The 69,815-nt window shown below is 49.2% G+C and overlaps 5 protein-coding genes and 1 pseudogene across 10 annotated transcripts; 3 read left to right on the top strand and 3 right to left on the bottom strand.

Annotated features, from left to right (window-relative positions):
- The window catches only part of LOC136487298 (cytochrome P450 CYP94D108-like), a 10,869-nt pseudogene extending 6,973 nt beyond the window's left edge, over window positions 1-3,896 (top strand).
- Window positions 3,897-13,407: 9,511 nt separating this feature from the next.
- On the bottom strand, window positions 13,408-13,719 carry LOC136487297 (uncharacterized). Its single transcript, XM_066484448.1, has one exon. It carries the CDS (start codon window positions 13,717-13,719, stop codon window positions 13,408-13,410), a length of 312 nt encoding a protein of 103 aa, XP_066340545.1.
- An 8,807-nt stretch (window positions 13,720-22,526) lies between these two features.
- LOC136487293 (uncharacterized) lies at window positions 22,527-23,228 on the bottom strand. The gene is made up of 2 exons (XM_066484435.1): window positions 22,979-23,228; window positions 22,527-22,882 (listed from the first exon to the last, which is right to left on the bottom strand). The coding sequence occupies exons 1-2, from the start codon at window positions 23,226-23,228 to the stop codon at window positions 22,527-22,529; spliced, it is 606 nt and encodes a 201-aa protein (XP_066340532.1).
- A 15,453-nt stretch (window positions 23,229-38,681) lies between these two features.
- Window positions 38,682-39,314, top strand: LOC136487292 (uncharacterized). The gene has a single exon (XM_066484434.1). It carries the CDS (start codon window positions 38,682-38,684, stop codon window positions 39,312-39,314), a length of 633 nt encoding a protein of 210 aa, XP_066340531.1.
- A 9,385-nt stretch (window positions 39,315-48,699) lies between these two features.
- On the top strand, window positions 48,700-61,662 carry LOC136486022 (uncharacterized). Of its 5 annotated transcripts, none has more exons than XM_066482789.1 (13): window positions 48,700-48,954; window positions 49,418-49,517; window positions 49,625-49,752; window positions 50,025-50,205; window positions 50,294-50,403; window positions 51,855-51,938; window positions 52,015-52,063; window positions 52,158-52,249; window positions 58,130-58,253; window positions 58,401-58,477; window positions 58,569-60,184; window positions 60,454-60,870; window positions 60,950-61,662. In XM_066482789.1, coding segments are annotated over exons 1-13 (3,501 nt in total). In that variant the 5' UTR covers window positions 48,700-48,952; the 3' UTR covers window positions 61,471-61,662. The 5 variants fall into 5 exon arrangements, with proteins under 5 accessions (XP_066338886.1, XP_066338884.1, XP_066338885.1 ...); XM_066482787.1 differs by having other exon boundaries at window positions 50,022-50,199; window positions 58,124-58,253; XM_066482788.1 differs by having other exon boundaries at window positions 50,022-50,205.
- A 505-nt stretch (window positions 61,663-62,167) lies between these two features.
- LOC136486024 (probable LRR receptor-like serine/threonine-protein kinase At1g67720) lies at window positions 62,168-68,071 on the bottom strand. Of its 2 annotated transcripts, none has more exons than XM_066482791.1 (15): window positions 67,733-68,071; window positions 66,466-67,012; window positions 65,862-66,367; window positions 65,614-65,746; window positions 65,452-65,523; window positions 65,303-65,371; window positions 65,156-65,227; window positions 64,851-64,919; window positions 64,519-64,670; window positions 64,203-64,426; window positions 63,931-64,057; window positions 63,483-63,548; window positions 63,199-63,382; window positions 62,978-63,113; window positions 62,168-62,866 (listed from the first exon to the last, which is right to left on the bottom strand). In XM_066482791.1, exons 1-15 carry the CDS (start codon window positions 68,052-68,054, stop codon window positions 62,501-62,503), a joined length of 3,045 nt encoding a protein of 1,014 aa, XP_066338888.1. In that variant the 5' UTR covers window positions 68,055-68,071; the 3' UTR covers window positions 62,168-62,500. The 2 variants fall into 2 exon arrangements, with proteins under 2 accessions (XP_066338888.1, XP_066338887.1); XM_066482790.1 differs by having other exon boundaries at window positions 64,203-64,444; window positions 67,733-68,070.
- Window positions 68,072-69,815: the final 1,744 nt, after the last annotated feature.

Genomic DNA, 69,815 nt, shown 5'->3' with positions numbered 1-69,815 from the left:
GCAGGTATATTGAACATAGATCGATAGCAAGAAGTGGTAGGAACACCACACACAAGTAGATCGATCTCAAACCTAAAAATCACCTCAACAACAATATGAATCACAAGAATGTAAAGCAAGCACAAGATGACACAATGATTTATCCCGTGGTTCATCTCGCCACTAAGGCTTGCCTAAGTCCACGTTGTTGAGGTTAGCCACTAAGGCTTAGGGCTTTCTAACCCTTCCTCGTTCTCAAGTCAAGAGACTTAACTCTTGAGATTAAGGGTGAGTTTACTAGCTGCAAGAGGTTGTTACAAACCTTCCAGGGCTGCCACACAAGTTGGCAAGCTCCATGGGTGACGCTCGAGCTGGCTAGGAGCCAAGCTCCAAGAGTAACAAACACAACCGCTGGCCAAAACGTGAACCAAGTGCTCTTTAGAGGTTGTGAATCAGTGGATCTGCTCTCTAATCGAGTTTGGCACCTTTTCCTCAGAATGATTGATGGAGAAATCAATAGGGAAGCTTAGGAGCTCAAGGTCACCAATGGAGGAGAGAGAGAGAAGCACTTTTCTGTTTCTGCATAAGCTGAATGATTGAAGAAGAAGAGAGAGATGTTGGGGAGGAAGGGGAAATGTATAAATACCCCCAGCTTCAATGGTCACTTAAGTCGCGGCAGTGCCTCTCTCCCTGTGCGGCACTGCCGCACCAGGCAAGACAGCAAGGGTAAGAGTGAAGTGCTGGCTATCTTGGCTGTGAAATTGGGGATATATGTGTAGGATTGAGCACTTGGTAGCACATGTTAGCTTAAGCATTATGTCCCCCTTTATAGTACGGCTTTTCCTATGCTCAAATTCAAAATATAAAAGAATTTAAACCTCCTTCGAATTTGAAGCCATCAACATTTGTAATTTGGGGGTCCTCCGTTTCATATAGCATCCTCGATTATAGATTCTCTGCTTGTCATCTCGATAAATTTCATTAGTCCTCTAATTATGTGGTTATTATCACCAAAACCCACAATTAGGGCTTGATTGCACTTTCAGTACCAAAAATAGCTAGATCCAAAACCGATTTGGAAACAAATTAGTTCGGACCGGGATAAGAAAACCAGGCAGGGCACAGGTGGTAGGGCAGCCTCGGTAGGGAAACCAGCCAGGCTGGGTGCTGCTCCTTTTTCCTTTTTTGCTTTCCAAACTCCAAACTCAATGATCCAAATACCTTTTTCTATTGCTTTACTACCAAGAACATTGCCTTGAAGTCCTCTTCATATTTTAGCTACTTTTGGTTGTCAACAATTTACCATTGGATCTAAGAGAGCCATCATGGATCCAATAACAATCTCCAATGTCAAGACATCATGATGCCAATAATCTCCAACCGAACACGTGTGGTCCTAACATCAACTTCTTCTTCGTCTTACCATATCTTCCAACTACCTAGGGCAAAGAGTCACCATTGTTACCAGCTCTGCTCTCATGTGTCCTCTCCATTATATTTGGCATTGTATCTTTATCATCCTATTCATGTCGTTCATATATGAGCAAGATTTTAGAGTGCTTCGTCTCATGATCTACCATATCATTATGTTTGAATCAGTGTTAGGGCTTTAGATACAAGGGATAATTGCTAGCTAGCTAAAATTTAGCCAATTTTAGCTAAGTTTTCAACTAGTTGTTAGCAAACTAGCTATGGATCATAGCTAATTTAGGCTAATTTTTAAATGTAATTAGAGATATAAAGGCACGCTGAATAGGCGGCCTTCTAGGGTGTCCACGTACGTTCTATTTAGTTGGTGCGTTAGATAGAAATTCTACAGCTCAGATGAAGCGCGTCACAACCAGTCTTCCTCCATGTATTCGGTAGTGGATAGATGAAGCAAGTGGACGCATTCAATGAAGCAGGGCTTCCCTGGTGATTGTAGGTGGCACACAAATGGACGGTGGCGCGTAGCAGGGGATGGTGGATTCTCGGCATGCATGGTCGGTGCCTAATTAGCACGGTGGTCGGCACGCATGTGAGTACGCGTGCGTGCATGCTATTGTGGGGCCTTGCTTGCTTTGCATGCATGCATAAGCTATCTGTTTGTGTGTGCGGGCGCACTGCTGACACTTGCTTGCTTGTATGCTTGCTGCTACTACGTGCATGCATCTATGAGCCACGGGTAAGTTTTCCCCATCCGCCTCCATGCTACCATTAGATAAAAACAAGTCGGGCAGGTGGACACATTTAATGCCTCTCCTCCTTACCATCAGATAAAAACAATTCACCGACCATGCAGGAACATTTGTACTTACACATGCATCCATGCATCTAAGAAACGGTTTGGGCTGTGTGCATGTTGGTACCGAGATGGTCGGTGATTGGGGTTGATCGCCATTAATACGGCTACCATACTACCCTAGGCCTCTGTCACTTGCCCAGCTTTTATAGCTTCTGCTCCCTCCTCTTATGCTAGGGTTAGTGGGCCAGGATTGACAAGCCTTATTGCTACAGGGCGCTTCTCTTCACCCTCCGCAACTGACCCAGCGCACCCAGTCTCTTCACCCCGAAGAAAACTGATGATTCCACGCCCAGGCTGTTTAGTCTTCACAAAGTCAAGCAGGCTTTTCAACCTTTAGCAGTTGTTCTAGACGAATGCGACCTCCATGCAACAACAATGGAAGCCATCCACCTTGCCTATGTGCTCATCTTCCTCTTGCCCGTTGTCTTCCTCCTCCGTCTTTGGCGCCGCGGGCCTCCTCCAACCAAGCGGCCAGCAACAATGACGGCCCACTGTCCACGCCCCCCAGTGGAAGCTGGCATCGCACGCTTTCTTGTCCCGCTCGCTCTGCCGGTTCACTAACGATGTCCTCGATGTGCACCTGCGCCACCTCTTCCTGTCGCTCCTGGATGATGCCGCCATGAGGGACGGCAGGGCCATCGACCTATAGGACACGCTACGCTGGTTCGGGTTCCATGCCATCTGCCATGTCGCGTTCGACGTAGAGAGCATGGACGGCGGTGATGACGACCCCACGACGTAGGAGGAACTCTTCGCGACGTTTGACACAGCCGTCGCGATCTCCTTCCAGCACGCGCTCACGCCGGCCACGTTTGTGCGGTGGCTCACCAAGCTCTGGGAGGCCGTCCATGTCATCGATGCCTACGCCATGTCCATCGTCGAATCAAAGGCGACGGCGTGTCATAGGAACGGCTCGACAATGGTAGCGCGGACCTGCTATCACGGTTCATGGCGGCCATGGACGATGATGGCGGCGGCGGTGGCGGCGAGCTCGGCGCCATGTTCCCTACGCTAGTGGCCAAGCTTCGGTTCTTGCGGGACGTGGTCGTCACCTTCGTGCTCACCGGGAAGGACATGACATCGTCGGCACTGACCTAGTTCTTCTGGCTGCTCGCCACAAACCCGCGGTGCTAGCAGCATGCGCACGAGGAGGCGCGTCATTATCGTGCGATGACGATGGCGAGGTGAAGGGGATGCACTACCTGCATGCCGCCATCACCGAGGCGATGCGGCTGTACCCGCCGGTGCCATTCAACGGCTGGGTCACAGTGCGCGGCGACGTGCTGCCGAGCGGCACGGCGCTGCGAGTGGGCTGGTATGCCAACTACTCGGCGTACGCGATGGGCCGGATGGAGAAGCTGTGGGGCAAGGACTGCTTAGAGTTCATGCCGGAGCGGTGGCTCGGTGAGCATGGTGAGTTCGTGCGGTCGACGTCGTGTGGTACCCGGTGTTCCACGCTGGGCCGTGGTTGTGCCTTGGTAAGGAGATGGCGTATGTGCAGATGAAGACGGTCGTTGCGGTCGTACTCCAGAGGTTTAGGGTCGACGTGGTGGCACCACCGGCGTACGAGATGATGGCGACGATGAAGATGAAAGGAGGGCTATTGGTACGGCTCAGGAGGCGGGGAGAATAGTCCTGAGTCATGACAGACTAGTGATGTTGGTTGTTCTTCCTTGACACATGAATTGTTTGGAAAAAGACTACGTAAAAGTCATCACACCACACAAAAGACAGAGTCCCGTCTGATGTTTGAAATAGCCAGATACAGGCACCGCAATAGCTAGATTTAACCTCTAAAAAACCTAATGCTAAGGTAATCCACATTTGGCGCTAAATTATTCTTGCCGCTACTAGCTAGAAACCAGTCTAATCTAGGAAGTGTATGTAGTTGCAGTTATGAATTTCTATATATCAAAGCAGGAAGGATTGGCCACCGCTTAGGGTGGCCACGTTGCCCTGAATTCCTCTGTCTGACAGATTCTGTGATCGACGGTACATATTGCCTCCATCCATCGCTACAGCCCCTCGCCCTTGCTACGAAACCCTTGCCATCTCTCCCCGACCCCAGTGGCCTCCTCCTCTCTGCTCTCTTTCTCTCTCTCCCTCTCTCGATCCATGCCACCATGGCGACCGTGCATGGACCGCATGGGCGGCGCGGCGCACCTGCGGCCGCCCTCTTCCTCCCCCTCCCCCCCACACACCCCCAAACCCCCACGGCGTGCCCTCCCCTCCATCGCTGGTTGTTCCCATGGGCACGCGGCCAGCCAGCGGAGGCCCTAATGCTGGGGAGGTCACGTCGGCAACCTCAGCGGTGGATCTGAAGCGGCCGCTCGCGGGGCCCTTCCCGGTGGTGGATCTGAGGCTAGAGCGTGGCCTAGGGCTCATGATGGCAACGGAGCCACTGGATCTACGGCGAGCAGGTGGATCCAGTGCGAGGCCTCCCCATCGCCACTGGATCCACCTGCATGGGCTCCACCGATGGCCGGTACGCCGGCTAGATGGTGGCACACGTCTGCTAGTTGGCCCCCGCTGCCACCTGCATGTGGACGCCGCTATGGCTGCCACCCCTAAAAGGATAAAGATGCCCAAGAGGGGGGGGGTGAATTGGGCTAATTCTAAATTTCTTTGCAATAAATAAGTCCTATGGTTAGCCCAATTAACCCCTTGTGCCTAGAAAGTGTTTCTATTGATCTAAAGCATAAAAGTTTAGCAACCTATTGTCGGTGTTTCGTACAAGCACCAGCAAGTAAATTTATAGTGATGCGTGTTAGGCCCGGATGGTGTGCTAAAGGACACAAGGTTTATACTGGTTAAGGGCCGAATGTCCCTACGTCTAGTCTGTTGCTGCTCGTGTTATTAGCACCGAAAAATGGTTCATAGTAGGGGGCACAAACAATCGAGAGAGGGACTGGTCCCAAGTCTCTGATGGAAGGGTCAAAAGGAGGCCAAGAGCTTGGTAGTAGCTTGACTATGTGTTTTGTGTGTTGTGCTGTCAAAAGTCGGTCCCTTTGTTGGAGGAAGCGCATCCCCTTTTATAGATGAAGGGGACGGCTTTACAAGTGAGAGGGCTAGGGTGCGTATGCTACCTAGCCTTGTTGTTCACGTCTACCCAGCCTTGTTGTCCATTCTGGTGGGTGCGAAAGGATGATAAGCGCCTACAATACTATCGATGCCTCTGTAGAATGTCAGGATGGCTACAGAGTACTGCCCCGCATAGGGTATGGACTATGGTACAGTTGTTTTGACTTACGAGCCTCACCCAGCCTTGCTCCGCATGCCTTCTGGTTCTTATAAGTCTCTGTCGGAGGGACGCGGGGTCGGGGTCTAGAGTAGCGCTGTGGGCAAGGTCTTCCGATTGGAGAGGGCGTCCAGAGGCTGAAGCAAGCTCTCCGATCTGGTGGACCCGAGGGGCCGGGAAGCGGACGCCGCTCCCCTATGATCATAACGTGGTGATCGAACACCCGTCATTTGTGGAGGATGCGAGTCCTTTCCTAGACCGTAGTGGTTGTCGCATATCTTCGTCGGGTTCCGTGTTCCAGAGCTGAAGGCGGAGCCTACAACTCTACTAGGCGAAGAGCACGCACCCACAACACTCTTCAGGCTCTGCTACGCCCGGAAGGGTCTAAAGCACCCATCCTGTCATTCCCTGATAGTACTTTTCCTGCCGAGGCGCAGGGTATGGTCCTTGAAGCCGCGGTTGACCCGCACATCTTGTCCTGCCCTATACCTATCATCATGAGGGAATGGGGAGAGGTTGTCAGGCAAGACGAAACCAGTCCTTGGGCATCGAGTGAGGCAAGGTTTGTCTTCAGACGTTGGGTGAGGCAGAGACTAGTCCTTCTCCCTCGGGCGAGACCGAACCTGTCCCTCGGGGGTCGGGCGAGGCGGAGTCTATCCCTTAGCCCTCGGGCGAGGCGGAGCTGGCCCAAAGGCGTCGGGCGAGGCAAAGTCTATCCCTCAGCCCTCGGGTGAGGCGGAGCTAGCCCAAAGGCATCGGGCGAGGCAGAGACTAGCCCTTAGCCCTCAGGCGAGGTGGAGCTGGCCCAAAGGCATCGGGCGAGGCAGAACCAAACTCCCATCATTCAGGCAAAGAACGTAGCGGCACCCTTGTCCATCCAGAAGTTTTTAACGTTCGATGGTTATTAGTTCCACCTCCTAGGGTACCCCAGTGTTAGGTCCCCGACAGTAGCCCCCGAGCCCCCGGGCGATTCAGACAGAATCATCCGGGGGGTGTTTTCAATTTCGTCGAAGTTAATTTGCCAGAGGGTGTGCGCAAGTGCACCCGATGGGTGTAGCCCCTGAGCCCCCGGGTGATTCAAACAGAATCATCCGGGGGGTGTTTTCAATTTCGTCGGAGTTAATTTGCCAGAGGGTGCACGCGAGTGCACCCGATGGGTGTAGCCCCCGAGCCCATAGGTGACTCGAGTAGAGTCGCCCGGGGGGTAGTATCGGACCCTTCGTGGGTAAGGCTGAAGAACTTGGTTTTTTGTCGACGGGATATTTTTAAGGGAATCGTGGTATTCTGTCCGTGGGAATTTTACTCAGTGCCGGCCTGGCTGGGTCCTGACTGCGGATCAAGGCCCTAGTGACGCTTGTGTCCTTGAGTTCTAGTTTCTCGTGGGCCCATGTTGGGGCGGCCATTGAGTTGGTTTGGGCCGACCCCCGGTCGTTATGGGCCCAGACGGATTAGAGAAGAGATTTTTTTGGTCCACGTCCCCTCTGTGGGAAAAGAGTCCGGTCGCTTCGGGAAGGCGAACCGTCCAGCGTGATTTTGGTGGGAGAGGATAGGGATCGTGGGCGCGTGTCCCGCAACGTGACGCAACGATGCGCGTGGCAGGCCCAGAGATGGAGGCAGACGGTTGCCCTTCTCGCATCCGTCGCCCCTATAAAACCACGGGGTTCGCCCCCAGGGTTTTGTATTTCGCCCCTTTTCCTTCACGTCTGAAATCTCCGCCACCAATCGCCCTAGCCTCCTGCACCCGCGCTGCCACCGCCGTCAAACTCGCTGCTGCCTTCTGCACCCGCGCTGCCGCCGCCATCGAACTCACTGCTGCCTTCTTCTCTGTGCTGCTCCCGTTGTCGCAATGGACCCGGGGTACAAATCCAACATCTCTCTTCGGCGCATAGAGGGCCTCGTCCGCCAAGGCCTCCTTTGCCCATTGACCGCCGCCGAGGAGTCGCGACTGCCCGGTGAGGAGGAGGAGCCACAGCCGCCTAAAGGGTACGTCGTGTCTTTTGCTCACTTCCATGAGCGGGGATTCACCATGCCCGCTCATCCGTTTTTCTAGGGATTGCTGGACTATTATCAGGTGGAACTACAACACCTTAGCCCCAACGGGATCCAGCACATTGCGGCGTTCGTCGCCCTGTGCGAGGTGTTCTTGGGGATCGGTCCCCACTTTGACCTATGGCAGTATATCTTTGCCGTTAATCTGGTGAAGAGGCGGGTCGGGCAGCAAGAGCTGCATGCACCGGTGGGGTGCGCCAGCATCCACCTCCGCAACAACCAAGGGAGGATGTACCCACTAATGCGTTTGTCCACCTCCAACAAGGGGTGGCATTCGCAATGGTTTTATATCAAGAACAACGCCGCCGCCCCCTTGCTAGCTTTCACCGGGCGCTACATCTTGGAGGCCCCGGGGTCGTGGGGGTGGGGCGTCCTGGGCAAGAGGAAGAAGCAACTCAACAGCGTTCTCGCCGCCATCCAAACTCTAAAGCAGAGGGGCATGAAGGGGTTAGGGATCATCGGTGCCTACCATGCGAGGAGGGTGGCGCCGCTGATGGCGCGTGCACTTCCCCTGTATCAGATGGTGTCCGAAGCATCGTTTGAAGGGACGGTGCTCGTCGACGAGGCGCTCCCTTTCTCTGAAATGGCACAGCGAATCAAGGAGGTGATGGAGCCCATGAAGGACTCTGCTAGCGCTATCCTTGACTTCATGTATCTGGTGCCGGGGCATCCCCGATGCGACCGGAACCGGGGTTTGTTGACTTCGTAAGTTTTCTTGCCTCTTGCTCCTTTCTTCTCTTGTAATTTCTGATCCTCTGATGTTAACCTTGGGATGGCGGGACCAGCTAGGGGGACTGCACTTCAAGGATAGCCCGGCTCCGTTGCCGAAGGACCCAACCCAGGCGGCAGTGAACCGCACCGTGGCTGGTTGGGACAAGAAGATGCGGGAGCTTGCGAAGAAGAAAGCGATACGGAAGCAGCAAGCTTGAGATCGAGGAGAGGAGACAAGCAGTGAAGACAATGATGATGATGACGAGTCAGATGAGGAAGCAGCCGGCGTGGATTGGGGTGACCTGGTGAACGAGGACTCATTGCCCACGCAGGGACCCTTCCCGTTCCACGTGGAGGGAAGCGAGTTTGCGGGAGCAGTGGAGCCGGGCCCGCCCTTGGGTCTGGTGGGAGCCGATGGATCCGCCGCTACCATCAGGGTGCAGGTAGAGGATCGGTGGATGGGAGGGGTTAGATCCGAGACTATCTCCGTGGTGCTGGTGGAGGGGGCGGCTCCGACACCACGCCCCGAGAGGTGATGGAGGGGAGCAGCTCTGGTGCTGCGCCCCTTGAGACGGTGGAGGGGAGCGGCTCTGGTGCCATGCCCCATGAGACGGTGGAGGGGAGCAGCTCTGGTGCCGCGCCCCATGAGATGGTGGAGGGGAGCGGCTCTGGTGCTGCGCCCCATGAGACAGTGGAGGGGAGTAGCTCCGACGCCACGCCCTGAGAGGTGGAGGGGAGCGGCTCCAACGCCGCGCCCCGAGAGGTGATGGAGGGGAGCGGCTCTAGCGCCGCGCCTCATGAGACAAGGGAGATGAGCCCCCCTACCTCGGAGTAGGGGGTAGGCTCAAAACGGTCCCACCCACATGAGTTGGAGCAGGGGTCCGGGGGTTCGTCCCTGAAACGTACCCGCCGCCCGAAGGCGTCAGAGTACGTCATCGACTCCCCTCATTGTTCCCTTTATTTTTCTGTTCTGATCTTACGCTTCTTCCTCTTTTGTAGATTCTTGAGACGGGGCCACCCTCTAGGGCCAGCGCCCAAGAAGAGCCTTGCCCTTCAGACGGGATGGCTAGTGCTGCCCGACGTTGCCCCTGTTTCGGGCAGGAGCGTCGTGGCCTCATTGGCCGGTCCGGCGGCGCCCGTGGTGGTTGCTGAACAGGCGACCGCGACCGCGTCAGGTTAGGAGCAGCCGGACACAGCCGTGGTCATGTCCGCACCTCTGGTGGCCACAAAGACGGTGCCCGACGCGGATCGGGTGGAGTTGGATGCGGCCATAGTGGCATCCGAGGGAGCGGCGTAGTCCATGCCACCGGAGGTCCAGATGGAGTAGGCCATGGCCACGTCAGGCCCAGTGGGGGCGGATGCGGCCGTGGTGGCCTCCGAGGTGGGCCAGACGGGGGAGGATATGACCGGTGGGTCTCCAGGCGTCTTGGTGGTGGTGGGAAGGACTCACCGGCTGTCGCTCCCAGCCCTGTTGTCGGAGGGCAGCCGTTCCCCTGCGCGGAGCGAGCCGACGCTCCATTGGATGGATGCTCGGGATCCGTCGTCGGCTCTGTTCTCGCTTGATGATGTTGCCGAGAGTGTGGAGCGAGAGAACCTTGACATCAGGTTCTCGGCCATGATCAATGCCTTGAACCAGGCCAATGGAGCCCTGCGCGAAATCATCGTTCCTTCTAGCCAGGTATTCGCCTTGTTCTCCTCCTTTTCGTATCCTTATGTTTTCGTGTTTTTGATATCGGTCTTTTTTCAGAATCTTGCTGTTCGTAGCCGGAACAAATCCCGGTTTCTCCCCTAGCGAAAGGCAGAGTGGGACCGCCTCACCGAGGAGGCCCGGCTATGAGGAGATGCGAGCGCGCAGCTTGCTGTCGTCCAGCGGCGGGAGGCCGAGGCGCGTCGTGACGTGGAGGAGTTCCATGTGATGTTTGAGGATTTGTCGGTGAGGACGGAGCTAGATGAGGAGGAGATCGCCAGGCTCCGAAAGGAGCGAGACGAGCTATTGCAGAAGAATGCTGCAGCTAGTGAGCGGGCCGGCAAGCTCCTAGCGGAGCTGCAGACGGAGCGGGACCTCAAGCTGAAGGCTGAGGAGAGGTCCGCGATGTTGCAGGAGAAGGCGAACCAGGATGCCGTGGTGGTCGATCGGGCCATCTGGGAGCGCGACGAAGCGTGTCGTGAGGCCAAGGCATGCCGGGCAAATCTTGGAGTCGAGGTGGCCCGACGGCTGGATGCCGAGGAAGTTTCTGCCGGTCTGCGCGCCGATCTCGCTGAGGCACGGGGGCTTCTTCAAGTCGAAGGTAATGAATATGATTGCATGTCTTCCGCTGTCCTGGCGGTCTATGACGACTTGCGGGTGACGCAAGAGGAGGGGGATGGTTCCCTCATGATCCATGTTGCTGGTATCACGGTGTGCATGGGCCAGCTTGAGGAGAGCACCTTTTGCCTCGGGATCACCCAAGCCTTCACTGTCGCCCATTCCCATTATGCTCAGGAGATCAACCTGGGGGTGATGAGCCAAGGCTTCGCGCCTGTCTATGAAGACGCTAAGCTAGATGAGATGGAGAAGGTGGTGGCCCCCTTGTGCGAAACCTGGCAGACAAGCTGAAAGAAGAGGTTCTCCCTTCACGGAAGTAGTTAGTGGAATTGGTTTGATAAACACTTATTTGTAACATGTGAACAAGTGTCAGTGCTTTTGTGTCCTGGAAATGGTTGGGTAAGTCTCGTTTCGTTTGTTTAATCTTACCTTCTCTTTTTTGTGATGAAAAGATCTCGACAATCGATCCTTCCATTTGTTAAGACCGTAGGGCCCGAAGTTTTGTGGAGGAAATTTTAAGTGTGCTGGTGAGCAAAATTACCGTAGCTATCGGCGCGTGGGCTCACGCGGGTGACCCAGATTTGATCCTCGGCAACAACACCATCTTGCTAGTCTGTTCCCCTGAATCTTGCCGCTAGTCTTGATGCGAGGAGGAGATCTAATGTAATGTTTTTTTCAAAAAAAGAAAGGAGGTACTCATACCTTTATCAGCCCCCGAGTGAGATCTGACCCCTTGCGGTTGCTGGGGTCGGATGTTACTGGAGACCGGAGTGAGGGAGGCGAACTTACATTTGTATTTACTCATACCTCTTACCTAGGACTTTGATGATCGCTACGTGACCGTGCACTATGAGCTTGCTAACGGGGATGTTTGGACGGAATCCGATCCCGTTTGCTTCGCGGCGGGATCGGTGAAGCCCTCGGGGGGCGTTCCGTTACTCCTTTGCCCGCCTTCCAACAGATTCCCCCTCAATGGGGTTTCTATGGGCTCGGCTAGAGGCTGGATTGAACAAGAAGGTTGAGATGACCCTATTCACCTTAATGCGGGTCGGGCAAAGGCCGTTGAGGCTCATCTGTATTTTCTCCCCTAGCTCTTGTTCAACGCGAGGTGGCCCCGAACCCTTCGCTGGTCAGTCATCGAACCTCAGTCTCTCGATCTTAGATCGAGTGGCTCGAGCCCCTGAGCCCTTCAGGGTCTGCTAGGGGTCGGCCGTGTTTTCGCACGCTACCCCATCCTCGGTTTCTACGGCTAGAGGGGCTGAGTTAACGACACTTGCCTCGATGGCTCGAGTGTTGCGCTCAATGAGCTCGCTAACGGGTATGTTCGTGTGGAATCCAGATCCATCATTCACTGACGGGGTCGGCAGAGCCCTCATGTGGCATTCCACTACTTCTGAACCTGCCTCCCGGCAGATGCCTAAGCCGTTTGTTGGGCTCAGGCGGCCCGTTGGCCTCTCCTCGATGGAGATTCTGTGGGTCTGGCTCGAGGTTAGAATCAAATGAGAAAGGTCGAAATGTCCTTGTCCGTTTCTAGACGGGGTCGGGCAAGGCCGCTGGGGCTCATTTCGGTCTTCCTCCCCTGGCTCTGTTTGACATGAGGTGGCCTTGAGCCCTTCGCGGGCCGGCCTTCGAACCTCAGTCAGGCGTCGCTCATATTAAATGAAGTGACTACCGCTTCGTGACGCGACACGAAGCGTTGGGATACAAGAATTTGCATATGCAACGTATGAATTTAACATATAGTTTAATCGAAACGAAAGCGGGGGTCGGTAATGTTACCTTGGTGGTATGAGCCGTGGAAGCTCCTACCAGACGTGTCCAAGCCAGGTTCGGGTCCGATGTTTCCGACGAGGCCAGCATAACCTGCATAAGTATTGCTACTTTTGTTTTTGCAATTGATTTTTAAGCGATCTGCCAGCTTCCCCCTGAAGGGGGGCTCTGCAGGTGGACCCCTCCAAACTCCTTTCGGGAAGGCAGGAGCTAAGGCTAGTAGTGTGAGGAACTGTGAATGCGATTATGCTGGTGAACCAAAAAGACTCCGTAGCTGATGGAGCGTAGGGTCCGGTGGTTCGTCCAGTTGCACTCATCGTTGTATTCCCACACGCCGTGCTTTTGGTTTCCCAAACGTAAGGAGGGGTCGGGCTAAGAGGGTGTTTAAATAAACATGCACCCTCGGTAGCCCCCGAGTGATGTCCATGTCCCTGCCGTTGCTGGGGTCGGAGGCCTAGTAAAGAATTTACTACTCAAAGTAAGTAAACAAGGGTACTTATCTTTCAATTGGTCGTTCGTTGGTTGTTTTGCTTGGGCCGCCCGATCGACCCAGGAGGCCCACTGGGCTTCCCCTGGAGGGAGGTTCTATTGTTGGGCCGTTCCATGGTCCTGCCTGGGGAAGCGGAGAGTTGCCTACAGGTGAGCGTGCCCTAGTCCTCGCATTCGAGGCGCATTAGTGGCGGGCCATGCCCTTGTGACATTCTGGCTTACCAGGCGGTGTCCCGTCGACCAGAGCGCGTCCCGTCGTTTCCGGCGCGTCCCCTCATATTTCTGTCAGCATTGATTTCGCATTTGTATTGAATAGGGGAAGGCAGAGAGTTTTTCGTCCAAACCTTTCGCCTTTCCTTAGCTGCTAAGCCCCCTCTTTAAATAGGGGGGGAAGAGTTCTCGCCCCACCTCCTCGTCAGCCTCCGAGCCGCCACCTCTTCTCCTTCCTTTCCACTGAATGTATCGGTTCCTAAGTAAGAGAGGGTAATACTAGGGAGAGAAAAACTCACAAGTCCGCCCGTGATTCTGGAGCGCGATGTCGAGCTGGAGGTTATCCAACGTAGATGAGATGGCATGGTTCGCCTATGTTGAGGAGGGGTTGCCGCTGCCGGAGGAGAAAAGGCACCGGAGGGCGATGAGCGTTGTCGATTTTGCTGCCGTTGGTCGTGGCCTTCCTTCAGTGGGAGGCGCTTTTTGCCCTGACACCGTTGTCAAGGTTGTGGCTAATGATGATGGCGTAGTCCCTGAACGCCCCGGCGGAGGGGCACCGCATTCGCCGGCGCGGTGCTTGACGTTGTAGATGATGGTGCCTTCGAAGGTCCCGCAATGTGGTGGGATGTTGCCGATGGAGAGCATGGTGCGGCGGCCACAGTAGACGAACTGGCCCGTGTACATGCCCGGACATTGCCAATGGAGAGCTCGGCGCGGCGGCCGCAGTAGTACATGTAATAAAACTAAGCAGAGACTGTAACTGAATAAGTTTGGGGGAGCCCCCGAGTGAATAGTCCTTTGAATTTTTAGGAGTACATTAGTCCTTTGCGTGATGAAATCATTTTGTAAGTGGTTAATTTGTGCAAAAACAAACAAATTTCCAGCTTTTGTTATGGCAAACAGCTTTTCAGCTTCCTCTTCTTGTAGAAAAGGTTTTGGTGCCCTCCAACCCTTCCCATGGCCCAAGTTGTAAGAAACTAGGAGTACGGGTGAATTAATTCTGATCACGCTAGTGAGCAAAGAGGTTGTAGCCGCTGGGGCGTGGGTCTCCCGCAGTCCTACCAGTTGTACTCAGAATTTGTTCCTGAAATCTTAGTCCTTAGGACTTGTTTACGAGAAGATCGGAAAACTTAGATAAAGTTTTCAAAGATAATACAGGAAGTGTTTGCAAGATAAATGTATTTGTACTTGTATCAGCCCCCGAGTGAGGTCCAGCCCCTCATAATTTGCAGGGGTCGGATGTCACTAAAGATTGGGGTTTTGTAAAGACAAAAACTGATAAAAAGAAACATGTGTTTATTTAAGGGTAAAAACGACGTAGCTGCTCAATGTTCCAGGCGTTGGTGAAGACCTCGCCGTTGATGGTTTTCAACTTGTAGGCACCCGGGCGAAGTACTTCCGCAATGACGTACGGCCCCTCCCAGGGTGGGGAGAGCTTGTGGTGGTCCTTGTTGCTCTGCACAAGGCAGAGGACGAGGTCCACGACGTTGAAGGCTTGGTCCCGCACCCATCGGCTGTGGTACCGTCGCAACGCCTGCTGGTACTTAGCCGATCGGAGGAGGGCGATGTCATGGGCTTCATCTAGCTGGTCCATGGCGTCTTGGTGGGATGCCTCGGCCCCCTGTTCGTCGTATGCTCTGATTCTTGGTGCTCCATAGTCAAGGTCCGTTGGGAGAACGGCCTCAGAACCATAGACCATGAAGAAGGGTGTGTAGCCGGTGGCCCGGCTAGGAGTTGTCCTTAGGCTCCAGAGCATGGTCGGAAGCTCAGTGAGCCAGTGCGCACCGAACTTGTTTAACCGGTTGAAAATTCTGGGCTTAAGGCCTTGCAGGAGCATGCCGTTTGTGTGCTCGACCTGCCTGTTTGTCCGGGGGTGCGTGATGGCTGCCCAATCGATCCGGATGTGTTGTTCATCGCAGAATCGAATGAATTTCCTACCAGTGAACTATTTGCCGTTGTCTGTGATGGAGTTTGTACTCCGAAGCGATGGATGATGTCGAGGAAGAATAGCACAGCTTGCTCGGATTTGATCGTGGAGATCGGTCGAGCTTCGATCCATTTTGTAAACTTGTCTATGGTGACAAGCAGGTAGGTGAAGCCCCGGGCGCCTTTTTGAGTGGCCCAACCAGGTCGAGCCCCCAGACCGCAAAGGGCCATGTGATGGGGATCATCTGGAGCACCTAGGCCGAGAGGTGAGTCTGCCGAGCATAGTACTGACACCCTTCACAGGCGCGTACAATTTGCTCGGCGTCGGCTACTACGGTGGGCCAGTAGAAGCCCTATCAGAATGCATTCCCAACTAAGGTCCTTGGCACGGCATGGTGCCTGTAGACCCCACCGTGGATATCGCTTAGCAGAAGTTTTCCCTGTTCGCTAGGGATACAGAGTTGTAGGATCCTAGCGTGGCTTCATTTGTAGAGTTCGCCTTCTACAAGAACGAAGGACTTGGCGCGATGTGCGAGCCATTGGGCTTCCGTCTTGTCTGCTGGTAGTGTGTCGCGGAGGAGGTAGTCGAGGTAAAGCGTTCTCCAGTCGTTGGGAGGGTCAAACTCTGCTGCTGGATCCTCTTCAAGCTCCATGACCTTAGGGTCGGGTGGAGCAGTCGGCAAGTTGGCCCCCAGGGCCGGATCAGGTGGGCCATCGTCGGCTCGTTCTGACCCCTTGTAGCGCACCGAGGGCTTGTATTGATCGCTGGCGAAGACACCTGTCGGTACTGGCTCTCGGGTGGATGCTGCTTTCGCGAGCGCGTCGGCTGCTTCGTTGAGGCGCCTTGGGATGTGATTGAGTTCGAGGCCATCGAATCTGTCCTCCAGCCGTCGGACTTCTTGGCAGTATGCCTCCATCTTGGCGTCGTGGCAGCTTGACTCCTTCATGACCTGGTTGACGACCAGCTGGGAGTTGCCCCTGATGTCGAGGCGTCAGATTCCCAGCTCGATGGTGATTCGTAGGCCATTGATGAGCGCTTCATATTCGGCGATATTGTTTGATGAGGGGAAATAGAGCCGAACCATGTACCTCATGCGGACCCCGAGGGGAGATACAAAGACTAGTCCCACGCCAGCACCCTTTTTCATCAGCGATCCGTCGAAGTACATCGTCCAGTACTCTTGATCGATGACTGCTGGTGGCATCTGGACCTCGGTCGACTCCACGATGAAGTCAGCCAGCACCTAGGATTTGATCGTTGTTCAGGGGGCATAAGTAATGCCCTGATCCATCAGCTCGAGTGCCCACTTTGCGGTTCTTCCTGTGGCATCCTAGCTATGAACAACCTCGCCGAGGGGGAACAACGTCATGACTGTCACAGGGTGTGACTCGAAGTAGTGGCGTAACTTCCTCTTGGTGATGAGGACGGTGTAGAGGAGTTTCTGGATTTGGGAATAACGGGTTTTGGAGTCGGATAGCACTTCGCTGATGAAATATATAGGGTGCTGTACTTTGAAGGCATGCCCCTCTTCTTCCCGCTCTACTACTAAGGCGGCGCTAACCACTTGCGTGGTGGCCGCTATATATAGGAGGTGGGATTCTCCGTTGCTTGGAGGGACCAGGACCGGGGGTTTAGTTAGAAATTGCTTAACCATGTCAAGCGCCTCCTGAGCCTCGGCTGTCCACTCGAAGCGGTCGGATTTCTTTAGGAGTCAATAAAGGGGGAGTCCTCATTCGCCGAGGCATGAAATGAATTGGCTGAGGGCGGCAAGGCACCCTGTGATCCGCTGAACCCCCTTTATGTTTTGGATCGGGCCCATCCTTGTGATGGTTGAGATCTTCTCTGGGTTGGCTTCGATGCCGCGCTCAGAGACAATGAAGCCGAGCAGCATGCCCCTCGAGACCCTGAAAACACATTTTTTGGGATTGAGTTTGATGCTGTTTGCCCAGAGTTTCGCAAAGGTTCGTTCGAGGTCGGCGACAAGGTGGTCAGCCCGTTTGAACTTAACTACGATGTCGTCGACGTAGGCCTCAACGGTCCGCCCGATGAGGTCCTCAGAGCAGTTGAGCATACAACACAAGTGTAACACCTTTGGTGTTTGACCTAGTACTAAAACTTGACATGTCATCATATGCATTGCAAAGCATTCATAAAGTAGAAAATTTTGAATGCATTCACTAAATAAGCTTTATTTCATAAGTTGTTATTTTATGTGATGTAATGTGATTCAAAACTCTAAATAAAGATCATGACCACAAGGGTCAAATTTCATGTGATCATGTGAGACCATGTGTCAATTGACTCAAATAGCCCTAATGGGCCATGTGACTGGTCAAAAAGCATAGTTAAGTAAAAAGGTAAACAAATCAAATTTGAATTCAAATTCAAATCATAAAAGTCCTTTTTGCCCCTTCTATCTATTTCAAAATCCATTTGGAATTTGGGGGTATGACAAAAAACAAAGTTGAAGATTATTTTATACGGATCAACTTTGGTATTCAAAGTTTTTAAAGTTTACATATAAAATTTGGGAGTAATTTGTAAAATGAACTCAGTGGCGATTCTGTAAATATTTCAAAAAATCCGTTGACAACAGAGCGCCACCGCCCCACCGCCGGCGTCCTTTCTTCGGCCTTCTAGGCGTGCCCGTGGCCACCCTTGGCTTCGCGCTGGCATGGGATGCACACTGTGTGTCATTCCCTCGCTCTCCTGGCCGCGCTATAAAGCTCCGATGACGTTATCAGCTTTCCTTTCTCTCCTCTGTTTCCCGACGCCGCCGCCTTAGCTCTGGCGAGCTCCCCCTCGCCTCCTCTGCGCAAGACAGTCTCAGCAAAGCAGTGTTCCAGCTCCGTCTCCTCCTTGCGAACCCATCCCACCAACTGTGGTTGTCTGAGTCCACCGAGAACCACCGCTAGCGACCCTTCTTCCTCGCGGCCGGCGACCTCACCCGAAGTGCCGTTTCACCACGGCTAGCGTCATCCGGTGAGCCATTGCCCTTGCTTGTTGTCTCTATAGCTTCGTCTCGATGCTGTGGTACTTAATCCATTCTTCCTTGGTCATTTTGCCCACTGCAGTCGCCGGAACACCGTCGTCGACGAAGTCTGCTCCGCCGTGACCGCTGTCACCGTCGACCCGCGTCACCATAGCTCCTCCGGTCTCGTTCTTTGCTTCAACACATTCGGGGTGAGCTGCTGATCCTTTCTAAGCCTTTTGTTTGATCTCTACCAACCTTGTTTCGCCGGCGTAGCGCTGCCGTGCCACCGCGTCCGCCATGGCCAGTGTAGTGCTCGGTTCTGACCGCGTAGGGTCTCGGTTGTGCCACCAATCATTGCGCCTTGTCGTAGTGATCACCGTGGTGCCTTTGCCTTCGCCGTTAGACTCACCGTCGGTGAGTTAGCGCCGGTGAGCGCCGTCATCGCCGCGGTCAAAGCCGAAGGTTAGGGATGACAAGTGGGTCCCGTATGTCAGCGACTGTGTAGTTCAAATGGAATTTTTCTATTTTTAGAAATGGATGAATAGTGCCTGCTTTTGTTATTTTTGTGTAGATTTATTTAGAGCTCCAAAAATTATGAAAATTTTTGTGTGACCTCTTTGTGATGAATACTATTTAGGAAAAATATGAAATATTGATTTACAGTTCTTTTTTAATGTGATAAAAATTGCTCAATTAATTTATAAATGTAATTTCCATGATTTTTGTAGGCCACTGTACAACTCCAAAAATTATGAAATTTGTTTTGGTACACTAATTTGTCATGAGGAAGCTTACATAAAATTTTGAGGTCATTTGGAACAATTTCATTTTTTGGCTTATTTCCAAATTAATTCAAAAATGAATAAAAGCAAACCCTAAGTGTTAGGTTAGAGTTTGATCTTGTTTTGGTCATGTTTTGTGACCAGTAGGGTTTCAAGATCAATTTGGTCAAGTCACTTGTGTGGTCCTTGATGGTAGAATTGCAAGTTGGTTTTGTTGGCTTGCAACTGTACTGTGAAGGACAGTTGTATTCAAGGTGTTATTATATTTCATGCACCATGAAAGCATCATGTTTACATTATCATCATGTTGAAGCATATGTTATTATTTCATGTAGAATCCGAGAGTGAACCGATCCTAGTTGAGCAAGTTGTGGAAGGATCCCCGGTTGTCTCGGGATTCGATATTTGTGGTACTGATCCGGAACCCGAGATCGTCAACGAAGGCAAGCCCCGGTTTATGCATTAAACCATTACCTTGTTTACTTTGAAAAGTTTATCACCTATGTTACCTATTGCATTAAGTTGATTTATTCAAATGTTACCTACTTGATGCATTGCCTACCTTATTAATTGTTTACCATCCTTGAAGATGATTTCATTTACAAAGGCGTAGAATGCTTAGTATGCTTTATGGTAGGCTTTCAAAGTAAAAGTTTCGATACAATCAAAGATGGCATACTGGCCAAACAAAGAAAGAAGATAGAATGAACTAGAGACTAGTCGGGTGACTTATCTTGAATGTTGGGTAATGTTGCCGACTATGTCGCTTAAAGGCCACTCATTGTGGATCTTCTGAACGAGACACTTTGTAGTACTGGTCACATACTCTGGTAAGCCTACTTCGGCTAATCCGATACTAAGATGAATGCCCACGCACTGGGAGTGGAGAGATGGCGGGAGTATCGTGTACCCTCATGGCTGGAATGTGGCTGGATTTGAGGTGTGCTGTGCTCTCAGGTGGCGTGGAGACGGCTTAGTATAGGAGGATCCAATAGCGAGGTTGATATATGCAAGATTAAGTTCTATATATGTCGTGTGATAAGGAATCCCCAGCTGGGACTTGAATCAATTCGAATTGCCGGTGCTCCGTGGATATGGAGACTCGATTCATTACAGAAGCAATGCAGGACTGGTGAATTACTAAAACTTGAGAAAAGGAATGGAATGAGAAGGATTGGAACATGGGATATGAACACTTAGTATGAGATAATGAACCAAGAAGACTTAAGGTAAAAACTTGAAAATAGGATCAAGAATAGTAAGCTTTTGGCAAAGAACTTTTGAATCTTGCTACATCCTTACCTTGCCCCAACTCCTACATCTCTAAAGTCTTTCACCCCCTTTTACGTCGGGTCAGTCTTGTTGAGTACTTTTGTACTCAGGGTTTGTTAACCCTTGTTGTAGGTGAGTCGCATGCGCAGGCTTGTTTTGGTCCCTGCTGCATGTCAGTGTTTGAAGTCAATGACGATGAGGAATGATGAATGGCCTTTGGACAAGGCACTAGTTTGTATGATAAATAATGTTAATGTAATATTATCCCGCTACTATGGGTGTATGACACTTATGGTTTTGTAAGTTTGAAACAACTGGTTTTGTAAACTATGTTATCTTAAGACTTCTGCTATATTTTACTTTGATGTATATATTTGAATAAACTGTTGTAATCTGCAATGTCTGTGATTGGGATCCTGTTTGAAAAAGATTCGTGGATGATTCGGGTTTCCCGAGGACACCCGACAGACCTGTTAAGTTGTTGGGAACTCATGTACGCTATCAGAGGTCTGTTAAGACAACGATAGGTGCACGTGGGCCCGATTTCTTAGGAGGTTCTGCCAGCAGGGACCAAAACAAGCCTGCGCATGCGACTCACCTGCAACAAGGGTTAACAAACCCTGAGTACAAAAGTACTCAACAAGACTGACCCGACGTAAAAGGGGGTGAAAGACTTTAGAGATGTAGGTGTTGGGGCAAGGTAAGGATGTAGCAAGATTCAAAAGTTCTTTGCCAAAAGCTTACTATTCTTGATCCTATTTTCAAGTTTTTACCTTAAGTCTTCTTGGTTCATTATCTCAAACTAAGTGTTCATATCCCATGTTCCAATCCTTCTCATTCCATTCCTTTTCTCAAATTTTAGTAATTCACCAGTCCTGCATTGCTTCTGTAATGAATCGAGTCTCCATATCCGCGGAGCATCGGCAATTCGAATTTATTCAAGTCCCAGCTGGGGATTCCTTATCACACGACATATGTAGAACTTAATCTTGCATATATCAACCTCGCTACCAGATCATCCGATACTAAGACAAATGCCCACGCACTGGGAGTGGAGAGATGGCGGGAGTAGCGTGTACCCTCGTGGCTGGAATGTGGCCGGATTTGAGGTATGCTGTGCTCTCGGGTGGCGTGGAGATGGCTTAGTATAGGAGGATCCGGTAGCGAGGTTGATATATGCAAGATTAAGTTCTACATATGTCGTGTGATAAGGAATCCCCAGCTGGGACTTCAATCAATTCGAATTGCCGATGCTCCATGGATATGGAGACTTGATTCATTACAGAAGCAATGCAGGACTGGTGAATTACTAAAATTTGAGAAAAGGAATGGAATGAGAAGGATTGGAACATGGGATATGAACACTTAGTTTGAGATAATGAACCAAGAAGACTTAAGGGAAAAACTTGAAAATAGGATCAAGAATAGTAAGCTTTTGGCAAAGAACTTTTGAATCTTGCTACATCCTTACCTTGCCCCAACACCTGCATCTCTAAAGTCTTTCACCCCCTTTTACGTTGGGTCAGTCTTATTGAGTACTTTTGTACTCAGGGTTTGTTAACCCTTGTTGTAGGTGAGTCGCATGCGCAGGCTTGTTTTGGTCCCTGCTGCATGTCTGTGTTTGAAGTCGATGACGATGAGGAATAATGAATGGCCTTTGGACAAGGCACTAGTTTGTATGATAAATAATGTTAATGTAATATTATCCCGCTACTATGGTTGTATGACACTTATGTTTTGTACGTTTGAAACAACTGGTTTGTAAACTATGTTATCGTAAGACTTCCGCTATCTTTTACTCTGATGTATATATTTGAATAAACTGTTGTAATCTGCAATGTCTGTGATTGGGATCCTGTTCGAAAAAGATTCGTGGATGATTCAGGTTTCCCGAGGACACCCGACAGACCTGTTAAGTTGTTGGGAACTCGTGTACGCTATCAGAGGTCTGTTAAGACAACGATAGGTGCACATGGGCCCGATTTCTTAGGAGGTTCTACCACAGCTGGTAAGTTGCCCCAGCGTTCTTTAGATCGAACGGCATTGAAATGTAGCAGAACGATCCAACAGGGGTGATAAAAGACGTCGCGAGCTGGTCGAACTCTTTCATCGCGATCTGGTGGTAACCGGAGTATGCGTCAAGGAAGCAGAGGGTTTCACATCCTAAGGTGGAATCAACTATTTGGTCTATGCGTGGCAAAGGAAACTGGTCCTTTGGGCACGCCTTGTTGAGGCCCGTGTAGTCGACACACATCCTCCATTTCCCGCTCTTCTTCCGCACAAGAATGGGATTTGCTAGCCACTCTATGTGGTATACTTCCCTAATGAACCTAGCAGCCAACAGTTTTGCTATCTCTTCACCGATGGCCCTGCGTTTTTCCTCGTCAAAGCAGCGTAGGCATTGCTTCACTGGCCTAGAGCTTGGGAGGATTTTTAGGGTATGCTCGACGACCTCCCTCGGGATGCCTGGCATATCCGAGGGTTTCCACGCAAAGACGTCTTTGTTATCGCGGAGGAAGTCGATGAGCGCGCTTTCCTATTCGGGGGAGAGTGCGGTTCCGATGCGGACTTTTTTGCCCTCGGAGTTGCTAGGGTCCACGAGGACCTCCTTGGACCCTTCCGCTGATTCGAACGATTCGGATGACCTCTTTGTGTCGGGTGTTTCTTCAATGACCTCCTCCCTGAGGGTGGCGAGCTCTTCGGAGGCGACGACTACTAAGGCATGTCCGCAGCATTCGACTTTGCACTCATAGGTGCGACGGAAGGAGGTGCCGATGGTGATGACCCCATGGGGGCTCGGCATCTTCAGCTTGAGGTATGTATAGTTGGGGACAGCCATGAACTTCGCGTAGCATGGACGTCCGAGGATGGCGTGGAAGGTTCCGGGGAACCCTACAACGTCGAAAGTAAGGGTCTCAGTCCTGTAATTGGACTGATCCCCAAAAGTGATGGGCAGATCGATCTGCCCCAGTGGTATGACCTACCTACCAGGCACGACGCCATGGAAAGGTGCTCGGATGGGGCGGAGGTTCGTTCGGTCGATGCCCATCTCATCGAGCGTCTTGGCGTACATGATGTTGAGGCCGCTGCATCCATCCATCAGTACTTTTGTGAGCCACTTTGGGTCGACAATCGGGTCGATGACAAGCAGGTACCTTCTCGGGTGTGGGACGGCATCCGAATGGTCGGTCCGGTTGAAGGTTATGGCGGATTCTGACCACCGAAGGAAGGCAGGCATGGCCGGTCCAGCCGTATAGACCTCGCGGCTTGCGGCCTTCTGGCGACGCTTGGAGTCGTAGGACGTTGATCCTCTGAAGATCATGAGGGCGCCATTCGGCGTTGGGAAGGCGTCGTCCTTCTCCTCTGCGTCGTCTGTGGTGGGGGCAGGTTCCTTCCCCTGCTCCCCTTTATTGAGGCCCCCGGACAAGTATTTGCGCATGAGGCCACAATCCTTGTATAGATGCTTGGCCGGGAAAGCGTGGTTTGGGCATGGCCCCTCGAGCATTTTTTCAAAGTGGTTCGGAGTGCCCTCCGCGGGCTTCCGGCCACCCTTGCGGTCGACAGCGGCCACGAGCGAGTTGTCGCGCCGTTGCTTCTTATTCTTTCTTTTGGCGGGACGGTTGGAGGCGCCTTCGCTGGCATCCTCATCCCGTCTCGCCTTGCCGTCGGGGCGGTCGAAGATGGCTCCGATCGCCTCCTCTCCTGAGGCATGGCTGGTGGCGATGTCCAGGAGTTCCTTGGTGGTCCATGGGCCCCTACGCCCCAGTTGGTGCACTACCGAGAGAATCGCCAAATGTACCCACGGAGGGTTTCATCGGCCTTCTGGCGGCAGTTCTTGAGGTCCCATGGGTTTCCAAGGCATTTGTACATGCCCTGGAAGTTGCCCACGAAGATCTCTGTAAGACCCGCCTAACTTTGAATGGTGTTGGATGGTAGGTGCTCCAACCATGCTCGTGCCGAATCAGCCAAGAATAGTGGGAGATTGCGAATAATGAAATCATCATCACTCGCACCATCGGCCTGACATGCAAGCCGATAGTCTTCGAGCCAAAGCCCAGGGTTTGTTTCCCCATAATATTTAGGGATGTTGGTTGGCGGTCGGTACCTTGATGGGAACGTAGCGTTGAGGATGTGTCGGTCGAAGGCCTGAGGGCCTGGCAGGCCAGGGCTCGGGCTTTGGTCCTCGCCGCTGTCATAGCGTCCGCCACATCAAGGATGGTAGCCATGGTGGGCTGCCTCTCCTATGTTGCCGTGGGTGCGCCTGCGGGCGTCGATGGTGCTGCGCACGTCGTGGTCGTGGCTGAGACGTTGATGTACCGGGACGGCAGAGGGCTGCCTACCGCCTGGCGGTGTCTGGTGAATGGATGCGTCCTTGGTGGGGTGCACTGAGGGCGTGCACTGGCTGGCATCGGGCTCGCGTCATCGGGACAATGAGCTTTCTGCCTGCTGCGCCGCCGCACGCTCGAGCAACATGCGAATTTCTCGGTGGGCACAGCGATCCTCGGACATCGCGGCCTCCGGAAGGCCGTGCAGCAAGGCCATCGCTGCAGCGATGTTTTGGTTTGCCTGAGCGAAGTGAGGGAGGGTCCCATCATCGGTGAGGATCCTCTAGTGTACGGTTCGGGTCGCGGTGCGCGCACGCCTCCCATCTATGCGGCGATCAATCTCGTGATTGATGTCCGCGTACTCCCGGACGAGCCCTTGCCCGACCTCATCGATCTCCAGCTTGCAGGCCCTTAGCTGCTCCATCCTTAGGCGAGATGGGGCCGCCGCCTCCTCCTCGGACCTACTGCCAGGGTTGCTTGTCGGGGTAGCCTCTTCCCCAGAGACGCTTTCGACGTGCCCCTCAGGGGTTTACGCCATGAAGCATTCCCGGGAAGGGTGATGGCTCCCCCTGCTAGAGTCAGAGCTGGAGAATGATCCTGGCTCCTCCATGAGGAGCCTGTGGAGAGTCTCTATATCAGGTTCAATTGTCCCCACGAACTCGCTGTCCGTGGGCGGCTGAACCATGCGTAGTGCCAGAAGGTGGCCAGCGGTCGCCGCGGCGTTGCGGAGACCGAATGGAAACGTTGTCGGGGCGCTCCGTACGGGGCCTTCCGAAAATAGGGTGATGCAGCACGGGGCCTCCCTGGATAACTGGGGTCCAAGGGAGTCGCTCGGCTAGCCCTCAAGCCTCTGGTGGCTAAGGTTGATGGAAGGGAGAGACTGCACGGCTATGTGGGCCAGCGCCAGCTCTCCTCCTAGTGTGACGATGAAATCTAGGTCACCGAAATGCACGTGTGCGCCTGGGACCTAGCTAATTGTGTGGGTGGCCATCCGAGGCCTGATTTGGAATGCGCAAAGGCCCCTACCTGGCGCGCCAACTGTCAGTGTTTCGTACAAGCACCGGCAAGTAAATTTATAGTGATGTGCATTAGGCCCGGATGGTGCGCTAAAGGATACAAGGTTTATACTGGTTCGGGCCGAATGTCCCTACGTCCAGTCTGTTGCTGCTCGTGTTATTAGCACCAAAAAATGGTTCGTAGTAGGGGGTACAAACAATCAAGAGAGGGACTGGTCCCAAGTCTCTGATGGAAGGGTCGAAAGGAGGCCAAGAGCTTGGTAGCAGCTTGACTATGTGTGTTGTGTGTTGTGCCGTCAAAAGTCGGTCCCTTTGTTGGAGGAAGCGCATCCCCTTTTATAGATGAAGGGGACGGCTTTACAAGTGAGAGGGCTAGGGTGCGTACGCTACCTAGCCTTGTTGTTCACGTCTACCCAGCCTTGTTGTCCATTATGGTGGGTGCGAAAGGATGATAAGCGCCTATAATACTGTTGATGCCTCTATAGAATGTCAGGATGGCTACAGAGTACTGCCCCACGTAGGGTATGGACTGTGGTATAGTGGTTTTGACTTACGAGCCTTGCCCAGCCTTGCTCTGCACGCCTTATGGTTCTAATAAGTCTCTGTCAGAGGGATGCAGGGTTGGGGTCTGGAGTAGCGCTGTGGGCAAGGTCTTCCGATTGGAGAGGGCGTCCAAAGGCTGAAGCGAGCTCTCCGATCTGGTGGACCCGAGGGGCTAGGAAGCAGACGCCACTCCCCTGTGATCATAACATGGTGACCAAACACCCGTCATTTGTGGAGGATGAGAGTCCTTTCCTGGACCATAGTGGTTGTCGCATATCTTCGTCGGGTTCCGTGTTCCAGAGCTAAAGGCGCCGCCTACAACTCTATAGGGCGAAGAGCACGCACCTGCAACACTCTTTAGGCTCTGCTACGCCCGGAAGGGTCTAAAGCACCCATCCCATCGTTCCTTGACAGTACTTTTCCTGTCGGGGCGCAGGGTATGGTCCTTGAAGCCGCGGTTGACCTGCATGTCTTGTCCTGCCCTATACCTATCATCATGAGGGAATGGGGAGAGGTTGTCAGGCAAGACGAAACCAGTCCTTAGGCATCGAGTGAGGCGAGGTTCATCCTCGGTCGTCGGGCGAGGCGGAGACCAGTCCTTATCCCTCAGGCGAGACCGAGCCCGTCCCTTGGGGGTCGGGCGAGGCGAAGTCTATCCCACAGCCCTCGGGTGAGGCGGAGCTGGCCCAAAGGCATCAGGTGAGGTGGAGACTAGCCCTTAACCCTCGGGCGAGGTGGAGCTAGCCCAAAGGCATCGGGCGAGGCAGAACCAAACTCCCATCATTCGGGCAAGGAACGTAGCGGCGCCCTTGTCTGTCCAGAAGTTTTTAACATTTGATGGTTATTGGTTCCACCTCCTAGGGTACCCCGGTGTTAGGTCCTCGACACCTATGTTCCAATCCTACTCTAGCATGGCAATTCTATGAATGTAAATGACAAGAATTGAATTGCGCAAAGTAAATGCTCAAAGTAAAGAGAGAAGGAGGAACGCGATGATGTTTTGCCGAGGTATCGGAGAGTCACCACTCCCCACTAGTCCTTCTTGGAGCACCCGCGTAAGGGTGTAGCTCCCCCTTGATCCGTGCAAGGATCAAGTACTCTCTACGGGTTGATTCTTCGACACTCCATCGTGGTGAATCACCCACAACTGCTCACAACTTGAGTTGGGTCATCCACAAGCTCTGCCGAATGATCACCAAGCTCCCAATCTCCACCAAGTCGTCTAGGTGATGGCGATCACCAAGAGTAACAAGTACGAACTCTCACTTGATCACGACAAGCCTAATGAGAAGGGTGGATGCACACTTTGCTACTCTTGATCTCACTAATGAGGGCTCTCTTTGGGATTCTCAAATCTCAATCACCTCACTAGGACCTTGCTCTTCTTGGCACTCTCAAAGGTGTTTCTCAGCTGTTGGAATGAGCAAAAGTACCCCCACACATGAATGGAGGAAGTATTTATAACACTGGCTGAAAAACGAACCGTTATGTGCCTCTGCGGGGTGATCGGACGCTCCGGTCATGTTGACCGGACGCTCCGGTCAGTTCTCCTCGACTTCCAACGTTTAAGTGGTGATCGGACGCTGGACAGCGTCCGGTCAACACTGACCAGACGCATCCGGTCACGGTTTCCCCTCACTAGAACCTTACTGATGTTGACCAGACACTAGACCCCTAGCATCCGGTCACATGCTGCTCAACGTCCGGTCAGTAGCCGGAACCTGACCAGCATTCGGTCAGCACTGACCGGACGCGTCCGATCAGGATTCTCCCTCTCTAGGACCTTACTGGAGTCGACCGGACGCTGGCCCTCAATGTCCGGTCACTCACCTCTCAGCGTCCGGTCACTTCCAGATGACTTCACCTTGATCAAATGAACTGATCGGACTCTGCGCTAGCATCTGGTCACACCAAAGCTAGCGTCCGGTCAGTATTTGACCCTCCATTCACTTCCAACTCTCAATTATACGTGAATGAAGTTTGCTCCAATGGATCTAAGGGCTATTTTGGAGCTACCTAGTGCTAGATTTAGCAAGTGTGCACCACACCTAACTCACTAGACTCACCTAGGTCAAGCTACCCATCCATACCCCCCTTAATAGTATGGCCAAAGGAAAAACAAAGTCCTAAACTACTCTAAGTGTCTCCTCAACACCAAACGACACTTAGAACTAGTCCATCCCTAACCTTGTCGTCCATCCTTTGAAAACCGAAACGATTTCCATCGTAGGGGCATGACAACCATGATTGCCCAAACGATCTCCATTACCATGACCTAACTTAATTGCCTCTACAAAACACACATTAGTCATAGTAATCATGTATTGTCATTAATCACCAAAACCCAACTAGGGGCCTAGATGCTTTCAATCTCCCCCTTTTTGGTGATTGATGACAATACCACCTCAAGTATGTGAAAGAGATGAGGTTTTTAACTTGCTTGGTTCATATAAGCTTTTGACAATGAGAACAAAAGAGTTAGGCAAGCTTATATGACCCAAGCCAACATAATGTACTCAAAAGATATGAAATAAGCATAAGTACAAGTAATAAAGCTCATTTGCATCAGAGTAAAACACAGAAGCAAAGCAAATGAGCATAGCACAAGTGATATGACATATAAATAATTTAATGTAGAGAGCACACATGTCATATATCACGATCACGTAGATATCACTATCACATAAATATAGTTTGATGCATAAAAGTAAACACACGAATGCATAATAGTGTATCACACATAAAAACCAAATGTAATAGATAAGCTACTAAGTAAACTAAGCTCCCCCTAAGACTAACATACTCGATCCCTCTCCCCCTTTGGTGTCAAACACCAAAACCTAAGGGTCGGTCGGTGGGACTACAACGGATGAGTCGAGCATTGAGGTACGAGGGGCGAGCTGAAACTGTGTGCCATCATCATCTGACCCTAAACTCTGAGCAGTCTAACCCTCTGTAGCTAGAAGCGACGCTAAAGCGGTCTGGTCGGATCAACAACTGGAGCTACTGTAGACTATGCAGGTATGATTGTAGCAGCCGGCTCTGATGATGCCACTAACGAAGGGAGCGTCTCTGTAGTCCCGGTAATAGGTGCAACTATAGAAGGACCTGGGACATGTAGATATGGTGGAGTAGGCTGTCCTATCAACTCACTGAAGGAAGCACCAAGGCTCCTAGAGACTGAGGTATCTGGCACTATCAGTGAGGAAGTCTGAGCCGGTGTGAAGCCTGTCTGTAGAGATGTGAACTGCGGTGCTAACACTGGCGAGGCAAACCATTGGGACACCTGCTCTATAGGTGAAGCAAACTGTGCAGGTGATTGTCCCTGACTCTGAAGCACGCTAGGCTATAAAGCTGGAGTCATAGAAGTGGTGGCAGGCTGACCAAGCTGGGGCGAAGGCTGTGGCGGTGGAGCCCCAATAGCTGTCACTACATGCTGCATAAATCTGAGAAGCTGCTGCTGCATGAGGAGCTGCTACAGATGCATGGCCTACTGATGCTACTGTATAGCCTGCTGCTGTCACTGGAACTCATCCTGCCTAGTCTAGAACTGTGTGAAAGTAGCAGCGGTCTCCTGAGCCTAGCGAGCCTGATCCTGCCTCATCCGCTCAAGTATGGCAAGTAGAGTGGGGTCTGTCTGCGGTGCAGGTGGAGCTAAATTGGAGCTACCAGCCTCATGGTCATGTCGTCGTGCAGGCATCTGAGGAATGTCCCGGTAGTCCTCATCTGAGCTATCACTGGGGTCGCTCTCGACCATCCCCTCCTACTGAGCATCAAGCTACTCCTCCTCAATAGCTGCTATGCCCCTAATGGTCTCATCCTGCTGAGCTGTAGTCTCTGGCACCTCTGGACATCGGCTCGGCTGGCTAGGTGTCCTTGCTGCACTATGTCGGGTCATCTGAGTCATGTTATATGCAGGGAACTCTATAGTAGCGCCACTATACTCTGCTAGCATCTCCGGTGGCCTCACTGTAACTACCATGTGAATAAGAAAAGTGATCCAGTGGGCATAGGGCAACAGTCGATGACCTCTGAACCCCTCTGCAATAGTATCCTCCATCTCTAATAGAAGGAGATCCCAAATATCAAATACCGTCTGCTACATCAGAGAGTTAAGAAGCCATAACTATATGCGAGTCAAGCCCTCGCGATACCCCATCCTCGGAAGTAGGGTCCTCCTCATAATAGCATCCAGCATTCTAGCTATAGGAGTGAGAACGCTGGGTGTCCTGCATGACCCCTCACCGAAAGGCTCTGTAAAGTAATGGCAGACCAGATCTATAGGGGCACCATACCGCCATGTGGGCGTCTGGGAGGCACTGTCTATCCATAGCAAACCTCATGTAGTTGGACTGGCTGCTCCTGAAACCTGAGTATCTCTCTGACCCTAGTGCTCATCAGCCTATAATCTCTGCCTCTGAATGCAAAGTGCATAAATCTATGCTGCGGGTCAATCCAGAGTGTAGCATCGAACTGATGGACCCAAGTTGGAACATATAAGCCTGTCCGTCTAAGTAAATCTGTCAGCCCTGGCTAGAAAGCTAGGTAAGGGCGAATATGCTCTCCAACTGCAGCTACAATGGTCTCAATGTTGCACACCCTCTGAGATCTGAATACTACCCCACTGTTAAGATATGCATTATAAAAATCTTCCTGCAGTGGTGTGTAGAAGCCCTCTAAAGCACGCTCATCCCGCCTTAGCAAAAACCACTGCTCAAATTCCACAAATCTGAGCTGCTGAACCTGCTTGGTCGTGGTTGCCCTCAAATCTAAGTGAGTCACTAGAGGCAGACCCTGTGGTCTAGGCGGTGGACGAGAACCCCTCTGCTGTGTCTCTAACCTCGGTGTAACTAGAGCACGGGTACGACCAGAGCGGCGAAGCTATGGCTAAGGTGCCTGCTCTGTCTCCTCGGCCTGCTCTCCCTCCTGAATCTATTCTGCTGGCTGTGGCTACTGCTGAGGCTCCCCCTGAGACTGACTCTCATCAATAGTGATACGCTGTCCTCCAATCATGAGAGTCCTAGCTAGACCACCATGACGGCGCTCAACCTGCTCAAGTGCAGCCCTCGTAGATGGAGAGAACTGATCTGCAATAACAACACCACTCTGAGCACCTCCTCTCTCTGCGCGCTCTGTGGCCTCTACAACTACAGCTGCTCTCGATGTATCTGCATCAGGTTACTTGCACTTCCTCGATGCTAGCTTCTTTATCACCTTGCCTTTTGCATCTGTAGGCTGGCGAGGTGGGGGTCTCGGATCCTCATCACCTGGACCACCTCCGACATTCTTGACACGAGCCATCTGATGGATCTGAAAAGAACAACTACCACTAACAAAGATCAACTGTCGACTGTCACTTCCAAGGCTTGGCCTCGATCCATACTCGTGAGCTTGGCCCTAAGTTGACTGACAACTACAAATAGGACCTCAATGGCACCGACTCACTGCACGATAGAATAGATAGGATATACAAATAAATACAATATATATCTAGAGATGTGAAACCCTAAGAAAACAAGCAATTAGGAATGAAATTGGAGACGAGGGCTTGCTACCTGATGAACCGGCGAAATGACGAGAAGAGGAATAGATTGGGGAACCACTGGGTCGGCAACTAGAGATTAGGGTTACGACGATAGCTCTGAGGCGCTAGACGGTGGCACTGGATGGAGATTGTGGTCTCCGGCGAGGTTGCAATGCGGGCGCTAGGGCACAATGGTGCTGGAGTAGGGCGTGGGCGAGCTGCGGCAGCGCGGTGGTGCACGAGCTCAGTAGAGGATGGCGTGGCAGAGGCGCTGGAGTTGCACGGGCGGCGACAGCGCGGGAGCTACCCGGGCGAGCTACGAAGGCGCAGGCGCGGATGGCACGGGCATGGCGTTATAGTAGGCGGCGAGGCACAGGAGGTGGCGCTGGAAGATGGCACAGCGAGCTTGTGGAGGCGATAGCTAGGGTTCGTCGTGGATGTGATGTCGATGCAGGGTAGATCAAGGCGGCGCTATGTTATATGGGGTCTCCCGTGAGATAGAAAAGGAAATGGAGAAGTAGTCCAGAAAACGCACATATCCTACTGACCGGATGCTCCGGTGGCAGCGACCGGACGCTGCCATCCAGCGTCCGATCGATTCCAGAGAGGTCAAAACCCCTGGAATCATGACCGGACACAGCCAGAGTCTGGTTGATCCTGACATCGTCTTCTTCGCTTCACCGGACGCTGGATCGCCATCTGACCGAACGCTGGGAGAACACTGTTTTAGCGTCCGGTCACTCCTTCTCAGCAGCAATCCACCTCCTATGAACTGACCGAACGCTAGACATCAGAGTTCGGTGCAGCGTTCAGTCACTCTTTTTCCAGCAAATATTCAAAGTCCTTCATGCTGCCTGTTCCCAATCAAGTCCCAACTCCAATAAGATCCAAATAAACACTAATTGGGACTGATATGAGTGACCTCTCTCAAACCCTCAAGTTTTTCAAAAATATTTTGCCTTAGGCTATAATTCCTTTTAAGAAAATAGGCAATAAGAGGGAAAATGAAGATAAATGACAAAGCAACATTCATGCATATGCAATGCAATTCTTGAAAGTAAATCTAGGTGCTTGTCAAGTTTGATCCAAGGTTAAGCTTCTTCACACGCTTTTCAGCGGTTATCTTAACCATGTTAGACAAACCCTACGTGCATTTCCATAAGGTAGACATGTTGTATATTACAATGCAATGCAAGGGACAATACAAGCTCATTTTTTAGTGAAGTTACTAAAATCAAGAACATTGAGCTCATTCCGCAATCTACAAAATGTTGCCTCATCTAGCGGTTTAGTGAAGATATCCACCAATTGATCCTCGGTCCTTACACCTTCTAATGATATATCATTTTTAGCAACATGATCTCTAAGAAAGTGATGGCGGATATCTATGTGCTTGGTGCGAGAGTATTGAACCAAATTATTCGCAAGTTTTACCGCACTTTCATTATCGCACAAAAGAGGTACCTTTTCTAGAACTACACCATAGTCTAGCAAAGTTTGTTTCATGTAAAGTATTTGTGCACAACAAGCACCCACGGCAATATATTCCGCTTTGGCGGTGGACAAAGCCACACTATTTTGTTTCTTGGAGGACCAAGACACAAGTGATCTACTAAGCAAATGGCACCCTCTGGATGTGCTTTTTCTATCAACTTTGCAACCGGCATAATCCGAATCAGAATAGCCAACTAATTCAAATATAGCTCCTTTGGGATACCAAAGGCCAATGCTTGGTGTGTGCTTAAGATACCTAAGGATTCTTTTAACGGCAATCAAATGAGTTTCCTTAGGATTAGCTTGAAATCTAGCACATATACACACACTAAACATGATGTCGGGCCTTAAATACAACAAGTTACCAATCATAAAGCGGTAGAGAGTTTGATCAACCGTGTTACCTCCCTCATCTAGGTCGAGATGTCCATTAGTTGGCATTGGTGTCTTGATTGGCTTACATTCATTCATCTTAAATCTCTTGAGAAGATCATTTGTATATTTCTCTTAAGAGATGAAAATCCCTTCTCTCATTTGCTTGACTTGAAAACCAAGAAAGAATGTAAGCTCTCCAATCATTGACATCTCAAACTCCTTCGACATCAATTCACCAAACTCTTTGCAAGAATCTTTATTTGATGATCCAAAGATGATATCATCAACATACACTTGACAAATGAAGATATGCCCATCAAGCTTCTTGGTGAATAGTGTGGTGTCGACCTTCCCAATGGTGAAGCCCTTCTCAATGAGGAAGTCCTGAAGGCGCTCATACTAAGCTCTTGGATCTTGCTTAAGCCCATATAACGCCTTGGACAACCTATAAACATGATTAGGATATCTAGAGTCTTCAAACTCGGGAGGTTGATCAACATAGACTAGTTCATTTATAAAGCCATTTAAAATGCACTTTTCACATCCATTTGATATAGTTTCATTTCATAATGTGATGCATATGCAAGGAGGATACGAATGGCTTCTAGTCTTGCACCCGGTGCAAAGGTCTCTCCAAAATCCAAACCTTCAACTTGAGAGAACCCCTTTGCAACTAGTCTTGCCTTGTTCCTCACAACTACGCCTTGATCATCTTGCTTGTTGCGGAACACCCACTTTGTTCCAATGACTCTTGCACCTTTTGGCCGCTCTTCAAGAGTCCAAACTTCATTGCGGGTGAAGTTGTTCAACTCTTCATGCATGGCATTTATCCAATCCGGATCTTGAAGAGCTTCTTCTACCTTAGTAGGCTCAATACCAAGAGACAAAAGAGTGATGAGCAATAAATGAAGCAAGTTTTTGTGAGTGAGTCATTACACCCTTTGATGGACTTCCTATGATGAGATCTTGTGGATGATCTTGTAGTAGAGGTGTATTTCTTCTATTGACCATTTGAGGGGGAGGTTGTGGAGCATCAACATCATGTGCTTGTGTCACCATTTGCTCATGGGAGACTTGAGTGTCTTCATTTTCTACTCTTCCATCTTTATCACCATCTTGTTGCACATTTGATGAAGAAGGGGGATCAATCACTTGCACATCATCTTTAGGCTTGATGTCTCCAACCAGAATGTTCTTCATAGCCTCCCTCAATGGTTCATCACCTACATCATCAAGATTTTCATGTGCTCCTTGGAAGCCATTAGATTCATCAAATTCCACATCATATGTTTCTTCAACCAAGCCGGTGGCATGATTAAATACTCTATATGCTTTGGACTTTGATGAGTAACCAACAAGAAAACCAATATCACAACATCTTTGAAACTTCCCTAGGTGTTGCCGCTTCTTATAGATGTAGCATTTGCAACCAAACACCCTAAAGAAGGAGACGTCCGGCTTCTTCTCATTAAGCAACTCATAAGGTGTCTTGCCAAGAAACTTTTGAAGGAATAGGCGGTTGGATGCATAGCATGCGGTGTTGATAGCTTCCACCCATAGAGCTTTGGGGGTGTTGTATTCATCTAGCATTGTTTTTGAAAGAGTGATCAATGTCCGGTTCTTTCTCTCAACTATACCATTTTGTTGAGGAGTATATGTTGTGGAGACCTCATGCTTGATCCCAACTTCATCACAATAGGCTTCGATGTTTGTGTTGTCAAATTCCTTCCCATTGTCACTTCTAATCTTCTTGAGCTTCACTTCAAATTCATTTTGTGCTCTCGTGGCAAACTTCTTGAAGCAAGATGCAACTTCGGATTTATCCTGAAGGAAGAATACCCATGTATACCTTGAATAGTCATCAACAATCACAAGACAATAAAGATTTTTTCCCAAACTCTTGTATGTTGTTGGTCTAAATAAGTCCATGTGAAGGAGTTCTAGCACTCTTGTGGTTGACATGAAAGCTTTTTTTGGATGAGTATTTGCAACTTGCTTGTTGGCTTGACATGCACTACATAGCTTGTCCTTCTCAAACTTCACATCCTTCAACCCTCTCATCAAATCATTCTTTATTAGCTTCTTGAGTGAGCTCATCCCAACATGAGCAAGTCTTCTATGCCATAGCTACCCAAGTGTTGTTTTGGTGAATAGGCAAGTCTTCAAGTTAGCATCTTCGGAGGTGAAGTCCACTAGATATAAGTTGTTGTATCTAAATCCTTTGAATATCACTTGATCATCATCCTTCTTGGATACAACAACTTCCTTCTCGGTAAACAAGCATTGGAAGCCAAGATCACACAATTGTCCAACGGATAGCAAGTTGAAGCTCAATGAAGCAACATATAGCACATTTGAGATAGAATGGTCATTTGATATTGCCACTTTGCCCAATCCTTTAACCTTGCCCTTTGAATTATCTCCAAATGTGATTCTTTCTTATCCATCTACTTCTTCATCTAGTGAGGTGAACATACGAGGATCACCGGTCATATGTTGTGTGCAACCACTATCAATAACCCAATGACTTTCACCAGTCTTGTAGTTCACCTACACACAAGAGATCAAGCTTTAGGAACCCAAACTTGTTGAGGGCCCTTTACCTTCTCAACAAGTGACTTTGCAACCCAAATTTTCTTAGGCCTATTCTTATTTGGAGGTCCTAAGAACATGACTTTCACCTTTCCACTAGAATCCTTTCTAAGCATGTAATGAGTATTGAAGGCAAAAGGTCTAGCATGCTTGTGCAAGGGTTGTGGTGGTGGAGTTTTGCACTCATGGGCAAAGTGACCTTCTTGTCCACACTCAAAACACTTCTTTGTCTTTGGCCTTTGTTGTTGTTGAGCTTGAGCCTTCTTCTCTTTGTTTGCCAAGTACCCAATACCACTTCTATCCATCTTCATGACAGTGTTCATAAGTAGCTCACTTTGAAGATGCTTGCCTCTTGTGAACTTGCTCAATCCAACCTTGAGGTGCTCTTTCTCCAACTTGAGCTTATTGTTCTCTTCCTTGAGAGCATCATTGTTTTTCTCTTCCTTGAGCTTCTTGTTCTCTTCTTTGAGCTTTTCATTCTCAAGGATCAAACCATCATCATGAACAAGAGTTTCTAGCACTATAGACTTGGTGGTTGTGAGCACTTCAAGATCTTTCTTGAGCTTTTCATTGTCATTCTTGAGCTTGACAAACTCATCATAATCATCGGCCTCAACCACTTGCTTGCCCTTGCTACTAGAACTTTGCTCAATGCTCTCAATGATCAAATCATCACATGATGTAGCTATATCAATCTTAACAACATCGTTAGTAGCATCATGTGGCTCATTGGATAAGAATTCTTGAGCAATAACAAGATTATAATGATTGATCTTTAGAGTTGTATATTCTTCTTTTAGCTTGTTGTGGCTAGTGATGAGCTCATTGTGTATCCTCTCAAGTTTATCATGTTTATCTTTAAGCTCTTTCTTAGAAGATTTGAGCTCCTTGAGTTTGGATGATATAGCATCATTTGCTTCTCTAAGCTCAACACTAGCCTTTTCCGTTATATCACATTTTGCTAAAAGTGAATCATTTTTAGCTTCTAGCTTTTCATTCTTAGCTCTACTTTTTCTAATGATCTTAGTGTATTAATTTAGCAATTTAACAAGATCATCATAAGAAGGTGATTCATATTCATCATCATCACTATCGCTATCATCATTGCTAGCATGTTCATCACCACTACTATCATCATTTGATACCTTGCGATCACCCTTGGCCATAAGGCATAGGTGTAGAGGATGATGGCGGTGGTGGCGGTGAAGATGATGAAGAGTCAATAACAATGGCAGCCACCTTCTCATTGTCACTATCATCATCGGATGAGCAACTAGATGAATCAATGTCCGTGAGCCAATCACCGATGATGTATGCCTTTCCACTTTTCTTCTTCTTGTGGAAGTCCTTCTTCTTGCCATCTCTCTTCTTGTATGGCTTGTTTTTCTTCTTCTCATCTTCTTCTTCATTACTTGAGTCATCTTTCTTGCCCTTGTACTTGTTCTTGAACTTGTCTTTCTTGGGCTTGGTGTATTGGTGTGCTAGATGACCAAGTTCTCCACAATTGTAGCAATCCATCTCCGAGATTGGCTTCCTTCTAGAGCTTGTGAAGAACTTCTTCTTCTTGCCATCGAACTTGATGCCACTCTTGTTGAGCTTCTTTAGCATCTTGGCAGTTCTTTTCGCCATGAGAGCAAGACTTGCATCATCAACTTCATCATCACTTGAACTCTCATACTCAAATCTTGCTTTGCCCTTCTCTTGGCTAGCTTTGAATGCTAAGTCCTTGTCTTTCTTCTTGGTAGAGGATGAGCCATCTTGTGGTGTGATGTGCATGTACATCTCATGATGCTTCCAAGACCGTGAAGATTGGGGCTCACCTTGACCCCAAATAGGAAAGTGCGCTCGTCTCCTTCCTACGTGCCAACACCGATGTGTTTGCTTGGAAACCTGCAGACATGTCGGGGGTACCATGGGAGAAGACCGAGCACTCCTTGAATGTCTCGCCGACCGCTAAACCGATCAAGCAGAAACTTCACCGATTCACGCTAGACAAGAAGGAGGCTATTAGGGTAGAAATAAAATGGCTCTTAGCTGCTGGGTTCATAAAAGAAGTGTATCATCCAGATTGGTTAGCAAACCCTGTTCTTGTTCGAAAAAAGAATAAAGAATGGAGAATGTGTGTTGATTATACTGATCTTAACAAACACTGCCCTAAAGACCCCTTCGGCTTGCCTCAGATAGACGAGGTTGTAGACTCTACCACCGGCTACGAACTACTCTCTTTTCTTGACTGTTACTCCAGCTATCATCATATCTCCCTCAAGGAAGAAGACCAGATAAAGACATCGTTCATTACACCTTTCGGAGCATACTGCTACAAAACTATGTCCTTCGGACTCAAGAACGCTGGGGCTACCTATCAAAGGGCCATTCAGATGTGCCTCGACCAGCAAATCGCCCGCAACGTCAAATCATACATCGATGATGTGGTCATCAAAACCAAGACAGCCGACAACCTTATCGCCGACCACGAAGAAACCTTCACCAATCTGAACAAGTACCGATGGAAGCTGAACCCTTCAAAGTGCATCTTTGGAGTTCCATCCGGTATACTGCTGGGCTACATCATCAGTGCTTGAGGCATCGAGCCTAATCCTGACAAGGTCTCCGCCATCACCAATATGAAACGGCCAACATGTGTCAAGGATATACAAAAGCTTACAGGTTGCATGGCTGCTTTAAGCCGCTTCATATCACGCCTCGGCGAAAAAGGACTACCTTTCTTTAAGCTCCACAAGGCCTCCGAGCACTTTTCTTGGTCGGAGGAGGTAGACTCAGCTTTTGAGCAGCTCAAGTTGTTCTTAACAAAACCTCCGATCATGACAGCGCCACGGCTAGATGAAACTCTGCTGATCTACATCGCTGCCACTTCTCGCGTCGTCAGCACGGCTATTGTCATCGAAAACGAAGAGTCCAGGCACGCCTACAAGGTGCAATGCCTGGTATACTTCATCAACGAGGTGCTTAATGAGCCCAAAACTCGCTACCCTCAGGTACAGAAGCTGTTATACGCAATTCTGATTACATCACGAAAGCTCCGACACTACTTCGAGTATTACAAGATCGATGTGGTTACTGAGTTCCCTCTGGGGGACATTCTTCACAACAAAGAGGCCAATGGCCGCATCATTAAGTGGGCTATTGAGCTTGGCACTTACTCCATTGAATTCAAAAGCAGACCTACCATTAAGTCACAGGCGTTTGCTGATTTTGTCGTTGAGTGGACCGAGATCCAAGAACCCATTGCCGCCACTTGCCCTGAACACTGGGTGATGTATTTTGACGGCGCCCTTAACATCAGTGGTGCCAGCACGGGCATTCTATTCATTACGCCGACCAAAGATAAGCTCTGCTATGTCCTCCAGATACAGTTTCTGGCCTCCAACAACGCCATGGAATACGAAGCATGTCTCCATGGTCTACGAATAGCTATCGAGCTCGGCTTCAAATGACTTATGGTCTACGGGGACTCCACGCTGGTTATCAACCAGCTCAACAAAGACTGGTCCTATTCTAGTGAGAAGATGGACGCATACTGCGCCGAAATCAGGAAGCTTGAAGGGAAGTTCTACGGTATCGAGTACCACCACGTGGTACGAGATCAAAATCAACCAGCCGACCACCTCTCAAAAATAGGTTCGTCTCGTGTCCCGATTCCCCCAGGGGTTTTTGTGCAAGATCTCCTGGTGCCATGCATTAAAGAAGAAAAGGAAGTTGAGGAGGTTCCCCTGCCGAGTAGTTGGTACTTGCGGTGCCTTCGTCGGTCGCCGATTGGAGGGAGCAGTTCATCAAGTACCTCACCAACTCTAAAGTACCCGCCGACAAGACCGACACTGAATGACTAATCTACCGAAGTAAGCACTACGCGTTGGTAGACGGTAACTTGATGAGGAAGAGTGCCAAGGAAGGGATATTGCAGAAGTGCATCCCTCAAGACGAAGGAGTGAAGTTGCTTCACGAAATTCATTCTGGTTCCTATGGCAATCGCGCGGCCTCAAGAAACTTGGTTGGTAAAGCTTTTTGAGCTGGCTTCTACTAGCCCACGGCCATCTCCGACGTAGAAGACCTCATCCGGTGCTATGAAGGATGTCAGTTCTTCGCCAAGCAAATACACGTACTGGCACAGGAACTGCAGACCATCCCAGCTTCTTGGCCTTTCGCATGCTAGGGACTAGACATGATTGGGCCTTTCAAGCCAGCGCCAGGAGGTTTCCGGTATGTATACGTCGCCATTGATAAGTTCTCCAAGTGGATCGAGTACAAACCGCTCGTTTCAGCTACTGCAAAGAAAGCAGTCGACCTCTTTGAAGATATCATACACAGGTTTGGTCTCCCGAATAGCATTATCACCGACCTCGGAACCACGTTTACCAGCCATCATTTTTGGGACTTCTGTGAAGACCGGTGCATCTCCATTAAATATGTTTCCGTTGCTCATCCTAGAGCTAATGGCCAGGTTGAGCGGGCTAATGGTATGATCCTTGATGCCCTAAAAAAGAGGCTATATCAGAAAGAAGAAAAGCATCCGGGCAGATGGCTTAAAGAACTACCGGCTGTGGTCTGGGGACTATGCACTCAAGCTAGTCGTAGTACCGGTGTGTCTCCATATTTTTTGGTCTATGGCTCAGAGGCCATACTACCAGCAGATGTTGCCTTCCTAGCACCCAGGGTGGAAAATTATGTTGAAGAGCAAGCCGCGGCTGTTCGGACAGAGGACATTGACCGGGCCGAGAAAGAACGCCTGATCACCTGTGTCTGCACAGCCAAGTATCTATAAGTTCTGCGAAGGTACTATAACTGCAACGTAAAAGGTCATTCATTCACTGTCGGCGACCTCGTTCTCCGCAGAAAACAAAGGACCGAAGGGTTGCACAAGCTTTCTTCCCCTTGGTAAGGGCCCTACGTCGTCAAAGAGGTCACCCGACCAGGATCTTATCGCTTATGTAACTTAGATGGGATTGATGTTCCAAACTCATGGCACATCAAGCACCTTATACGTTTCTACCCTTGAAATGCTCCAGATATGTACTCTCCATTCCATGATGAATAAAGTTTTGGTCTCCATAATTTGTCTCCATTTTTTCCCCTTTAACTTTTGATCTCCGCGTACGGTCACCGAGCATTACAATACTCCATAACGATCTCCAAAACGCCGAACGGATTTCTCCAAAACACCGAACGATTTTTCGAAAACGCCGAACAATTTCTCCAAAACGCCGAATGATTTCTCCAAAACGCTGAACACGATTTCTCCAAAACACCGAACACGATTTCTCCAAAACCCCGACAACATTTTCTCCAAATCGACAAATCGCAGAGCATGTTTTCCATATAGCGAAAACATTCTTTGATCGGAGAGTAACATTTTTTCTTTTGTTCTCTTCGGAGAAGACCCAGTCTTCGATTTCTCCCTACATGTACTACGGGCTCCGCGCTCTACGTTATGGGTGGTCGGCTACGGTCCTTTGGTCACACCTATTTTTCCTACATGTCTACGGGCTCCGCGCTCGACGTTATGGATTATGGGTCAGCTAAGGCCGAGAGTTCAACATAGAATACATTGCTCGGGCGCCGCTTGTGTTGCCTTTATCTCTGAGTTTGTTTAACAACTGCCGACCAAAACACGTTCAGCTCTATTTTCTATGGAAAAGACTCAGCCACCAATTTTTTCCTACATGTGCCACGGGCTCTGCGCTCTACGTCATGGGTGGTCGGCTGCGGTTCCTGGGTCATGTCCGTTACTCCTACACGTGCATGGGCTCTGTGCTCGACGTTATGGACTATGGGCTGGCCAAGGCCATAGGGACCAGCAGTAGACCCACTGGTCGGATGTTAGTTGAACTATGCATAACCGCGTCTGGTTTGAAACTTCGAAGATTATTTCGCCGAATTATAAGCAAACTGTATATATTGCATATACAAGCACCTAATGACAAATATTTGATAAGTATTTGTTTCTTGCGCTTTCGCGCTTTCTAACCATACTACCAAGCTATTACAGATGATGTCTACCGAGGAGATCATTATGCTTCGCCACTACCATCATTCTCTCTGAATAGGTATATATCGCCGGCCAACTTTTTCGCCACGTCCTCCACCTCATCTTCAAGCCACTGGGTCTCCGCTTCGCTCAGCCCTTCGGCGTACCTGCCCCCTATTGCCTCCAGGTCAGTGGCTGGATAGTGGGATCGGACAACAGCAAGGGCGTGGGTAGCGGTAGAAACAACAGCGTCACGGTTGAAGCTCTTAAAGCTTTCCCACGCCATCTTGCATCTTTCGATGATAATATCCGGGTGAGGTGGCCTGCCATCGAGATGAGGAGCAGTTTCCGGTTCGATGCAGTTGAGCACTGGTTTTATTCTGATAACTACGCCGTCAAATTTGTTCCTCTGGGTACGGGCGTCTTGCTCCAACACATCGAATTGTGCCTTGACCCTCCGATGGTAGTTTGCATGTATTTTGAAGTTCCATCAGGGAAGACATTAACCTCAGTAGAAAACCCAACCATGGGGTACTCACCATCCAGCTCCTTGGTCAGTTTGTTCGCTCGCTCTGTCTCCTTTGTTTTCTCCTCCCGAAGTTGCTCGAGGGCCTGGCGCAGTTGACCGAGCTCCATGTCTTGTTCTACAAATGCGTCATTCATCAACAAAAGTAATCGTATCCAACTATGTGAGGCATTTTTGTGGATCGAACGTACCTCTCTTCTCCTCAGAGACTTTTTGTAGATTTTCCAATTGCTCGAAAGCATCTTTAAGTTGTGTAGAGGCAATGATCAGCTGCTCAGACTTGCTCTGAAGTTGTTCTTTCGCAGTCGCCAGTTGTCTAGATAGGACCCCCTTCTGGTATTCTAGGTCCCGCGTGTTGGACTCGGCAAGGTCTCGCTCGCGCTAGGCCCTTTGAATATTCTTCTCTAAAAGGTTCATCGCCTCCTTGAGTTTTTTGTTCTCCTCAATGAGGGGCTCCATCCTCTTAATCAACTGGTAATGGTGCTCGGCAGTTCGAGTTATCCCCTGGAAATGCACAATGACAATGACAGAAGGAAACAAACAATGACAACAAAGAATTTTCAGGATTCAGTATCAACCTCGATTTGTTTTACTACTCCGCCGAGGGCAGATTTCAGCCTCCTCATTTCTCTAGGGGTGTCCTCTTCCTCGATAACTACCACTTCATCACCGCGCTTGCGAAGGATCCAGACGGATTGGGTTCGAGGCTCATCACGAACGATCTTCTCGATCTCGTCCTCCTCTTCTACAGCAGTAGGACTCACTGTAGGGGGGCTCTATGGCCGGACAGTGGGTCCGAGCATGACTTGCGACCACTCAGGGGGCACCGTTAGCTCCTCGAATACCCCTGGTCTCGCCGACCTAGACTCTGCTGCCCCGCTGGCAACTACAGTTCAGCTCCTGAGGGTCTGACGCTATCCGACGTTGCTTCGGGCATTGTTGCCGAGCCGGCCTCTACTGATGTCGGTCCCTCACCGTCTCCAGTTCCACCTACAGTGTTGTTGTTTGTTCCGCCGATCGCCGAGCACTGGGGGACCCTGACACGGGGGCGGCAGGCGCTACCTCTGCCTCGGGATCAGCTTGAGACTGCTTATCAGTCTGGGTGGGTGACTTCGGATCCTCCATGTGCCTTGTGCTGCGTCAGAACATTTGGTTAATCGCCCAAAAAATAGAGATCAAATAGCAAAACAATAATAATGCGAGGTTACTTACCGTTTGGTCTGTCGGTGTGCTTTTTTGAATCGGCGAGGTCTGTTCGAGCCCTCGGGTGCGGCTGTGGGGTCGACCTCCGTAGCATCGGGTGGAGGTCTGTCCTCCTCTACAGTTGGCCTCTGCTCCGCTTGTTGTTCTGGTGTTTGCTCCGCCTATACCATCGGGTTTAGCCCCGTCTAATGCTCGGGGACTCCCGTCGCTTGCTGCTCGGGGACTTCGTCGCTTCCCCTTGGTCGCTCCTCCATGCGTGTTCTACGTGAAGTTGTTTGCACGCTTGGGGGAGGAGGAACTGTATTGTCATCGTCGTCAGACCACTCCATCACCACGGCCCTCCACGGACAGCTAGTCTGGTCGCCGCCTAGTGATATACCGCCCGGTTTGTGGGGAACGGTCGTCGCCGTCTTCCTCTTCTTCCGGGCCGGCTCGTCTGCCGCTGCCCGCTTTCCCCGAGATTTCTCTGATAACGGGGGGGGGGGACGCGCCGTATGATCAACATCCGAATCTCTGGATTCTGATGAGATACCGACAGAACTTTCTTCAGGGTGTTCTGTTGGTCGGGCTTCCACCGATGGCGGCCATTCAGCTCTCGGCACATCAGAAAAATATACTGCTCTGTCCTGCGAATGGATCTTTGCATAAGTAAGTCAGTTCCTTGCTTGGCGAATCGACAATTGAAAAATGCAGGGCAAGATTGTTACCTGAGGAGGCGAGTTAGTACAGTTGAAGGTCTTCGTTTCTTTCGGCCAGCTAAATGAGGCGCTAGAGGTGAACAGTTCTGTGGCGTGGCATATTACTTCTTTCCTTGACAGCCGTTCAGGTCTCTCCCGGGTTCCATCGTCATCGCCCTTATAGTCAAAAGCAGGGTAGGCCCTTTCCTTGCAAGGCTGGACACGACTTACTATGAAGCTTGCTGCCACAAGTTCACCTCTCAACTCCACCCTTTGAATCAAGTCAAGGAGCTCCTTCACTTGCTCCATATCGACACTCCTTGGTCTCTTCGACCAGCTTCTTTGGTTCTCCGGGGTATGGTGGACGTCGCAGCGGACGGCCGGGTGGTTCTGTTTCATGTAAAACCACTTGGCATTCCACCCTTTCAAGGAAGTGTTTAGTGGTACGCTAATATAATCGCTGGCCATTCTGTCCTAGAGCTACAGATATACGCCGCCGACCACCTTGGAGCCGCTGTCGCCTTTCTTCTTTAACCAAAATAAATGTCTAAAGAGGTTGAAGTGCGGCAGAATCCCAAGAAATGCCTCACAGAAGTGAATAAAGATCGAGATATGTAGTATAGTGTTGGGGTGGAGATTGCACAGACTGATCGACCAAAATACCAATAGATCTCGCAAGAAATGATGAACAGGGAACCCCAATACACGCCAAAAATAATCTTCAAAGACTACAACTTCATCAGTGTTAGGCATTGGAAAGGGCTCACCAATGGCTGGACGCCATCCGCCGGTGACGCGGTTAGGAAGCACGCCCGTCGTCACCATTCTTTCGAGCTCCGCTTCTCCGGTGCACGACGGCATCCATTCTTCGTCATGGCTGGCTTCGCTTCCCGCTTTCTTTGGGCTTGTTTTCTTCAGGTTCGTGGGTCTCCTCTTCTGCGCCATCGCTTAGATCTAGATACGGTCTGGCGTCGGCAGCATTTGTGGCTATGAATCTATAGGTGTGGTGGCTGAGATGGAAGATGAAATGGTGAAGTGGCAAAGGTGGGCGGTGGTACTGTTACAACGCACTTTCCCCACCTTTATAACTCAAGGGTTTTTGGGAAACCGTTCCCACGATCTGCGCCGCTGCGATTTCTCCGATGCGCCAAATGGGCCATTACATGGGCTTCCGCGCAAACCGCAGCCCACGGCGCTCATTTATCGCTGCCTTCAGTTGCTCCTCGCCTAAATATCGCCGACTTCTCCACCATTTATTGAGGCTCAGTAACTGACACTGTCTAGCTGTTACTCCTATTTTTCCTCCACGGTTGGATTACTCCTATAACTCCGCCTGCAGCTCGGGGACTGGTGGTCTTTTCCATTGGTTTTAGGTTGTTTTTCTGTTTCTGACCCTGGCACCACGTGACTGCGTCATCTACTATCAGGCTCAGGGACTAAGTGGGCACACTTTACCTTGCAGTGAATGTGTTGTGTTTCTTTTTGGGCCACGCCCGGGGACTGGCTGCCTGCTCGGCTGGTTTTCTGCTTTTCTTCTAGTTTCTGATCCTAGCACCATAAGACTACATCATCTGCTGTTAGGCTCGGGGACTAAGTGGGCACACTTCACCTCGTGGTGAGTGTACGGGATTTTTCCTCGAAGACTGCATGCCTATAGAGGAAGATTGACTCCTACAATTTTGTTCGGACTCTAAGTGGGCACACTTGGTTCACTGCGGAGAAATTTTCGATTATGTACTTGAGCTCCTTACACCCTTATGGCAAGCCATACTTGGGTCACGCTGCTCGGCGACAGGTCACACTGCTCGGCGACGGTTCACGCTGCTCGGCGATAGGTCGTGTTGCTCTGTAACGGTTCACACTGCTCGGCGACGGTTCACGCTGCTCGGTAGTTAAGCATGGTGGTTGGACCATGAGCTTGACTGCTCGGCATCATTCGCAACTACTCAGACAAGCTCAAGGCAGCGTTGCACAATGGGTACAAGGTGCTCGGGGACTAGCTGTGGGGGGGTACGACCCCGAATACCCATGGTAGACCACATGGGCTGCGCCCGTAGGGGTGGCCCAGCCCACAAGAAGAAGCCTTGCAAGGCACGACTCTGCTCAGCGCCTTCCGCAAGACATCGGGAAGATATCCTGAAGATACTACGAGATCTGTTAGGATATGTATGATCCCAAGATTCCTGTAATCAGTTATTACTTTCTGGTTATGTCTTAGATCTAACCGACTTGTAACCCTACCTCCCGGACTATATAAGGCGGGCAGGGACCCCCTCTAAAATCACGGCATATCATACGATAGCTAATACAAACCAACAGACCACAGGAGTAGGGTATTACGTCATACTAATGGCCTGAACCTGTCTAACTCGTGTGTCTCTGTTGCCTTCTTGTTCTTGATCTCGCGCTCCTCTACCGATCAATCTACCTTTGTGGGATACCCCTCGGAGGACTGCCGACAATAATCTGTCGACAACACTTGAATCTCTTTAAATCAGATCCGTTGTTGGATCTGAAGTCCGTGTCCCTTGTCGCGAAAGGAGCCCTTGTTGTTTCAATCTTCCCTTGCAATACTCCTCTGATTCTATGGTCTATGACCCCACCGTCTTCATTGCGTGTAAGTTGGTAGTAGTTGCCTGGTTAATAGCTTATGGAGCCATGACGAAACCGAGGGCCCCTGTGGAACAGCTGCCACATGGTGACGCTGCTCGGCACGCGCTGATATCGAGGTTGTTGACCAAGTACCTTTACCAAGTTATACCGCCATACCACTTTTGATACAAATATTCGGGTGTTTGAACGGGAAATCCACAACGGGTTGATGAAATAGTGTTCTCTCAAAGTAAACAAGAGGAGGTGGTTTCGGAGGAAGCATGTATGTTGCGATCTCACTTCATATAAAGGTTGGCGCATATTGTGGACAAGGAAGAGAATGAAAGAAGAACACCTGGAAAAAGTTAGCCTTGGGTAGTAGGGAGTGCTTAGAAAAGCCTGAGTGGATGTCAAGTCCCAAGCACTATGCTCAGCTCGACCATGCTACGCACGCTGGGTCGCTATCACTGCGTGCTTCGTGGACACCGTCGGTGTCGGGCCCATTAGCACCCTGTCCTCGCATGGGCGCGACATCGTGCTGCACTCGTCGTCCTCGTGCATTGTGCGCTTCTCCTTTTCTCGGCCTCTGGTCCGCTCTTGATCCTCGCCCTCGTCCCCGTACCGGACCCCCTCCCTTCTTTCTTCTTTTGGGGACACGGTCGCCCGCACGCCTCCCTCGTCGAGCGAACCCTCTCTCCTCTCCTTTATTTCCCCCTCCGCTCGCTTGCACAGGGAGAGCGCCATGGCCGACTTTATCCCCACAGCGTGAACCGATAATGTATCCCATCCATGCCGTCTCCACTTCCGGTGCGTTGCGCCCCATCTCCGTTCGCCACTATAAGACGCCCTTGGTCCTTGCTCTTCTTCTTCATCCCCATCCCTCTTGAATCCGAAGCATAGCTATGAGATCCAGTCGTCATTGTGAAACTAGGTTCGTCTGACAGAGGTGATGGTATAATCTGAGAAGAAGGGATCTGGTTTTCAAAGAAGTTCAAGTCTACCGTTGGTTAGTTTGGTCTTAGGGTTCACGATGTTTGACTTCTCAGTCTCCTGTTTCTGGATCTGTTGGTCATACGCCATGTTTTGGATAATTATTATCTTATTGTTTCTCCATTGCCCTCATCTATCCTGACTTCTGGAGTAAGCCTTGGTTGTACTAGGTTGCTCTTAACCATGTAACTTTAAATTCCGGTGTAATTTAGTGTTCGACGCCGTGTAATCTTTCGTGTAATTCCAGATTTATGAAATGTGTTGTAGTTTCGCCTAAGGGGAGTGGATCCTAATTCACTCTTTTGTAAACCCTCGCGTTAGGAGACGTACTTGTGTTGTAGTTTTTGCTCTTTCCACCTATAATGTAATCCTAGCTAATGTTGTGCTTTGAATCTAAGTGTGTTAGTTGCTTGAGCCCAACTCCATCAAATACTTCTTTTCACTAACATGTCATTGATTTGCTGGCCTAGAATAGGCACCATGTAATGACAACCAACCTCTACGTTGGTTTACAACATTGTAATGAAAAAAACCATGTTACATTTTTCCCCATATTTTCTCATTTAATGTACCAAATAGACCAACTTTTAGTAGCAACGCGATGAAAAAATATATTAGACATATGAGCCATATTTTCTAAGATTTTTTCTATACCAAGCACATCACCCACAGCGAAGCACGGGCAACAATGGCCAGTAACAAGTAATAACCATGTGTATGGAATAATGACCATGTAAAAGAAACTGTAGGGGAGGAAGGTGGAAGGATGAATGCGGTGGTGCATTGCTGCCACAGCGAAGGAAGGCCACAGAGGATCCCACCATGCAGGCGCAGCCCTGTGTCCCTCCCTCCCTTCTTCCTCCACACCCGGCAGGCGCAGGCAGAGGCACATCGTAGGCACACCGCATCGCCCCCCTCCTCCTCCGTGTCCACAGCGCCCGCGCACCCCAACCACAAGGAACAAGTCGGAGTCCAGCCATCCGACCTTGAATCCGCTCGCTCTCCTGCTTGATCCCGCCGCCGCCGCCGTCGCCATCTCAATCGCCCACTCCTCCCTCTCCCTCTAGGGTTCCCTGCCGCTCCCGCGAATCGCGCAATCGGAGACCCCCGGCCCGCCCTCCAATGTGAGTTCCTCTCCCTCCCGCTACTCGACTTCCTCTTTTCGGCTCGATTCACTACAATCTCATGGCGATTTCGCCGCCCCGCCCTCTTCTTCTGTAATTATTGCTGTTGTTATTATTAATATTAGTCCGTCGTGTATCCCCGTAGCAGAGCAATCCGGTGGAATTTAGGACTGTCATATGTTTCTGCCTATGGATTTAAAGTTGGATGTCTGATTTGATAGAATCGGGCAACGTTCGATGCCCTCTGTGTCTTCTACACTTCAATCAGTCTCCCATGTATCAGTTTATCCTGTGAAGTGCCCCGATATTTGGGATCTCAAGTTCCTGATACTGTACCTTAAGGATTGATTGATTCATGTCTTATCTGTTCGAGTCTGGGCCGTCTTCTTATTCTTCCACATGCATAATACTTGGGACTTGGGTGGTTGTTTCTCCTCACGCTGGCTGACTTCCAATCCACCAGGACGACCATGAGCGACGATGGCGACCGCACCTGCCCGCTCTGTGCCGAGGAGATGGACATCACTGACCAGCAGCTCAAGCCATGCAAATGCGGCTACGATGTATGTCTACCGATCCTCCTCCTATCCTATCATATCGATCAGATTGCAGCCTGCCTTGCCTGCGCTGTGTGCCATCATCTAATAATAACTGCCACTTAACTCTGCAGATTTGTGTTTGGTGCTGGCACCACATCATAGACATGGCTGAGAAGGAGGAAACAGAGGGCCGCTGCCCTGCATGCCGCACACGCTATGACAAAGACAGGATCGTCAAGATGGCTGCCACTTGTGACAGGTCTGTCGCAATGCTTCTCTTCTTACCAATCAATTTCTGTAGTGCTTCAGCAGACTACAACATTTGTGATGATTACCCTCAGCAGACTACAACATTTGCGATCGATTACCCTTTTATTTATCATGGGAAATATGAATAGTTAGGTCTTTGCTATTGATTACCCTTTTATATATCATGGGAAATAGGAATAGTTAGTTAACTGGACCCATCTGTGAAAGTTGACCTTGCCACTAGGTATCTCAAACTTACCTTTACATTGATGATGGAAGCAGGACGGTGGCAGAGAAAAATGCAGAGAAGAAGCACAAGACCCAAAAGGTTAAGCCAAAGGCAGCACCACCAACAACAGCAATGTCAACCGTAGAATCTAAGAAGCATCTGGCTAGTGTCAGGGTTATCCAGAGAAATCTGGTGTACATAATTGGGCTACCTGCGCATTTATGCAACGTGAGCGTGAGTTCACATCCAGATTTGTCCAAGTTGTGTGTGATATGTTTACATTTTACTTCTCATACCAACTCTACAATTATTTCTTGTTTAGGTACTTGAGCGCAGGGAATACTTTGGTCAATATGGGAAAGTTTTGAAGGTTTCAGTTTCCCGTCCGACTGGGCCTCCCTCTCAGGCATCAGCAAACAGCAATATTAGTGTGTATGTCTCTCTGAACCGTACCTTGTACATGCATGATATGTTCGTACTTCATATGCAGTTAGATTTCTACTTTCAGTACTGGTCAATTAGCCTAATGGTATATCAAATAATTATCCACTTTCTATGCAATCACATGTTTCAAGTTTCTAATGCTTCCTTGTAATACTGGACCATTGGTATTATAAGAAAGTAAATTCAGACTTCAATCTTGTTATTATGTGTAGTGAACTTGGTGAAAATGTGATATTATGTCCATATCCTTGCAAGTAGCTCAGTCATTTAAGTTTAATCTGAACTACTTAGCAGTGTGATTTGCTGATTTGCATAACTGCTTGAAAGTAACATTTGTATCCTCATTGCCAACATTAGGATATGTATTGTATTATTGGCGTGAAATTCAAAGAACCAGATAGATGCAAGGTATCTGTTTCTGGGCTAAGCTCAGAACCCAATCCTGCATGTGCAGATATAGATGAAATTCATCTCTTAATGAAATGCCTAATTTTCTTAGTTTGAGTACTTTATATTGTTCTCCTGGGATGTGTTTTTTAGTTTCTGGGTGATTTCTATTGGAAATCCCAAGAAAGTGTCTGGATGTATTCTGAAACTGTGTTATGCCTGCCTTAAAAAAAGAAACTGTGTTATGCCAGAAACATGCATTGTTTATAATTAAACAGAACTGAGTTAGGGATTATCATTAAGGCATTAACCAAAATGGAGTTAGGGTGCCTTTTTTTTCTAGTGTAGAAATTGCTGTGTATATTAAAATTTGCATGCTTGCAACACGTCTAATATGGATTGTATTTGAGTGGTCTCTTTGTTAAAGAACATGTGAAATTAGAGTTGTAGTCTTCTAGAACACACTGTTCCTCTTCTTTACTTTCTCTACATAATTCTTGCATGTGTTGATATGTTGCCGTTACTCATTGGTTTAGCTATCCTTATATGTACATGTTGTTACATGAACCAATTAGTTTTTCCCTGAAGAGATTATGCTACCTACTGATTTGTTGAGGATCTAGTAATCATGGTCCTAAACTGTTTAAGAACCATTGGTGTTATTTGCATGTTGTTGCAACAAGTTATTCCCTCGAGTCACAGATAAGTGACCTTTTGCGCTGTGTGCAGTCAGTATTTAAACATTGATCATCAACACCTCTTGACATAGTTAGATTGAATAAAACATTGATCATCAACACCTCTTGACATAGTTAGATTGAATATGTGAAAATGACATGAGCGTATCTGTCTCGAATAGTAGTTGCATAATGTTATGATATTTCTGTACTTTGTAATTATTGCAAGCAATGGGAACTAGCAGTCAAAGGTACACATTAATGACTGTGGACGTCTTATTTGTGACAGTAGGGAGTGTTCTGTTTGTGTAAGAGTTAGATACAGAATTTCTGCTCTTGCTTAAACAATGATGGATTCTTGTCAAATGTGTACAGTTATATTACTTATGCCAAAGAAGAAGAGGCCATCTGGTGTATTCAAGCTGTACACAACTTTGTCTTGGAAGGGAAAGTGTTAAGGTGAGTTTCTATACTTTGTTCTCTTGTTTAAGTTTTTTCACAACATAGTAACTCAAATGGTTGTTGACTGTTGCAGGGCATGCTTTGGTACTACGAAGTATTGCCATGCATGGCTACGAAACATGGTACAATTGTTGCTTCGTTCTGATATCTTCATTTACTTAGTACTTACTCTACTACCCAATTCACTTATTCTGACTGTTTCTTGTCTTTTCTCAGACATGTGGGAATCCAGATTGTCTCTATTTGCATGATGTAGGCAGTCAGGAGGATAGTTTTACTAAAGATGAGATCATCTCAGCATATACGAGGTAGTACTGAGCTATTTTAACATATCTTGTGGAACCTTAGTTTCTTGTTCTGCTTCCTTATTAATTTTAGCCCTAAGTCATGTGCTAGTCCTGGCTATCACTTTCCTTCTCTGTCTAAACTACTTGTGTTGGTCCCTCGGCTGCCCTGCACAGGTAAGCAGTAAGCTTATCAGCACACTTACTCACTATGGCTAGAGGTAGAAGAAGATATTGAGAACAGCTCACACACACAGCACAAGCCCAACGCTGGCCGAAAGCTCTACTTCTGGATGTGGCAAACTGAACTACTCTTTTGCATTGCCTTAGGTGTGATATATATACAAGTGTTAGTACCTCTACAAGGTACATAGTTGTTGGTGAGTACACCAACTACCTACTCTTAAGGTACACTAACTACTCCTAGTACTAGCAGTACAAAGCTTACATCAGCCCACTGCCAAGACATGGCTGATGTAATAGCTACCAACTAATGTACTAGAGGTGGCCTATTGCCATACTGCTACAGCAGTAGAGACTGGACAGCCGAGCTGACCAAATGCCAACTCTGCTGCAGCAAGAGAGAGAGATCAGCAGCAGATTATGTCTTACAATTCTTTCCCTAATCCTGCTGCTAACCTGATGCTTTGACCTCATCCATGCTAATCATCTTCCTCAGCTCCATGAACCGCAGGCGCTCGAGTGACTTGGTGAGGATGTCAGCGAACTGTCTGCCGGTCTCGACGAACTCGATGACGATCTGCCCTCCATCGATGCAGTCCCGGAGGAAGTGGAACTTGATGTCAATGTGCTTGCTCCGGTCGTGGAAGACAGGGTTCTTGGCGAGGGCAATGGCAGGTTGGTTGTCCACCATCAGAGCTGGCGGGTGAGCTTCCTCGCCGGTCAGCTCGCCCAGCAGCCGGCGCAGCCAGACAGCCTGGCACGCCGCCGTGGCTGCTGCGACGTACTCCGCCTCGCACGTCGATAGCGCCACGATCTTTTGCTTCAGCGACTGCCAAACAATGGGGGGCCGCTCCAAGGAAGACGAGCACGCCGGAGGTGCTCTGTCGCCCGCCATGTCTGCGTTGCTGAAAACAGTGAGCTCCGGCTCACCTTCCTTTGCCTTGGGGGGTGCCTCACTGAAGACCGTGAGCCGTAGCCCACCCTTGCCGCCACTCTTGGGGAAGATTGATCGCTTGATCGAGCGTCCCCTTGACGTAGCGCAGCAGCCTCTTCACCACCATCCAGTGATCCTCGCGCGGGTCCTCCATGAAGCGACTGACATACCAGACCGCGAACGTGATGTCCGACCGAGTATGCGTGAGGTAGCGCAGCTCGCCGACGATGCTCCGGTAGCGCGCCGCGTCCACCTTCGTTGCCATGCTGTGCTTGGACAGCTTCAGCTGCTCCTCCATTGGAGTTGCGCACGGCTTGCACTCCGCCATGCCGCTGCGCTCCAGTAGCTTCTCCGCATAGGCGCGCTGGCCCAGGGAGATGTGCTCCTTCTCCTGCCTCACCTCAACGCCGAGGTAGTAGGAGAGCGCGCCGAGATCGCTCATTTTGAAACGAGCAGCCATTTCGCGCTTGAAGCCGTCGATGTCCTCCGCCCGCGCTCCAGTGACGATTAAGTCGTCCACATACACGCCGACGACGAGCTCCTTCTTCCCCCATCGCCGCGTGTACAACGCGTGCTCTGTGGCGCAGCGAGTGAACCCAAGCTCACCCAAGGTGGCGTCGAGCTTGGCGTTCCACGCCCGAGGGGCCTGCGCAGCCCGTAGAGCGCCTTGCGCAGCTTGAGCACCCTGTGTTGAGCGCCCTTGACGGCTAAGCCCGGAGCTTGCTTGACGAAGACCGTCTCCGCGAGCTCGCCGTTGAGGAACGCAGACTTGACGTCGAGGTGGTGGACGCACCAATCCTTTCGCTGCAGCCATGGCCAACAGCAAGCGAACGGATTCCATTCGCGCCACCGGAGCAAAGACTTCCTCGAAGTCGATGCCCTCACGCTGCACGAAGCCGCGGGCGACGAGCCGAGCCTTGTACTTGACAATGGCGCCGCGCTCGTCCCGCTTCACCTTATAGACCCACTTCAACCCGATCGGCCTGCAGCCCATCGGTGGATCTACCAGCTCCCATGTCCCATTGTCCTCGATGGCCTTCATCTCTTCCAACATCGCTCGGCGCCAATTGTCGTTGCGTTCAGCCACTGCAAACGTCGGTGGCTCCTCTACACTAACAAGGAGCAGCTCGGGGTCATCGAGAAAACGACTGGCCAACCCAGGAGCTCCCCCTTCACCGACGATGTTGTCCACCCGCCTGAACCGGACCTCCTCGCCGTCGTGGAAAGCGTCCACGTACTCGTCGATGTCGGTGGGTGGAGAGGTGAACTCGATCGGTGGTCCATGGCCTCCTTGTTCTGCCGGAGTGGTCGGCATCGCTGCTGGACCGCTCGGCACCACTGCCGGAGTGGTCGGCATCGCTGCTGGACCACTCGGCACCACTGCCGGAGTTTTCGGATCCACTGCTGGAGTGGTCGGCACTGCTGCTGAAGTGCTCGGCACCCCCTCTGGAGTGGTCGGCATTGCTTCTGGACCGCTCGGCACCTCTTCTCCAGCGTCTCCACCACCGTGGATGACTAAGTGTTCGACGACGAAGGTGCTGCTCAAGCTGCCAGCTTCCCCCGTGCCCGGACCCTCCCAGTCCCAGGCCGCCATCTCATTGAACACCACATCCCTAGAGATCACCACCTTGCCTCTCTTGGGATCATAGAGCCGATACGCCTTGGTGCCCTCCTTGTAGCCCAGGAGCACCATCGGCGTGCTCCTGTCTTCCAGCTTGCCAAGGTGAGGCTTGGTGTTCTTCACATGGCCGACGTAGCCAAATGTCCTGAGGAAGGACACATTCGGCTTGCGTCCATGCCAAGCCTCGAACGGCGTCTTGCCCTTCAGGGCCTTGGTGGGCACGCGGTTGAGGATGAACACCGTCGTGGTCACCGCCTCTCCCCATAACTTTGCCGGCATGTTTTTGGCCTTCATCATGGATCGATCCATGCCGACCACCGTCTGGTTCCGCCGCTCCACCACGCCATTCTGCTGTGGCGAGTACGGCGCCGTGTGGTGTCGTACCACACCCTGATCCGCGCAGTACGCAGCGAACTCCACTGAAGTGAATTCGCTGCCGCGATCAGTCCGCAGCACGCGTAGCTTCTTGCCGCTCTCCGCCTCCACGCGCGCCTTGAACTTCTTGACCACTTCCGCTGTCTCGGTCTTGCTGGTCAGAAGCTGCAGCCACATGAACCGGTTGTAGTCATCCACCAGCAAGATGAAGTACTTGCGCCCGCCGTGCGTCGCCGGCGTGATCGGCCCACAGAGGTCACCATGGACCAGCTCGAGGGCCTCTGTCGCGCGGTACTTCGCCGTCTTCGGGAACGGCAGCCTTCTTTGCTTCCCGACCAGACAACTGTCACACAGCTCGCCTGCGTGCTCGATATGAGGCAGCCCAGTCACCATCTTCTCCAGCCGACCAAGAGCGTCGAAGCTGAGATGGCCATACTGGGCATGCCACAGCCACGGCTCCTCCGTGTGCCGTGCAGCCAAGCAGATGGGCTGGTCCAAGTCGAGCAGGTACAGCCGGTTCTGGGACCTCTTCACCTTGGCAAGAAGCCGCTGCTCTCGGTCCCTGATCCTGAGGACGTCGTCCTTGATCAGTACCTCACTGCCGCGCTCATCCAGCTGGTCAATGCTGATGATGCTTGAACGCAGCTGCGGGATGTAATATACATCCGTCAGCGTGAGGTGCTCGACGTTCTGGCACCTGAAGATGATGGTGCCGCGCCCTCGGATGCCACCCTTGAGCCTTCACCGTGCCGGTCACGTTGCCGTCGAGCTCAGAGAAGGCTTCCTTGGAGCCCGTCATGTGGTTGCTGGCGCCGGAGTCCAGGTACCACCGCTGCTCCTGCTCGCCGCCCACACGTCCGAGGTGGACTTGGACGCGCGGTTCGTCAAGGTTGACAGCCTTCAGAGCCTTGCCATGCCCTTCCACCGCCATCACCTCTCCCTTCTTCTTGGCCTCAATGTCGTGCAGTGCACAGAACGTCGCCATCAAGAGAGTGGCCTCATCATCCTCATCAGCCTGCACTAAATGAGCCTCAGCCTTCTTCTCCTGCGTGCGATTTGGGCACTCCTTTGCCCAATGGCCCGTCTTCCCGCAGCGTCGTCAAGCGTTGGGGTCGACCTTCTTCTTCTTCTTCTCCGAAGAAGCCTTGCCGCTGTTCGTCGTTGCTGTGGCCTGCTCACTCCTTCTCCTTCATGCGGACAGCTCACTCCTCTGTCAGCTGCAGCTTGCCGATGTCCGTCGTTGCTGTGGCCTGCTCCATGCGCTCGTCCACCGCCCGCAGACGGCCTGTCACATCCTCAATGGTGAGGGTGGACAAGTCCAGCATCGTCTCTATGGAGAGAGCGATCTGGATGTACTTCACCGGCACGGAGTGGAGGTACTTGGAGACCGCCTCTTCTTCGTCGATGGTGACTCCGTGGCTCCTCAGCTTGCTGATGAGCGGCTGCAGGCGGAGGGAGAAGTCCTCCACCGACTCACCATCCTTGAACTTGAGGTTGGCGTACTCCTGCTTCAGCAGCTGGGCCGTCGCCTTCTTTGCGCGGTCGGAGCCGATGCGCATCGCTGCAATGGCCTCCCACGCCTCCTTAGCAGAGTTCTTCGCCCCCAACGGCTCCCTGTACTCCTCTGGCACAGCAGCGAGGATAGCTTCCAACGCTGACATGTCTTCTTCGTTGTCGGTGCCCTTGTCAATGGCATTCCAGAGCCGTCGGGCTCTGAGCTTAACCTTCATAGTCACCGCCCACTCACCATAATTGGTGTGAGTCAGCGTCGGCCAACTGGTGCTGTTGACCTCCCGCACCGTGCGCACGACGACCTCCTGTCGTGGTTGGGCAGCCACAGCAGCGCCGCTGCTGTCGCCCATCTCCGAACCGTCCATCATCGCTAGCAGTTAGTCCGGCGATGGCGCTTGTATGGTTCTGATACCACTTGTTGGTCCCTCGGCTGCCCTGCACAGGTAAGCAGTAAGTTTACCAGCACACTCGCTCACTATGGCTAGAGGTAGAAGAAGATATTGAGAACAGCTCACGCACACACAACACAAGCCCAGCGCTGGCCGAAAGCTCTGCTTCTGGATGTGGCAAACTGAACTACTCTTTTGCATTGCCTTAGGTGTGATATATATACAAGTGCTAGTACTTCTACCAGGTACATAGTTGTTGGTGAGTACACCAACTACCTACTCCTAAGGTACACCAACTACCTACTCCTAAGGTACACCAACTACTCCTAGTACTAGCGGTACAAAGCTTACATCAGCCCACTACCAAGACATGGCTGATGTAATAGCTACCAACTAATGTACTAGAGGTGGCTTACTGCCATACTGCTACAGCAGTAGAGACTGGACAGCCGAGCTGACCAAATGCCAACTCTGTTGCAGCAAGAGAGAGAGAGAGATTATGTCTTACAACTTGTACTCACATTGCCTTTTTGAAAACACCATTTATTTTCCACTTTTGGATAAGTTAGTCCCTTGAAGCCATACAAGCAAAGTCTTACTATGTATAAGCTGTTGGTGTTCTCTGTGGGTTTATTTACAAAAACGTGTCTTCTTCAATGTGGATGCGTATTATATTAAGTGTTGCTTTGATGAACTCATCCCTATGCAAAATTTTATTATGTATAAGCTGTTGGTGTTCTTTGTAAGTTGATTTAGAAAAAAGTATGCGTGCTTCAATGTGGATGTTTTATTATATTAAAGTACTGCTTTGTTGAACTTTGTGCTAAAACAATTTTGATAGTTTCAATTGCTACTTTTCATTCACTCTTCTACATTCCTGTCAGGACTAGAGTCCCCCAGATGGCATCTAGTGTTTCACAAAGACGTACAGGCACTGTGTTGCCTCCTCCAGGAGATGATTTCTCTTACAGTGCAGTGGTTTCAGCCAAGCATACATTCAAGAATGGAACACTTGTATGTTCTCTATGCTGAAAATTCAAAGTGCATTGGAAGACATGCCATTTTTTAAAACTTAATGCTGCTTTCTAGTCTAGGTTTAATCGATGATATTTCATCATGTTTTGGCTTACATACTCCATTAACTGGCCACCATCTGTGCAGAATACCACCAACCAGCCCAGACTTTCACCTCCAAACAGTAGTTCTGGGAGGTCCACACTTCCACCAGCTGCCTCATGGTATGGACCTCTAAAAGTCTTATGCTACCTTTTTTGCTATGCATTGAAGCTGAGGACTGTGTTAATGATTTTCCCCCTTTTTTATGTGCAGGGGGCAGCGCGATTTGAATGCCAGGACAACAGCTACTGGGGCGACATCATCACAATCTCATACAAAACCTAAATCAGAATCACAGAGTAATCCATTTTCAAGTTCTTCAGTAATTTCCAGTACAAAAACACCCTCTTCGTGGAATGATGATACAAGTACAGCAACAAAAATGTCTGAAGGACAGCAAGTGTCAGAAAAAGAGTCTAAAACCTTGCAGCCATATAAGCCTGGTATTTCAAAGGAAACACAAGCTCTATCATCACTGGAGTCATCACTGGACATAGATTTCTCGACAATACCTTCAGCTTGGAATGATGATGACATTGTAGTATCAGATGGGATATCAAAAGGAAGCGATGAAAATCAAGTTGCAAATGAAAATGGCGAGCTAACCCATCCAGCATCTAAGCCACTGGTTTTATCTAAGAATGACATAACAATGAACAACATTACCAGCAAAAGTCCTTCAGATTTTGTATCAAGTATAGCAATATCTAAATCAGATGTAAGTACGAGTGATGGTGACCACTCACTTACCAATATTACTCCTAAAAGCCTTACTTCAAAGGCTGTAGACTGCCAATCTAGTCATGCTTCTGGGGAGAAAATATTGGAGGATACTGGATCCAGGAACACTGACATGGAGAAGCTATCTGCTCAGATATCTTCAGTAAAATTAGGTGGCAACAATGATATTCAGAGTATGGCAGTGCCATGCACATCGGTTGATGTGCCTATGGATCAGAATTTTGACAAAGACCAACCTCATCCCAATCTTGATGAGTTCTTCTTACCTTCAGAAAATAAGGATACTATTCTTTCTTGTCAATATAGTTCTGATAAGCGTCTTGATTGGAGTTCAGAGCTGCAAAATTGTGGCGTGACTCCTTTAAATGATATAGTAGATTCTACAATGCTCACTGACAAACTTCATAGTATACTGCTGGATGGTTCAAAGCAACCATCATATTCGTCATTTGCCCAATTTCCTAGTACATTAGATAATTCGTTGTGGAATGATACAGAAAGTAACCCTGCATTGACGATTGGCACTAGAGCATCTTCACAGACAGGGTTTTCTTCAATAAATAACACTTATGTCTTGCCAAATGAAGGTCAAGATGGGCTAGGGACTGTATATACACATGGTAATGTTTCTGGGCATCCTGGAATAGGAAGTCATCAGCATAGAGCAATGGGTTCAGATAGTATAGGAAGTTTTGACAAGACCATAAGCATAAATAAGGATGAGAGCAGAATAATTTCTGATATGTTGTCGTCAGAGTTTAATCCGTGGGATGATTCATATTCGACTGCTAACAATTTTGTTAGGATGCTTAGGGAATCTGAAAATAATGATGTCCATTTCACTGCGCCTTCATGGAAATCAGGAACTGGGAGCAAAGAGTCCAGATTTTCATTTGCTAGACAGGATAACCAAGGAAACTTGTTAGATTCATCTCTCAGAAACTGTGGTACTGGTACTGAGCAGAATTTCAGTTTGCTGCCCCAGAATTCTCGAGGAAATATTTACCAGAATGGCCTTTCATTCCAATCTCTAGAAAATGATTTTTCCAATAGCAACTCTCTTGGTGTATTAGATATGGCAACTGCTGGTGAGTACTGTGATACCTTTTCACTACTTTGCCTGACTGAGCAGAATGATAGGTACTGTAAATCACAAAAAAAAAAAAAAAAAAAAAAAGAATGATAGGTACTGTAATTGAATGAACTTATTTCTGTGTGCTGCACTTATTTTTCATTCAGTATTGGTAAAGATATTCTGACTCATGCAAATAGATTGTTGATCTGTTGGTGCTTATTATGTGATTTTTATGTTTACCAGTGATAAGTTTATGTGCTTACGAAGAATTTGCTTTCTCAGGTACATCGAGGTCTAAAATATCTGCCCCCCCAGGATTTTCAGCACCAGCAAGAGTCCCCCCTCCTGGATTTTCTTCTGCATTTCCATCCCAGGATAGTTTGAACCCCACTCCTGGGTTTCCTTCTGGAATTTCGTCTCATGATGGGTCTATCCCCCTTCCTAGATTCCCTTCTGCATTTTCTTCTGGAATTTCAGCTCAGGAAGTGTCTAAGCCCCCTACTAGACTGCCTTCTCCATTTTCTTCTGGATTTTCATCTCAGGATGGACCTAATACCTCTTCTAGGTTCCCTTCTGCTTTTTCTTCTGGACTTCCATCACATGATGGCCCTAATCCCCCTTCTAGATTTCCTTTTGCATTTTCTTCTGGATTTTCATCACAGGATGGGTCTAATCAGTCATATGGCTCAACATACCAAGGTTTGTTTCCTGTCTCAGTATTTTTTCTTATTTTCCTATAACTAGTTTGATTTCTCATGCCTTTTGCGGTTCTTCACAGACAATCTTCTCCGGGATACTGTTTTGGGTGGCAACAGTAATCATTACCAATCTCAGTTTGGAAGGCACTCAAGTGATATGGAGTTTGATGATCCTGCTATATTGGCTGTGGGCAAAGGACTGATGCCTGGAATTGGCGATTCAGGGCTGGAGATGAAAAATTCTCCTGCTTTTCAAGCACAGTTGCAACCAGCAAGTAGCGATCCAAGGTTTCAGTTACATGTACAGCCAAATGTGCAGTCTCATCAAAACCTGAGATTCACAGACCCTATGCAGGATGGCTTGAACCATATGAACGATAATTACCTGGCATCCAGATTTTTAGCTCAGAACCATGGTCCTGTATCCCCTTATGTGCACATTCCGCAACAACCCAGAAACTCGCAGGTTACAAATGGTCACTGGGATGGGTGGAGTGATTCGAGACAAGGGAATAACACGAGGGTGTTATATCCAAGTGAAGCGAACAAGTTGCACATGCTGGGTTCAAATGATATCTATAACAGAGCCTTTGGAATGTGATTGTCTCCTGGGATAATGTGTGACTTTGTGCTGACATGTTGTAACTTGGGGCATTTTGTGGAAGTAACTGGTTGCACACAACGCACAGTATACCTGAGGTGGATAGTGGTGTTGTGCTTATGAGCTGGTACACGAGTATTTATTGCTATTGGAATTGACCAAAATGAACCTGAGTTTTGGTCCAGCCATTTGAAATTACCAGGTATGCATGCCATTGGTTAGTTTTTTTTAGTGAGAGCAGGTGTTCTATGTATTGGTGCACAAATAAGTTGAAAACTTACCTTCCTTTTGGTTTATTTGTTGATGATCAGGTTCATTCTCTTCTGATTTGAGAAGCTTGAGTGAAAAGAAAGATTATGTGCCGAGAAGAACAAAGCAGCTGGAGCTGAAATAGATAGAGATATGTCTATAATGTGGTGTAGTGTGACTTGTGAGTGAAAGAGATTAAGAAGCTTAGGTGGGCTTGGCTTGTTGGCAGTTTGTTTTCTCGTGTCTGTACATGATGATTTTGGTCGGTGTTTGTAGTAACTTGGTGATCGGTGGCTCTATTGACTTGTGGTTGCTCTTGCTCCCTTCTGTTTGTGGCTGCCTGGCGAGTACATTTGTACAGGGAATTGAGTTTATGTCAATTGAAGGAATTGAGGTGACGGTTTACAAGAAAGTCATAACTGTCAGTGTTACCCATGGTATAATAATATACGATACTGCACTGGTTTCTTTGCTAGCATTACTTCGTTTGTTTCAACAACAAATCCCTTAACCTTTCTTAAAAACAAACTCTATGCTTCGATTTGTCTGCCAAAACTTTGTACGCTTAGTCTCCAGTTAGCTAAACATAATAAATTCTTACGCATTACATACAGCTCAGGGACCGGGTGGTTCTCTAGCCAGTTAGTTTCCTCTACATACAACTTGGGGACTCAGTGGTTCTCAAGCTACGACTCAAGACTGGCAACCCATAGTCCCATACATACGTAGGTACATACATACAAATAAGGCTGAGGCCTTAGTGCTGCTGCTCACTATGTTCTCATCTGAGACCTGGCCGCATGAGCAGCTCGTCGAAGGATGCTCCGTTCTGCTCCAAGTCCACCGCCACACTACCTGAATTGTTGTTCGCGGACGACGAGGCACCACCCATGGACCTGTTGTTGTTGGACACGAGCAACTGCTGTTGGATGGTAGAGCGCTGCATCTCCTGGGGTCCCCGCTCGATGGCAATGGCGTCCTGGATCTCCTTGAGCACCTCAGAGATGGGAGGCCTCTGCGCGCCCTTGGGCTTCACACACATTATGGCCACCTCCGCGATCTTCCACACCGACTGCAGGTCATAGCCTCTGTCCAATGATTTGTCAACGATGGCGTGGATGTTCCCACTCTCGATGTGCGATCGGGCCTGCCATGTTCATTTGTTTAATTTAGTTTTTACATCCACTGCTTTTGCTTCAGCAGAAACTCACTGATGGAACAGGAAGCAAAACTGATGCTAGTACTGTTCACTTCTTACCCATGCCACAATGTTACGGCAGTTGAGCCCAAAGTTGTCATTTGAGATGGGTTCATGGCCAGAGATGAGCTCCAGCAAAATCACACCAAAGCTGTAGATGTCGCTCTTCTCTGTTAGCTGCTGCGAGATATAGTACCTAACCACACCAGGACAAAATCGATTCTTTAGACAACATGAGACAAAATGATACAAAACACCTCAGCCAGATTGCTTGGCCTTACTCTGGGTCCAGGTATCCCACTGTTCCTCGAACTATACTTGACACATGAGACCCATCCACTGCAGGTTTCGATAGCCCAAAGTCTGCAACTTTTGCTCTCATGTTCTTGTCTAGGAGAATGTTGCTGCTCTTCAGGTCTCTATGGATAATTGTTGGGGAGCATCCTGTGTGGAGATACTCTATACCTGATTTTTGCAATTTCACATTCAGAATCAGAACCGTGGTGGCTAATTTCTCCATATTCAATATACAAGTAGTGAATTGTGAAACCAGCAGACCACAAACCTTTTGCAGAATCTTCTGCGATCTCAAGACGCTTCAGCCAGCTAGTTATCTTTACATTATCAGCTCCTGCGAAACACCACCAAAAGTTTACCCTCATCTGTATATGTTTTCTCTGTTGACCATGGGGTGCTGTCATCTAACACTTCATGTTGCTGCTAGGGTTGAATCACAATTGAGAGCTAAACTAGAGATATCTGGCATACACAAAAGCCTGTCTATCATTAAGGAGAATCTGATCTAACTTCATGTTTGAGTTCAGTTAATTAAGCACGCGCGAATGCTCTGCAGTTCCAAAAGATGTAAAATCAACAGTAGGAGCATTCTTTTAGTTAAGTTATATACCAGAAACATTTAGCTTGTCTGCTTCTGGAAGAATAACTATCCACCTACTGACAGTTTGTCGTTGGTCCTACATTGTAGATTTACCATCAGTTGGATGTGGACTTACCACAGAGGTGCTCTTTTAGTGTCCCATTATGCATGAACTCATACACTAATATGTTTTTGCCATCTTGTTGACAGTAACCAAGGAATGTAACCAGGTGTCTATGATGTATTCTGGAAAGCAATGTCACCTGAAACAAGATGTTAGCCAGCTACATATATGCAAGAACACACTAAGTTCCGTATTTCAGGCTGCCATAATTCAGAATTGCATAAAAAAGTATAGATCCGGTTACGCAACTATTTTGAACTAATGTTGAGAGTATGAGAACAAACCTCGTTCAAGAATTCTCGGATTCCCTGATAGGAGTCGTTTGTGAGAAGTTTGACTGCAATCTCTCTCCCATCAGCCAGCTTCCCATAGTATACTATGCCAAAGCCTCCAGAGCCAATTCTTCTCTCAAATTTGTCAGTAGCATCTTCAATTTCAGATAAAGAAAATCTGTGTGCTGATTCTGTAGCTACTTCACTAAAGTATGAACCAAGTTTTTTTGCTGGTGCTGCAATAACAACAGTGTCTGGAGATGGCAAAAGAATCACTGCATGCCCTAGCATAATATCAGATATGCCAATTGAGCTAAAGAGTGTGTACCTTCGTGAGATTTCTTCTTTCTCCTACATGTAATGAAATAGCACCCAATAGCAACACCCAGTAAGACAATGGCTCCAATCACCGCACATATAACAATTATGGTGTGGCTAATGCCATTGCTTACTATGTGAAGGCCACTGTTGCCTGAGAAGCTGCAGCATGAAACAATTAGAACATATGGGAGTCATGCGACCATTCTAAGAACAGCATAGCTATTTGATTTGTATATGTAAGCATTTTGATGGGACTGAAGAGTGAAGGCTGTCAAGCCACATTAGTGTTCAAAAGCATGATCTGAAATTAATAGTCTGCTTTAAGGACAGGATACTAACTTCAAAATAATGCTTCCCTTGAAAAGTGCTTTTGGAACCTGCCCAGACAGCTTGTTGTTTTGAACATATCTGCAAAAGTTTTAGTTCATAAGAGCAGTTCTTTTTTCCATAAAGATCCTCACAGATTTACTCATATCAAAAAGCCTAAATCACTAACATCAATTTGGGTTTCTTGAGCAGAAAAATGTAAGAAATGAATACAAATAAAAAAAATTCAGAAAGGAAAATAAATTGAAGAAATAATACACTATGCTCTCCAAAGTATGGAGAATAAGACAAGGTGCACACAACGATGTTTAACTTACACCTCTTTGAGGTTAGGTAGGTCTCCCAAAGAAGATGGCAATTCACCAGTTAACTGATTGTTCTCAAGGTGACTAGAATGAAGAAAAGCACCATATATTAGTACAATCATTTCACAATAACATATTACCAAAATAATGGAAACTCACATATACTGCAAATTACGGCATTCGCTAAAATCAGGAATTTGGCCAGAAAATGAATTACCATCAAGCCTTCTGCATTAGCAGAAACAAGTCGATCAGACAATAGAAGCCAAATACTTAGACAAGAGAAAGATAAAGTATTCAGTCCTTACAGCTCAACCAGCCCTGATAACTTTGTCAGTTCCACCGGGATAGTTCCTGTAATGTTCTTCCCAGACCATGTGCTGCAAGAAAAAAAAAAATTATTAGGTGCCAAATACTATTTCATTAAGGAAGGCAAAAAATTTAAGGCAGAAATGACATGGTTATCATACATTGAAAATACCCTTGGAGAAGCTTCTGAACTACATTGCACCCAGGACCATGATGCTGGTAAGCACGGATCACCACCCTCTTGTGCCCAACCTTCCTGTGGATATCGTGATACCATGCTGGCCATGATATTTGCTGTGAATGTTGCATACACCAATTCAGTCCCAAAGTGGATTTCTTATTCAGAAACATAAGGGGTTGTTGCAGCTAGGACAAAGAAAAGGTAGCAGAACCGTGCACAATCGCTTACCATCTTGTGATCCCATAGTAATTTGGACATATTTGTAAATCTCCAGGGCATTCAAAATAGGCCCCTTTGAAGAATCATTTGTCTTCCTGAACCCAAACGAGAAAACAAACAGAAGTGTCAAATTCGTGTAGCCCGGTTCATACAAACGGTATTTCCCTTGAGCATTCTCCTCCACATCAACAGTTGGTTTACTGAGTGCTGGCATGCCAGGGACCTCTAACTTAAATTTCCTCGTTTCATTTGGTGCCAGATCTTCAATTTCTGCAAAATATGAGACTCCCCAAGCATTTGCCGGGAAACCTTCCAAATCAAGGCGGTAGTTCAAGGACCCATCCTGGCCAACTACTGCTGTTTGCATGACCTTTTCAGGTGGTTCTTCGTTGGTACCGACGAATATGGGTTTGGTAGTTGATATTCTTTCAGTCCCTGGAGCAACATCAACAAGGTAATTTGCTCTCCTCACAGAATCAGATTCCCAAATTCTATCAAATGGATCATCAGGGTATCTGTGGAACAAGAATGTTGTTTATAACTGTGGTCAGGTGTGAAACCTATGTACAATGTAAAAGGCATGAGCATGCTCGGTGTTGTGCAGTGTTAGTACCTCACTGAATCATTGCTTGCTGCGCCAAAATTTATCCTCGCAGAGAGTCCAAGAAAGAAGCGCTTCTCATCAGTGGTGTAGTAGAGCGAACCATTAAACTGTCGAAGCTCGAGAGTAGAGATGAACGGCTGTCCCGTGCTGGCATTGGAGAGACAAACACTGAGCGTGGGAGCAGCAGCCAAGATAATGGCTTCCTCGACGACGGGTGTGGTGGCGTCGTCGACCACAATGGTTGACCAGGGAGACGCGCCGATGGAGATGTCGAACTCGGGGTAGACGTTGCTGTTGTCGAAGTTGCCGTAGAGGAAAGTGGCCCTGACGAGGTAGCGCGTCCGGTTCCTGACGTTCATGGTGTAGCAGTACTTCCTGTTGTCCGCGGGGAAGTAGCGCACGGTGGTGAGCTGCTGCTGGGCCTGCTGCGGGCCGTTCTGGACCAGCAGCTGCGCGGTCTGGCCGCCGCTGGAGACGAAGGTGGCGTCGGAGGTCCACTGGATCCCGATGGCATCCGTGTGATCGCGAGCTCCCCCGCAGTCCAAGCTGCTGAAACCTGCAGCACAGCGCAGGATGGGAAGGGGGCCAAATTAAAGATGAGATGGTGAAGTTTAGATTTAGTAGAACACACACAGTCGAAGCTAGTTGCTTACTCCGGTAGTACTCTTAGATTTATCATTTGTGGAATCCAAACTACCTAAGGCTGTTTAGTTCGCGAAACGAAAATTTTTGGATGTCACATCGAATGTTTTGGAATATCGGGAGGGGTTTTCGGATACTAATAAAAAACTAATTATATAGCTCGTCTAAAAATTGCGAGACGAATTTATTAAGCCTAATTAATTCATCATTAGCGCATGTTGGTTACTGTAGCACTTATGGCTAATCATGGACTGCTTAGTCTTAAAACATTCCTCTCGCGATTTCCGACCAAACTGTGCAATTAGTTTTTTTTTCATCTATATTTAATACTCCATGCATGTGCCACAAGATTCGACGTGATAGTTTGGGGAGAAAATTTTTGAAAACTAAACCAGGCCTAATTAAGGGGACCCAAGAATCGAACAGGGGGTCAGCGTGGATATGCACATTCATCTGCTTGCAATTTCGCAAATTTCCTAGAGAAGCTGGAACATTTCGCTCCCATGACATTGGCTATGAGTATGAATGCGTAAAGCTGGGTAGAAAAAGGGCGGCGCCGCCGTAAACAGAACAACAACAAAAAAGGGAATCTTTGGAGATGAGAATGGGGGATGGGAAGGGCAGGGCGGCTCACCAGGCTGCGCAGCTGACGGCGAGAGGAGGAGCAGCAGCAGCAGGTGGAAGTGCAAGTGGAGGAGGAGAGCAGCGGCGGCGGCGGAGAATCCGAAAGCCATGGAAGTTGGCTTGCGAGGTCCTCCGTCCACCGTCCTCCTCTCTCGCAGCCAGCGCCAGCCGCAGGCGCAGGGAGGGAGAGGGAGCAAGGCAGCAGCAGCTAGCTTCTTTTCGCCCGCCCCCACCCGAAGCCAAAGCCGCCGCTGGGCTGCTTCTTCTGCTGGTACTAACAGTAGCAGCAGGGAGTACGAGAGATTAGTGTGTGTTGGACCGTTGGTGGACATGAGATTGTTGTTGGAGGAAAATTCCACAACCACCACCACCACCTGCTCACTCTACTGTCTGGTAGTACTCTCAGTCAACAACTGAACAAGACCCACAACAAGGAGATGAGATGGAAATCCAGCTTTTCTTTTCTACCACACGTCCACACCATCCCGTCTTCACGCGGCGCTCGTCTTTAACTAGTGGTAAGGTGACTGGTTGCAAAATAATAATTTATTAAGTAAACAAATCGAGATAGGCAGGCAGACAGACATTTCGTCGTTTTTTCTTTTCTTTTCTTTTTTTTACAACAACCATTGGTCGTTGGAGAGAGAGAGAGAATGTGTGGGACAGGGGGCTGACTGTCTGCGCAGTACAAACCGGAACTGGAGGAGAAAAAAAAAGGTTGGTTTGGTATTTTGGGACTTTGGGTAGGGTGGGATCCCGAATTTCCTATCTATCCGTGCAACACAACACAACACAAATCAAAATCCAACCGAGCTTTGGTGCCAACTTAACAACTCCTTGTGACACAACACAAAACGACCCGCTTGCGTCACCCACCGCCCACTTCTGTTTCAGCCAGTCCTTTTTTCTCTGGGTTGCTAAACGTGCACATGGCTTTACCAAATATGAGCGCCTCTGCAAGCATGAATGCAGATGCAATTATGGTAACTGTAGTAACAGCGACCAACCCCAACCACCGATCATCTCAGGAGCAACCTGCATACAACCTAAGCCATGTCTTAGATGCATGGATGCATGTGTAAGTACAAATGGCCCTGCATATTCGGTGAATCGTTTTTATCTGATGGTAAGGAGGAGAGGCATTAAATGTGTCTATCTGCCCGACTTGTTTTTATCTGATGGTAACATGAAGGGGAGACATCAAATGTGTCCACCTGCTGTCGACCCATCTTGCGTAGGTGAAGATGTCTAGTGCTTTCAAACTTACTTAGTGAATTTCTGGATACCTTAGGGAATAGCTTCGGACACTGCTCGTTTCGTGCGCATAAAAATCCTGCCGCTTTCCTTTTGTTGGTCTCCGCGCCAGACTAAATAGTGGACTGCGCCAGGACCAATGACCGCTCCACCATTACAAAAGGCCTAGCCTAGCCACTTGGTACCACCACTCGGTGAGTCTTAGCTCACCTAGCCTTTTTCTCGAGCAAGCTTCTCGCTCGAGCCTTCCTTGTAACCATCATCCACTAAGGATGGCAGGAGCCTAGGTTAGCAGCTATTGCCTGAACACTGAGGGTTTTCCCAAAATCCTGTATGCCACCTTGCGAAAACTCGGAGTCAAGGATCGCCCTGAGTATGAGGGTCGTGAGTATGAGAAACATGGCACCGAGCGATGTGAGGTCACTGTCTATATTAGGATGAGTGAGGAGTTCCTCGATATCACTTAAGCCTGGAATATGACCGCAACCGGGTTCTGCTTCGTCGACACCTACCAAGTTGTGGCCCACAAAGCCTTGCGGTATCTTTGCCAAATCTATGAAGAGCCAATTGCTCGTACCCCCATGAAGTTCTTTCCACCTTTAGAAAAGAATTGACGTGTATGGAGGGCTCGCATGGAGGCTTTGCAAGTGGGAGACGCGTAAGAAAACAACCCAACTGTGGTATATCTGGCCAAGTATTTGATTGTTCTGGATGAGCAGTATGACCGACAGGCCTCGGAGCTGAGGAAGTGCCTCCGCCGAGCTGAGGAAGACGAGATCTTTTCTAGGATGCTCGAAGTGCAACTCGCTGAGGCGCACACCAATATGGCAGTCGCAGAA

Source organism: Miscanthus floridulus, chromosome 10 (genome assembly GCF_019320115.1).
Source record: "Miscanthus floridulus cultivar M001 chromosome 10, ASM1932011v1, whole genome shotgun sequence".
Classification (NCBI taxonomy): domain Eukaryota; kingdom Viridiplantae; phylum Streptophyta; class Magnoliopsida; order Poales; family Poaceae; genus Miscanthus; species Miscanthus floridulus.
Note: the sequence above shows the minus strand (reverse complement) of the source record. Positions and strands in the feature narration are given on the sequence as shown.

What these genes read in the sequence shown, in the direction of transcription:
- LOC136487297 (XM_066484448.1), bottom strand. Translation starts at nt 13,719, where the DNA reads ATGTACACGGGCCAGTTCGTCTACTGTGGCCGCCGCACCATGCTCTCC.
- LOC136486022 (XM_066482785.1), top strand. An exon ending in TTGGAAGGGAAAGTGTTAAG is followed by an intron (nt 51,939 to 52,014) that starts GTGAGTTTCTAT and finishes TGACTGTTGCAG; the next exon opens with GGCATGCTTTGGTACTACGA. An exon ending in ATATGGCTCAACATACCAAG is followed by an intron (nt 60,871 to 60,949) that starts GTTTGTTTCCTG and finishes GGTTCTTCACAG; the next exon opens with ACAATCTTCTCCGGGATACT.
- LOC136487292 (XM_066484434.1), top strand. Translation starts at nt 38,682, where the DNA reads ATGACAGCGCCACGGCTAGATGAAACTCTGCTGATCTACATCGCTGCC.
- LOC136486024 (XM_066482790.1), bottom strand. Translation starts at nt 68,054, where the DNA reads ATGTCCACCAACGGTCCAACACACACTAATCTCTCGTACTCCCTGCTG. An exon ending in AAAGAAGAAATCTCACGAAG is followed by an intron (nt 64,445 to 64,518) that starts GTACACACTCTT and finishes TGCCATCTCCAG; the next exon opens with ACACTGTTGTTATTGCAGCA. An exon ending in CGCAGAAGATTCTGCAAAAG is followed by an intron (nt 63,383 to 63,482) that starts GTTTGTGGTCTG and finishes TGCAAAAATCAG; the next exon opens with GTATAGAGTATCTCCACACA.
- LOC136487293 (XM_066484435.1), bottom strand. Translation starts at nt 23,228, where the DNA reads ATGCCTGCCTTCCTTCGGTGGTCAGAATCCGCCATAACCTTCAACCGG. An exon ending in TTTCCATGGCGTCGTGCCTG is followed by an intron (nt 22,883 to 22,978) that starts GTAGGTAGGTCA and finishes TCGACGTTGTAG; the next exon opens with GGTTCCCCGGAACCTTCCAC.